Here is a 72,089-nt window from a genome sequence, read left to right as displayed (position 1 = left end):
CACCGTCTGGTATTGGCCAGGAGTCACCACAATGTATAATATATATGAACAATGAACATATATTGTAATATAAGTAATCATGATTCATGACATGGTATGTATAATATGTATTTTAATTGAAAACAAAATACCATAAATAATAATAGCGAGGAGATTTAATGATCTCCGTAACACATTTTTTTAATTTTGTTTCATTCATATATTTTTACATTCCAGCTAGTGTAAACCCTTTTCCACGATGATTTTGCTTTCTTTTAGCAAAGACAAATGAAAAAAAAAATAAGTCTCGGTCTGCGATACTTGAATAATTTATAGTCCACGTGTTCAACGTTGTTAATTTGACACAGTAATACAACACATATTATTAAACTAATAATTAATATCACGCGAGTCGGATTCGAATTTTCAAACGTATAAAATCACATGCGGCCAAACCTTTTCTGCTGTTACCAGATTTTTAGTCAGGGACTGTGGGAGGGGGCACGTGCCCGAGTTATTAAATGTATTGTTATAAACTTGTAACTAAAATACAAAGTTATAATTTTAATGGGAAAATCGTATTAGGTGCGAGAAAAACATTACTTAAAAATCTACCAAGTTCTTGTTTTTATGAACTGTTAATTGTACTAAGAAAAAGTCTTCAATTATTATATGATTGTACTGTACTTACCTAATCAATTTGTGAAATAAGTAATTAAAAGTTTTATAAAAATGTCAAAGAATTTTTATAGAATCTCTCCTCCATACCTCCCTCCATTATGGATGAAATAAGTATAACATTTTATTTATGTGCGAGGGTAAATTGTATGCTTGGGGATGCAAAAATTCTAAATATGACAATGGCTATGTTAAATCGAATACATTACAATTATAGATAATTCAATAATTATGCGAGTTTCCAACTTCAGCACTGTAGCAAAAATATTATTATTAACACGGTGAAATATGAACCATGAATAATCGTTCTCGCGTAAAAATGTATGCATATATTATATTAGTATTTCATAAACAGGGTAAATAAGTATATTATAAGCCCCTTTTTTAAATGAAATTGCCATTTAACAATCAGACCGATCAGTCGCTGTTACTGTTTAATAATATTAAACATTTATACATGAACTCATTCGATGGATCGTTACGATTGTGAATTGTGATAATTTAAAAATATATTTTATACGTCTACCTACGAAATGAAAACAATCGTATTATATATACGTACGTATACCTATAACTATATAAATACGCGTAACGTACCTACGTACGCGATGGTATGTACGTTTTTAATTGGCAGTATGAAAAAAAATGTGTATATAAATATATATATCATGAATAAAAAGGTCGACAAATGTTAAATTTTACCGTTATCGAGTTACCCGTAATAAATCGTTTTCCCGGCACAAGCCGTCGACAATCATCGTCGATATACGGATCGAGGGCAGGTTGACGCGACGAGAATATAGTTATAATTATTATATATTATAGTAATTGGCTTCCCATTAATAATATTACAGTTCTAAATGATGATTAAATTTACTATAAATGAGAAAATACCTATAACGCGGGGTAGTAGTTATAACTTTATACTTTATAGGTACTAGAACTAGACACTAGTATATTATACCTATACAATAAGGTGTCCGTACAATAACCCATTTAATTCTTTTAAGTGTGATTTTGAAAATTATTACTCTATCGGATGATAACCATTTTAACCTTGTTGGTATTTTTCACGTCAACTAGAACTATATTAGAACATTATTATTATTTAAAAAACTGTTAACGATTTTGAAAATTTTTTATTTTTTAACTTTAAAGGATTGAAGAGCAACATTTTTCTAAAATAAATTTTACTATATTTTATCGTTAACATTTCTAAACTTTTTAAATTAAGTACAATATGCATTTTTAATTTCATATTCAAAGCAAATTTTTTTTTTAGTATTTCCATATGAGAATTAAAGTTTTGACCAATAATTTATGAGTTATATTTATATATAACTGATATAACTAATAACTATAAACTATTTAAAGTATTTAAAGTTTCGATTGTAGGAAATAGTGGTATAGGGGTACTCCACAAAATGTTGGCCCACTTGATTCAACAGAAACTCATCCAAACTTAAAATTTAACTAATTAACTACTTATAAAAAATTAGATATTTGTAGATCTAAATATTCCGGAATCATATTTTGCTTCGGAATGTGAAATTAAAATTAAATGTTGTCAAGAGTACCTAAACCATCTTAACAGGCGCAGACTCTAATGTCTCAACGATGTTTTAAATTAGTTCATTGTATACTTTATTTACTACCTATTATAAAAATAAAAATATAAAGATGTAATTGTAGAACATCTTTGTACAATTTGTTAGGTTTTATAATTTACCTAGTAATCTAACTATAGATAATCAGTACAGTCTATTTGATACATAAACGTTAAAAATTGTAAATTGCTACTCTTAAATGTAGTAGATTTTAGTCTAGAAATCTTATTAAAAATGAAAATAAAAATTTAAAAATAATAAATTACTTAAAAAGATAACGATTAAAAATAGTAAAATTTGTTAATAATTTATTACATTTTTTACAAAACTGTTGTTTTTTAATGACTTAAAATTATGTAAAAAAAAGTATTTCCAAAGACATGTTTTATGGATCTCTTATATAAAATGGATCACTCTGTATATATTTATAATTGTATAAATGTATTAAACAAGTGTAGGAAAGAAAACACTATATTCTATAATATAGGTACGGACTTAAATTAATAATATGTGCACGTCGATGATAAACGAAACCAGATCATTTCGTGAATTTAATAATCGTAATAAATAACAATATTATTATAATAAATATATATATATATACATATACGATATACATACATATATTATGTATAATATATATATAAAACCGGTTCGATACTTCCATAGTTGTGGTCGTTTACCAACTACGATAGGACGAGGTGTTTATCTATGCATAACTATTTTAATTACTTTATCTACCGCGAGCGCGTGTGTATGCGCGTGTGCGCGTGCGCGACCAAAATTAAAAAATTAAACACCACTGGGTACATACCTATTACCTACGACCTACGTACATTGACTACAACAATTATTACAATATATTATAATATATTAATATACACATGAATAATGCCGACCAACTACCTACTACAACTACACGCACTGCCTTACTATTTTATTTTACTCCTAGGTAGGTATAATACAACTATTGACTACCATTTTACTAGTCTACGGCTATAATTACGCGAACAAGAAAACAATAAACGCTCAGCGCTAAAGAGAATTAATACTTTTCGTCCGGACGATTACACCGATTAAACGCGTTATTTACACACATCGATGCGTTTAATCGGCTCTTTGGCAGTACTTGTAGTTTGTAAATATATTATTATACTCGTCGTAAATGCGATGCGAAAATAATACCTACACATATACAATAATAAGACTATTTGTAGCAATAAAATATACATAATAAAACATTGATTATATATTAAATATAGCTATAATACTCCAAGCTCAGCCTGTTTTTGAAGAATTAAGTTCTAAACAGAATCGTGATTTATGTTAAAATAACACAATATGAAAATAATCATTTTAATATAATCTAATAATATTTCTACCTATTTTATAAATAAAAACCAAACCTAATATTACCTTATAAACCTATTACCCAAGTAATTATAATAAGGTCTATAGACACTCTTTATTTGCAAAATCTAAATTATATGCATAATTAAAAATCATTAAGTGTTTAGTATTATTTACCTAAATTAATATTAAATCTGTTACCTACATAAAGTTAATACATTATAGTGTACATTGTAATCCAAAAGTGGTGTTACTATTTTATATAATATTTATGTCTTGTAATTATAATTTACAGTAGGTATCAAATTTGTATGTATATTATGTATATTTGTATTATATTAAAAAAGCACATTTGTATAAAATAATTTATCAAAATTGGGTACATTTATTTCATGAAATATGAGAATTTTACTGTTAAGTACAAATGTATCTAGAAAAAATTTCATTAAGCTATTATACTAAACTGAAGTTGTATGTGAAGTATGCATTTGAAACAAGAAGAATATAATTTAAAATGAACATCCAAACCGTGGTAGTAGTCGTGGTATACGCTTTCGATATTAAACCATATTCGATACTATACAATATCCACTTAACCAATATTAAAACACACATCTTATGTTTAAAAATAATTAAATAATTCGTATTTTATGAATACTCACAATTGCACATTTTCGTAGCTACTATACAATTAAATAGGGGATGTTTAATAAAGTACACGCCAGAACCGAATGGCCTATGCAGTACTCTACTGGGTAAAGTCTACCCTATAAAAGTTTTTTAATTATTGATTAAAACAAATTGACGAATTTGGTAGTAAAAATGATTTGGTTACAATTCGATAAAAAAAAAAACGCATTTCAAGTAACACAATCTGTTTGATGTATATGGGCCACAAGTTTCTATCGAATATCTGACCGTCACGTGACGGCAATAATAAAAATATACAATGGCGCAATACAATTATATAAATATTACACAGTCATGATTATTATATTTTAAATTATTTCTGCACACATTTCCTCTACCGACGTCTGTTCCATCAACAAAATGATACACAATATAGTATTGTTCTTGTTTTTCGTAACTTTTAATTACAACTATACTCTAAGAATACCTTTTATAATTTTAATCATTTAAAATGTAATCAAAATAGTATTAGCGTTGCTAATACTAGTGTAAATATAAGTCAATATTTAGTAATTATTCATTATAGTATCTACATAGATTAAATCTGAACATAAATAAACTATACAATTAAAACGCTTTTCGTTCGTGCGGGTTGAAGCAAAGGCAAAGTCATGAATCATAATTAAATATAGTTGATTGTCGAGAAATTAAATTTTTACTTGTTCTAAACTTATACAGTTTTATGAAAATATTAAACTCGTAATTGGACAACGCAATGGTATGGTTTCATTTAAACCAAATTTAATAAAAGTTAATCTTTCTATTTTTACAACGAGATAATTTAATATTGAATATATTTTTTTCAGGTCTTGGCTATAAACTAATATGTTTTAAAATTTCAAATATTCGAATTATTTACTTTTAAAATCTTTGTAAATCCACTATAAATATTGGTGGGTTAACTAAACAATATGTTATCTGAACGTTTTAACTCTTTTAAGTTGATACATTATATGTTATATTCAATTGTTTTATATGTATAATTAATGTTCAACATAAATTCCCTAATAAATATATTTTAATTATTCATTCTTATCTATACAAATACTAGAGAAAATGCATGTTTTCAAGGTGGAAATTAATTGTTTACTATTTCAATACACTTGAGCAGCAATAATTATTATGTAATTACTATTTCCTTGATAATATCCCATTTTAAGGTGCACACAATTTAATTAATTATTTTATAAGATTAATTATAACGATGAAATTAAATGCAAAAGTGGCCAGCGTTAATGTTATATTCCAGTTTTTTCTCTTATAATGGTAATTTTATGTAAACGTGTTTAATTTAGATGCGTTTTTTCTATTTCATTCATTTTCCCCTTAGCCAAATTAGTTAATTGAATTATATTAACAGTTCTACATTATAGCGTAAAAAAAATTATTTTAATTTTTTTTTTTTTATAAAAGTACATCAAACGTGCAACAGAAAATATTTTACAAGTGCTTGAAAATGTATAGTGACATAGTGTACAAGCCTAAGCTATTTAAAAATCAAAAAAAAAGTTTAAAAAGACATTTTTAGGGAACAGGTACCCAATAATACTGACTCCTTTAGAAAACAAATATCTGAATATACTTATTCTGTATATAATATCATAGTACCTATTATAATAAATTGTATTATATTATTTCACCCGGCAATAGACGAACAGCATGTCGCATGTGACCATTTTATTTTGTTCGCGTGAGGATATTATTTTTTCTTTTACATCTTTCATTGGACTAGTGCGCGTCGGAAATTGACAGAATCCCAGGCATGCGGGTCCCCGCAAATGCGTCGTAGTGTGGCGACATAATATACTATTTTTGAGTCAGTCCGTTTTACATCGAAACCCCCTACAATGTAACGAACCGAGTAATTTTTCATTTCTGAACACGATAAACATTTATTTTTTTTTTATATATATAATAATATCATCGCTCAACGAATATAAAAATAATTTATCTCGTTTGTTGGCCATATGCACGTGTAGACGCTGCCATCGACGCCGCCGGAGATACCTATATCTGCGCCAAACCGGCGCGCGGGAAAAATATTTGCTCGTCGCGACTCGCGAATGAATGAATGATGATCGTATTCACAATTATTTACATAATAATAATAATAATAATATAGTTGTTGTTAGACCTTGAGAATACACCGATGAGCTGATCTCGGTAATACGGTTTCGTTTTATACTACGTAAAAAATACTAATAAAAGCACGTTATAAATCACACTAACACACACATTTATGCAGAAACGAAATTAAAATTCTTAGTGGAAGCATTTTCGGGATTTAATATTTCTACGTCTTCGTTACATAATATTTGGACTATATCGGTTTCCGTCAAAAATGACCTTACAGTTTTCCACAGCTATCCTTTATTATCAACCAAATTAAAAAAACAACATTCCTTTACCCACTACATCTTAATAATTACAGTGTAATACTACTAATACTACAGTAGGATACTAGTAACACTATAATAACACTACAATAACTATCAAATAATATAACTACATAAAATAATATTGTATACATTTTTTTTTAATGTGCACACGTTGACAAGTATTATGATAATACATACAATACAATTTTATTATAGTATTTATTTAATTATAATTAATAAATTATAATAAGTTACCTGGTTGTTTTTCTGATAAAATTATGAGGTGGATCGTCTAGTAATTTATATATATATTAAATTATTTCTTTAATACTAATAACAGTAATAACAATATAATAATCAAATAATTTAAGAAAACAAAATACGTATAACTATAAAATGTATATTTTTATCTGAGTATTTCTATCGTATATTATTATAATTTATAAACTAAAACAATATAAACCTATACATTTTATCAAACATAATGGTATTTTTATAAATCAAGTGTGAATTATTTGAATGACTGTAAGCTGTAAGAAAATTAATACTAAATAGAGTAAATTACCTACTCGTAAATCAAGAAATTATTTTAATTTATTTTGTTTAAGTACAGCAACAAATTTTGGAAATTATTTTTAGATGGTATTTTATTACACAGAAAATAACTTGATACAATATTATTAATAATTTTACAGTTAAATTAAACATTTACAGAAATAGATGATTCTCAAAACATAAAACCTTTAATTTATAAGTGGCGGAAAAATAAATGTCATTTTATCTAATTTGGCGGGAAATGTAATTGTTGGAAAACTAGAAGGTCATTTTATGAAGAAACCGACGCCCCAATATTCAAGTTAAACGTTTATTCGGACAAATGTTACTACAACAATATATATATAATATATATATTAATATTACAGGCTATCCACTAATTAACTATTCGATTTTACGTCTATATCTCGTGGCTTTCTCAAAACGTCGAATAAAGTCGATTCACGCACAATTATTGACTATTATATTTATACTGTTGTAATGATATTTTATACGAATATAATTGAACTTAGAGATAAATATAAGGGACGTACAAGGCTGAAATTACTAACAGATTATCACTGGCACTTTGGACAATCTAAATAAAACTTTATTTAGCCAATGCTTATCTCCGGATACTTTGTACCTTCTGTATACTCATTATAATTCTATATATATAAAGTTGTATTGATTGTATTTATATTTTATAATATATATATATACTATAAGGACACTTCTTTTCTGTGGTTAGCATTCATAAAAATAATTAAAAATGTTTCCACTACATAATTTTATGAAACCGTCGAAGCGCTACTATCGAAATTCTGAAAAAATTTTATCCGAAAATTACTTAGTATAGGGCTGGTAGGTGAGCTGGTTAAGACTTAAGAGAACAGATATAGAACATGGTCCCCCAAAACAGATAATTCGATAAAGCACATAACTATATACTTATATAAATATATACTATAAACTTATTCTTAACATATATTGTGTTAAGAAAAATACAAATTTAAAACTTAATACGTAATAGCGTTACTGGAAAATAAGATAAGTATAAATTATAAACTTTGGTGAGTTGTCCGGCAAGTATTTTGTAATGCATAAAAAGTATAGGTACTAGGTAGTACTGAATGCTGATCATCACTCATCAGGCCGCTGTTTTAAACTGTAAAGTTAAAACGGGAATACACGGTGACCCACTCTATATAATACCAGTATGTATATATTGTACGTATAACCTACATATCGTCCGGGAATACTGCAGTAGATTGATATCCAAACGTTTATATTTTATAGACGATAAACAAAACCGTCGAAACAGCAGAATCAAATTGCTCGACTATGCCGGTGGGATATCGGGACTTTTCCTGGTGGGCCACGCGGCTAATAGTGGGCAGCGGGCTATTATTTATTTAATTAATAAACAATAATTAGAGGCATTATGGCTTTATGGCTATAGGAAAAAATACATTGAATAATATTGTTGTTAAAGACATTATTTTATTTGTTAATAATAAAATTGATTTGTTAAATAAAATACTGTGTAAATTTTTTTTAATTTAAGGGGATTGGAAACGATGATTTTCTGTTTTCGTCTAACACACGCGCGTAACATAGGATTACAGACGTACTTATTCTATTTCCAACCTACCAATATAATGATGCGATAAGAATTCAGAAAACGGAATTGATTTTGTCGTCAAGTCTACGTGAGATCGATTTTCCTACATTTTTGATATTATCCCTAAAAGCGTTAAATTAAAAAAAAGTACATTAACTTTTGGAGAAGTTAAAATCAAAAATATCAGAGAATTTGTTTAATAGTCTGCCACTGAACATGTAATATATTATATAAATAATTATATCATAAAGATATGCCTAATTAGTAATAATTACCTACCTATTATTTTAGTGTAAATGTTCTATATTTATATATTATTGATAATAAATCAACGTGGTTTTTGTAGGAGTGTAATATATGTTTAAATTATCGCAGCGGGCTTTTATAGAGACTAAGTTCTATTATTATGAATAATAAATACCTAATAAAATATATAGTGTCTTCGTTACGCATGCGTTTCCGGGAACCGTGCTATTGCCAACTTATGCGTTCTATCTCAGACAGAGATGTCTCAAGGGCGTCTCTATGTGTGTTGCACGTGCGTGCGTGCGTGCATGTATGTGTGTGTATGTGCAAAACAATGCACATTCCTCCGAGAAGTCCGGTTTTGACTTATCAAAACGGATGGCCGGAGGAGGATGGACCGCCGGGAGAGAGACAATACGTATCGTATATAATATATATATATTATATATACATATGTGTGTATTTGTGTACTAAAATCGTTTGCTGCACGTTTACACATCATATGTATTATACTCCGGTCTATCTCTTCCGCACTCTTGCTCCCACCCACGCACCCCCGTCAGGACCATCACCCAAAGCTACTATAGCCCTACAACAACAATAATAATGATATCGCGTGCCTGCGTATATACGATTAATAATGATTGTTACGCAGATCGTAAAACTTCGAAGGGTCTCCGTTTTCATGGTGGATATTGTTACTATAGCTGATCCTGCATAGTGTTGCCCGTAACAGATTAAATAATGTCCGTGGACATACTCTGTTGACCGTCTTAAACTCTATTGAATGCGAGCTGTACCTACTTTGTTTTGATCAAATATAACAATACAGGTCTAAAATCATATCCAATCGTAATAACTGTTTTATTTTCTGTAACCGATGGCCACCCTATGCATGAATAATAATATATTTGTTTTCGCGAGCCAAAAAGTCACGTGTGAGCCACTTCATTTAATGCGAGTTTCACAAAATTCCTTCTAAGTATGTGTCTGTATATATATATTATATATAGTAATTAATAAATTTCATCAAAATGAATTCGAGTGTACTTTGATTATGAATCAGTTAGACTTCTTCTTAAATATATACTATAGGTAAAAAGATATAAATGACTATACGGCGCGAGCGTGTAAGTTTATGATCGCGATTTTTCCGTCGACGCCGGTACTCAACATACATCTCATCGAGAGAAGCGAGTCAATACCGTTACGCTACATATACACCACACACGCATCGTTGTCGTAAGAAAAAAAATAATGACCATGTGTGGTCGAGACTATGGAACAATTTTCGTTCATTGTTTAGCGAAACGTTTTTGTCGGCGGTGCGCATTCCTCGGCGACCGCCGCCGAGGCTATACATTATGCGCAGTGCCCACGTATATATATATAATAATATGTGAGATTTACGTATATTATATTGTTATTTTACGACACAAAGTTATATCCAATAATTTTCATTATTTTGGTATTGTATACCTATATCTACTGCAGGCGTATAGTAATATTAAACGATGAGAAAGCGCACGATTGTGAAAAACTGCACATGTACCTAATTTCATTAATATGCATAGTACCTACATAGTTTATTATTATTAAAAGTAATTTGCCCATTGTTCTTCAGTGATTTGAAGTGAGAAAAAAAGTAACCAAGCAACAGTCGAGAAATCCGTCAACCAAAATCTCTCAAAACGAATTTATCTGATTCGGATTTTTATTGAAATATTTATCTATGATATTTTGTTCTATTATATTATATAATCTATGACGCCTTATTCAGGCCCATGGATGTACCTTCAAAAATTAATTACTATCGTTGTTTCGCGTATATTATATATATATACCCAAAAGAGTGCGACACGGCCCTGGATGTCAGTGCGCGTGCGCGCGTGTATGTATACGCATTATTTATGAATCGTCGCAGTTAACAAGTCGATTTTGTAAGACAAGTATCCCGAAAAATGAAAACCGGTCGATAATAGCTACGACCGGTTTTACGACGATCGGATGAGTTAAAATTTGACGGGAAAGAAAATTCCCACTTAATTTTTTCGCCTATAATGGGGTAATTGAACGCATAAAACTACTATAGATACGAGGTCGCGAAACCGTCGACGGCGCATAGTGTTCAAATACGCGAGCACGTTCAACGTCCGTGACGCGAGGACTACGCTGTATATATTATACATAATACCTCCACTGTCCTAATGGTCTCTAGGACGCGCGAGCTGTGGCGCTGTGCGTGAGTGTGTGTGTGAACGACGAAAATTAATTCAATTATTTTATAATAAGCGATTTCTATTCAAAACGACGTTTAAATGCTAAGCGTTGTGTGTATACAGTATCGTACGTTTATGTGTGTGAGTACATAACCCGGTATACGTTCAATAATGATAAGTATCTGGTATAGTCATAATGTTGAACTGGGGAGATCGTATAATATGTAATATTATACTATTATAGGTATACGGGGTTTTGAAATAACTTTCGATATACGTGACGAGCTCGTCACATTATATTACTGACTATTGTGCCCTCGAAGACGACGTCCGATCCGTGGAAACGTTTGTTTTCTAACTTTATAACATTGGTAGGTACTTGCGTAAATACGCATCATTTTTTAAATTTTAATTCATAATACATTTTAATCGGTCACGCGACTGAGCACAGCGAAAAAAATTACACGTTTTTCTTCCACCGTATGCGCGCAAAACGAACGAATCGGTCATAAATCAGTGTCCCTAGTGTGTTTTCGCGCCAGAAAGAATTATTACTGTTTGTATTATTATATTATTATTTTTTTTATTAAAATTTAATGTTTTTATAAAATGTTAATAAAACACACGTATTATACCGCTGCATACACGATCCACTCAAAATATTTCATAGATATATTTTATTCAAATGCAGGCACAAATTAAATTTCCAGTGCTTAATAGGATTTTGTATAAACCTAGTTAAAACTCGGACTATTGTACGATAATTAATTGCAATTTGTGTACCTACCCTAAATATTTTATGAGATTAAAAAAAACCATATAAAATATTGTGTATACGTACACGCTTGGTGTGTGAATTGAATTTCTGCAAAGAATAAAATGCACAAACTCATATAATATAATATATTAACCATTTTACACATTTAGATCAAATAGACAAACATACAATTCATAAAAATATTAGTATGGATAAAATCGAATTAAAAAATATTTATGATTGGGTACATAATAGTCCAAGTCATTGGGGCCAACTAGTGATTTAAATTCCATGTAAAATCATGTAATAGAGTTGTCCTACGCTATATGTATAATAATATATAAGAGACAAAATATTTTGGTTGTGAATAGAAAACGATCAAACCGATCGAAGTGTGTTTGGCCTTCAGCTTTGATCAAACGACGTATCTGATAGAAAATAATTATGTATTTACTTCAGTATTAACATAAATACGGGATTTTGCAAAAGGAACAAGTTTTTTCGGTACTTTATATAGAAAGTCAAGTTTTTTCATTAGAATCAATCAAATATGGGGACAGTATAAATGAGCATTTTCCAAATATCTGCCCCATATCAATACATTGATTTGCAGACTAGAACTCTATATACGGTGCATCTAATTAACCAGCAGTCCTAATAAAGTCTTTATATGAACAGACTCGGTACAAAGTCACCATATATAGGTATATATTTTTACATTAAAATAATTGAAATTAAATTGAACCGTTTAAATCTACTGCAGAAGGAGGTGCCCGGAAGTGCTACGATTTATCGACATCGCGATATCCGACATCGTGACGCCGATCTATAAGTACATGATTCGCGATCAATTGTCGATTCGCGTCACGCTCTATACATGCCGTGCGTTAATTGTATACGATTTAAACGTTCTCGCGATTCGTATTGGCATGCACGTCCATGTCTATGTAATAATATATACAATGTACGAACCGGAGCACAGTTATTAATGTATCTATACTTCACTATTATAATACTATGTATTTCGTGGGTTTCAAATCCGGTGGTGGTTCTTGGAAACTATATAGATATTTTAGATATTAAGTTAAGTACTGGTAAAAGTATATGATTCATATATTAAAAACGTATAGTATTCTTGCACAGCTACACGTAGTATCATGTTTTATATACAAACAAATTTTAAAAGGAGTTTCAAATCTATATTATACGTAATGTGGTATAACATTGAAATTCAGGGATATAATGCTTGTGACTTAAGTCTTATTGCAGCCCTTCAACATTCGGTTACTATAATAAATATATGCATATAGAGAATATATCAATATTTTAAATGTTAAACATAAACAAGAACAACGTATACAATAATACGTCTTGTTTAGTGTGTTTAATGTGTAACAATGGGAACGAGACGTTTCCCCTTCAACCATCACCCCCAACTCGCACCACCATTCTCGCGTGGGTAGTGATGTATAGAGTTTTGAAAAACTTGAGAGAAAAAAATCTAAAGCCGGTGCGGCTTAACGCGCAGCAGACACCGAAGCGCGAACAATAAAATTAAAAAAAAAAAAAATGTCACACATCTCATCTGGCTGGCTCCAAGGCCCTGCAGAGAGTTGTTCGCCGTGTGCGTATTATTTATATAATATAATAATATATTTCTACATGGTCCTATTAATACTCGTTTTGAATGTTAAAACAATTTTTTTGATAGTCGGTGATGTATGAAAAAACAACCAACGACGATTATAATGATTTCTTTTTTGGCACTACACGCCGGATTTGTATATATACATACACGAACACACACATACACACATATATGTGTGTATATATAAATATAGTACGTGGAACAAAAGCGAAAATATTTTTTCGGGAATAAATTAGAACCGGCCGCCGTCGCCGCCGCCCGTTTCATTCATTCATTGTTATTTGCACGCAGCATTTCCACGAGCCGCGTCTCTGTGATAACCGCTGTTGAATGAATAAGTAGACGTGAATAATACGATGAAATATGATAGCCCCGAAGTCCTTTGAACACACACACATACACACGCTTACATGCACGCACACGACTCATTTCGGTCATTCAACATTCCGTTCGGTCAGATGGTTGAGAAATCGCCCGCCGCCGTTTATTATTATTCCTCGGATCGCTTACGGGTTTTCTTGTCTTTTTTCTGTATAGTTTTGTTTTATTACTTACACACGTAAGAATATATTATATGTATATAGATATTACGTGGGCGTGTATTAATTGTCGTGGTAGTATAGGTATATAGTCGCGCCGGTGGTAGCTGGTATGTCATTATAACTATATGGCATACGGCGATTGTCCATTTCGCCGGATCGTAAAACAACGGATAATACAATTTACTGCGTGTATTTAGTATTATTAGCCATCTCCTGCATAATATTCGATATGCGACAACGGTCAGCATACGCGTGACCTAAATCCCAAAGCCAAATGTGCAAAAAAAATATCTAATAACAATATTCGACAGTGGTCATCACCGATCAGTGGCCGATTTTGATATCCGTTCAAAGAGAACATTCCAGACGTGCCTTAACAGCGGCGGATATCTTGGACGTCATCATATAAAGGTATAAGTGTACGTAAATAGACTTTTGAGTTTCGACTGAGAGTTTTGGCTCGTTGGACCAAGCTCGTGTACTGTTTTCCTTACACACCTAAGACAGTAAGACCAAACAATCTACAAATCGAATTTGAGGCTATACATATATAGATAACTTAACCTATGGTGAGATGATCAAAAAAAACGAATTTGTTTATCTTTATCCTGCGCGTATTGGACCAGTGGACTAGTCCATTGAGTACACACTCTAAATTTATCTCCACGGTTCAGACTAGCCTGGTCCAAAATTTTCAGATTTAGACAACATCCATGCCTGTTCGATGGGATCACAGCCCACAGGTATAGACGTAGATAGCCCACACACCTCAATTTTGAACCGCAGTTTAGCCCAGTGGTCCAAATCCGATAGTGTACACGCACTTAATGGTAAGCTATTTGTAATAGAGTAGTAGTAAGGTCGCAAAAATAAGCGATAGATTAATTAAAAAATAATAAGCTATCAAACAAAAAAGCTATTTCTAAATTCCATATTACATTATATTAATTACAATTAATGTCCAATTTCCAAGATATAAAAAAGTGTTACATAACACATTTTGAATAATATTTAAAGTTATTTAAACCATAAAAACACGTTCAATTATATGATTATTAATTAGTATATTACTCTAATATCAGAATCTAAAAACCCGTTTTTGTAAATAAATTAAAAATATGAAAGTGTCTGAATATTGAATAAAAATGTAAGGGCTCAAAAAATAAAATACCTATACATGTATATATTATATAGGTATATTTGACGGTTGTATTGAAATAGGAAGACTCAAATTAACCTAAGATCAGTGCTTCTATTGGGAGGGATGACGACATAGGGAGATGGAGCTTCTCTACTATTACATTCGTATTATATTTTGAGAGCATTTTACTAATCATTTTTAATAAAATATATTTTTTTAACAACAATTTTCATATAAATAATATTATATTTGAATTAGTTGAATTTATTATACAACTTATTTGTTATGACATTGCATAACAGTTATAGAGTATCTGCAATTTAATCGTAAATCGTAATTTAAAAATAATATAAAAACTATTAATCAATTTTATATTGTGCATTAAATACAATTATTTTTAATGCGAATAAACAAAAGTAATATTATCCCAAGATATTAATTTAATCGCATAGAACTCATAAATATTTGTTACATACTAAAATTGCATGCTTATGTATTGTAATTTTGTTTAAATATTAATAGTTGTCGGTGTTGTTGGATTGATAGTTATTGGGAAGATTTACACCTTGAAAGTTAGGTTGAGTTAATCATTTCGATAAACACTAATTTTTTCAATTTGGAAAAATAATTCTTTATTTTTCCAACTTGAGCACTGCTGTTCATAAAGTTAAAATATACTTAATAAATACAGATTTAAAAATAATAGAAAGATAGATCTGAGATCGACAAGTCACCCTCCTATATTTTAGTCTTATATTATGTATTTTTCGGTTTATTCGCATGTACATTTTCTTTTCCCGAAGACTTCGTAACCTTATGTAAATCACCTTTTGACGATTTTGACCTTTGCAGCCCGAATAAAACTACAGTACGTAGTATACACGCATATACTCTGCTATTATAAATTCATAAACTTTCTGCCTTTTGTATTGTCACCTTCACGACTTCACTTCTATGCATTCTTAAGTCATTTACTTGTTGCACTATTAGATTTTTTTACTGTTACATTCGCGGTGTAAATCAATAGATCGAGATTATTTTATTAATTAATGATTACGTGATCATTTTTACATATGCATAAATACCTATTTATGCTTTAATATGCACCCTTTTTTCCGATAAACATTCGTGATGATATACACGAATAGACGTCGAACGATTAAAAATTAACGACGAAATAATTGGTAAGCAACCGGCAACATTGTGTACACTGTACTTTGTAACTGCAAGGTTCTAATAATTATTATTCAACTCTGTGTATGTGTATTATCGTCATCACTGCGAGTTGTGAGCATTGATTTACCGAGAATTAATGCAATCAAAAAATTATTGTCTGAATTTATTCCAATCAAGTGCGTTGGATAAATTACCATCAAAAGTTAACGTAGTGCCTAATTAAAATATTCTTTAAACGATTAAATACAATTAAACTAAGAAAAAAATTCAATATGAAATAAATAAATGATAGCTTACGATTGAAATATGTATTTGATTTAAAAATAACTGGTTTATACATTGTAATAGGTAATAGTAATCTTGTATACTATTAACATATTGTCGTTTTCATTGGCAATGTTATTTATAAAAGTTTGATGGTCAAATTATATCTACATTGTATCTACATTAAACAGTAAACTGCGTTGTAACGAAACTTATAGAAACTAACACAGTTTAATAATTATTACGTCTCTTAAATTATAAATTATTTTAATAATATTGAACTTTACCTCAGAAATATATGAATTTAAAAAAAATATTATGTATAAGTATAAATTTAGATCAAAAAACAGTTATTAATTTAGATTCTGCGCATAGCTATGAATTTATTATAACATTGAGCATTTACGATGATACGTGTTTTTTTTAGTTTAGACAATTTAATCTTTAAGTTTGAGGGTGGTTTATACTTGCTGATAACAAAATGGATCTAGTTTATGCTTAGAAAGATACAAAATTATTGAAAAAAAATCCCAAAACAATTTAAGGGAAAATGGTAATTTTTATGAAAAAACAGTTTTTGACAAAATAGATATTTTTTTAATTGAAATACAAATAACTTAAGACTTGAATTTTTTTTATAATATATTCTTAAGCATGAAATAATTTTGTATTATATGTAGGTATTTTAAATATTTTAATAACATTTTTATTTAATAGCAAAATGTAAATTACACTATGTATACCTAAAGCTTGAATTGTAAAACAAGATTTTTCATAAGTCAATGAAAAAAATAGTATAATATCATATAATTTTATAATTGTTTATATGAACGGTTAAAATTCAAATTTTGACAAAATTGAATCTTTAAATGAATATAATAACGATTTTTGTAAAAGAAAATAATTAAACTATATACCTAGTTATCGATCATTAGAAATAAAATTTATCTTTTAATGAATAATCTCTACTCTTTATAAGTAATTATAATTTATAGGCATTTATTTATACATGTTGGTTGTATGAGTCATATCTCACATTTCAGATTTAATTTTTTTTTTAATCTAATAAAATATATACAATAGAACCTTATGTTTTTTATTGGAAAGTTTTAAATGTTTTGAATATTGAAAATAATTTTGAATACAATTTGTTAATTAGTCTGTTAAACAAATACAATTATTATTATAATTTAAAAGTTATCGAATAGACAAGCACAGGTCAAGAGTTATTACATATAGACATATAGTATATACAAAGGCCAAACGAGAAGTGAGTTTAATAGTTTATTCTATATTTTTTTGTTAACTAGCAACAACTTTGTGTCTACCACCTTAGCTACGCAATTACCTACCTAAACTCGTATATTGTAGTTTAGTATATTTTATATAATTGTTTAGTTTCCAAGACGATGTTGTTTGTTCACGTTGCAGCCGCAGCGTAGTAGCGTTCTGTTTCCGTCAGGCCGTTTAAAACCGCAAGTGTTTTGATATTGAACTTGAAATGGTAGCCAAGAAACAAAAAATGTACGGTAAAAATATAAAAATACACGAAGAATGATTGGTGAAATGCCACGATTTTCTGAGATGACTAGTCACGTGTAAGATAATAATTCGTTTGGTCCTAAAATACCGTGCACTTATTACCTTCGTGTAATCATATTATTCGACGGCTTTGGTGGTAGTAGGGTTAGCGAATTGTAGCTTAGGGTTTGTTTGAATAACAGTAATATCATTACTACGAGATCACGTACATATATATGTATAGCTAGGTAGTATATAAACTATATATAGGAGAGAGATGTACCTACTGCACAAGTTAACTACTACTCACTATAGTATAGTAATAGTGTTTTATACAATAATATTATATGCATGTATAATGTATATAAAGGATAGACGATAGCAGAATATATAGAAGGCGTTTGCACCCCGAGATTTAGATTGATGTGTACGTATATTATTATACTCCCCTCAAGATCGCGAGACCAAGGATCGCATAATATTATCACGCTGTACATTATATAGTGTAGTGACTACATGATGTACGTTATTTATATATCTATATATATATATATATGTGTGTGTGTGTGTATATACATTATATCATTATTATTATCATTATTAATATTCATGCGACCTATGCGTACTACACGCGTCTAGCCGCAACAGACGCGTCGGCATCTGTTTACGGACAATCCGAGTAAATAACCCTTTACTATACAACTGGGCCGACTGGCAGCCATGCATTGAAATATAATATAATCTACTAGTATACTGTATGTCTCAATGTCTAGATACTATTACTACTAATATTATAGTATTATGTTGCTGTTACAAAAATATTATAATTTATACAATATCTACATCGACACTCGTTTAGTGGTGATACTTTCCTCATATTATCTAGGAATAATTAAATAACATAATACGAGTACATTATACTATATTATTTTATATTGCATTGCCCGTACGTAAATTAAATAATGCCGTTGATTTAACCCGTCTTAAACTCCATTAAATGTAAGTTACACAGCTTTTTAATGCAGTTATTTGGATGGTTTGACCAAATATAAAATACAGGCCGAAAATTATACTAAGCGTAATAACTATTAATTTAACTAATGGCAACCTTAAAAAACAAAAAGATGTCTGTTTTCTATAACACGTAAATCTCACTACGTAAACTTCTTTAAAATGTGAATTCGGAAACTGCTTTTTAGCGAAGATGTATCTAACTTTCATAGTTTTGGGCGTACATTGATCATAGATCAGTTAGTCAGGACTTTTTTTATGTATTAATATTATACAGATAAACGACAAATTTAATTGTTTATTACGAGTAGGTAGATAATTCCGACTGTTGGTGATAGCAAAAACACCGAGCACCAAACGTTACAGAATAACAACGGTCGATTCCCGACTAAAATAATATTAAAAATAGATATACCGAGTTGTATAATAATTCACCTTAAACAAGATAATTTACTTTGTCCAACGACTACTGGGCCTATTTGTGGCCTACTCATATCCCAGTTTTTAAATATAAGTATTACTTTATATTACGTTTGAACAACGACGAGGGGCAAACATTATACGCAGACCATTATAATAATAATATATAATGCTACATAGCATTTGTTAATCTTTCAAATTTAGAGGCGACACACAACTAAGTATACATCCAAGATTCAACCAACAACATTCATGATGACCGATTGATTTATACTTATAGTGCATCTATGTCTAGTGAATTATGTGACGCGCGGGACACCTATTAGAGAAAAGATGATGCAAAGGGTGATATGGAAATTTTATTTTCTTCATTAAGAATATTGGGACGAGTAAATTCTTGAAATCTTGATGTAGAAATACAATAGAAAAAGATAGATTAGAATATTAAATGGACTGTATAATATAAACTCAGTTTTCATGAAGAGAAAGTTCAACACGACTTCGTGTTTAATGTAATTTACAATTCTTATTTTAAAATATTATTATTATATTATGTATGAAAAATTCATTTTTTTTATCTCGATAACTAAATTTTATATTTATTTTATTTTAAATAAAGCAATAATTGTGTCATTTAAATTTTATTTTGCTTATCAATTAATTAATCATCCCTCTAGGTTTTGAAAGATGCGTGACCTTGAATGATGTAGTTAAGATTTGCTTTCGACTACTAAAATTTCACGAAGAAAAAAAATTATATTTTTTTTATTACTCGTTGTTGATCCGTATAATTTCCTGATTATATTATCAAATAATAAAATATAATATAGTAGTATAAGTACAAGTATGTGCATAGTGGTATTTGTTACCACACGCGTGTTTTGCCCGTTTACATTGCACACTACATTGTATTAATATATAAATGGTTTATTGTATTAATATTATTTTTATCATTGTTATAGAGTTTGCTTTATACAGAAACAGTTTCCTTGCGGTGAGTAGAAAAATGTCATTAAGATTCCTGACCCGTTGAATCTTTGGTTGACACTGTTGAATAAGACGATATTATATATTACTATTTATTAACACGAAACGTAAATTAGGTGAGACCTTAGGGTGGTTGGCTGGCTAGGAAGGGGAATAAGATATTATTTATGTAATATACAACGTGTGTACAAAAAATAATATTTGATACTTAAATCTTATATAATATATAGGTAGTTATTCTAAAAACGTTGGACAGTGCGTTATTAAAATATTATATATACCAACATTATACTTTTGGATTTTACGTATCTATATAATGTATATTCCATAACATATATAATATCAATATGTAAATATTTAATAACAAGTTGTAGCCGGAAACTATTTTTTTTTATGATATTTAAAACGATATTAATTCTTACAAGAAATATGAAAATACTCTTTAAATGACTTATGTGCATCAGTACATCTTACATTGTCCCCCAGTAGGAAATCCTTATCCAACTAGCAACAAAAAATCAATGGTAACGGTGATGAGGCTCACAAATAGCAGTGTCCATTAATACCCTCGTGCCCTAGAATCTCATCACATGACTGTGTCACAACATTACACTATAACAATGTACACACGTGAATAGAAATGCAAAAACGATTTAATTAAATATCAAAGGACGACTGTTTTCTCAAGACTAATCGATCCTCGAACAAAACATTTTTATTGACAATCATGGAAAAAAAAATTTAAATGTTTATAAATAATTTTAAAACAGTTAACATAATTATGACAATTATACTCTGTATAAAAAAATGCTAATATTTTATATTATATTTTTACGAGCTGACCCCTTTTTTACATAGGTAGTTAATAAATAAGCTAATATAAACATTTGGTGTAAATTAATTGTATTATTGATTAATATTGATTATTCGTTTTTAAACTACAACAAAATAAGAAAATCAATTTTATCAAAAACTGGTTTCAGTTTTTCCCTAATTTGTTTCGGTTTTTCCCAATCATTAAGAATAAAAGTACTAAAAAAATACATTGTAAATCCAATGCATTCATTGCTCCGTTAAGGATCTGCTAATATTAACAACTGTTATGAATCTAATTTACCTAATAAGACGTACATGACATAGAAACAATTTCGTACGATTCTGATGTCCACCATTTGTGAATAATCAATTATTACTGTACAGGACTGTCGTCTGTAAGCTAATTTAAATTCACATAGAACTTATATTAGTAAGAGTTCTATGTTATAAATTATAGTCAATGTTTATATCAAAAGTTTTGTATCAACCAAGAATATTATCGATCCATATTTTTATATTCCTAGAATTTCTCTGTGTGGTAGTTTAATTTCCGAGAAAACTCAATGTAGGTTCAGCAACCGTTGCGAAGTGTTTTATTTTGTGCTCACGGCGTTCAGACAATAAATACGTACATACGAATACGACAAGATATTATTTTAAGCCTTAAGAGGACGTCGTACTCCTATGTTTTATCTCCGTTTTATACTAACGTACAATATAGCGAATTTGTATTCAGCTAAATTCATGTTATGCTGTCATTAAAGTCAATTTACCTAATATAAAACTTAAAGTAAGAATATTTTCGAATTTTCTAAGGCATCACATAGGGTTTTATTGATATTTTAATTTTAAACTAAGTTATAGATAATAATATGTAAAATATTAAAACTTTAAAATGTAAATATCAATAAACGCTTTCACGATTACCTAGATAATATTCATACCTTTAAGTTTAAGTAAATGTACTCTAATATTAAAGCAAACAGCATAAAATGGATTCTGCTGAACGGAAATTTTCAATGATGTATACGATGTAAGACAGAAACAGTACATGGTACATTCGGCTATGCTATGTGCGTACGGGTCACGGGTGTACGGGTGCGACGCGATGTCTTCCTAACTTTATGGAGAAAATAATATTATTGATTGTCACTTAAAAAAATCATGGTCTTCTGTTCCATCAATAATATTTAAGAACAATAGCATACTCAAAATATTTTAAAACCTACATCACCAAATTATTAAATAGTACTTAAATGTGAAAATTTTGTACTACTCGTACAAGTTCAGTGTATCTAAATTTTGTCGGGCAGTCTAGAATTCGAATTACGTACAATATATACATATACCTATTAGTATAAATATTTGTGAAGTGGTAGACAATATCAGTAGAATTGGTATTGGGAAGGCTTATACATGTATATTAAATTTAGATTTTATTGTGGGGGGGATAGAATTATTAAAATGCTTATAACAATAAAACACGATAACAAATAGCTTTTGATCGGTGGTCGTTAAAAATAAAAAAATGACTTGAAAAAATTATATTTCGAACTACTTATAATATCATTAAAATAATGAGTGCAAATGAAAATACTCGTTGATTTGACAAAATATTTATTATTCATATTATTCAGCGATCAATAAACTATAGGTACTTGAATATGTATTTTGAACCCGATTTTGTGTGTTCCACTAAAATATGGTTTTCAATTTCAATGGGTTTTGGATATTTATTAGTAAAATACTAAAAATGAATGTTATTAATATTGTGCGTAAATAAAAACAACAAATACATAATAATATAAATAATACAGCTTGTAATTTAGAGGGTGATTCGCCAAGTATGCTCACTCTAATTTTTTCATTAATAATAAATTTATTCAAATTCTGATTTTAGGAATTTTTAAACGTACTTCAGTCATATTTTAAATTTCTTAAAATGTGTTATACTAATTATCTCCTATTTTTCAAATGAAACTCTTTTCTTTTATTATTAATTAAAATGTTTATACCTACTAAAGTAAATAGTCTAAAATGGTTTTATAAAATCATATGTAATATTGGATCTAGAATTTATTATACTTGGTTCATTTTAACAAATTACAAATGATAGTCAATTAACAACATTTCTAAAATTTTCAATTATAAGTACTATAACCCTTATATCCTCCAAACCCATTGCTATGAACCTAAAATGATCTTTAGTACACACAGTTAAAAAACTATTCGTTTGAAATTTTTGAATATTCATTTTGACACATCACCATTTTTGAAAACATTATATCCATTAAATAATTTATGCTATTTATATAATAGACAAGAGGAGTTCTTATCAAAAAAATAGAGGTTTTTATCTTAATAGGACAAAATCATTGTTTTTTTACAAAAAAATCTAAAAATTTTGAAATATGGTCTTTAAGTATATTTAAAATTCAAAAAATCAAATTTTGAATAACTGAATTATAGAAATGTAAAAAGGGGTTGAGGATGCTTGGTGAATCACTCTGTACATCAAGTATAATATTATTGTTTATTATTTTAATATCGGCGTGGTTCCCTCCTTACTGGCCGTTGCCGAAGAAGAATAATAATTATAATAATAATGTTATACGGAGGCGGTGGTTCTCATATCGTCGCGTCAGCCCGTGACGATTAATTAACTCTTTTGGCCTCGTCGCCGCCGCCACCGTTTCCATTCACAATTTATAATATTTTATTATTATTATTTTACACGTGTTAGTCAGTATTCAGTAGATACATAATATATTATTATACCATGCTCACATCTCGTCGATCATACACGTAGCCGTCTTTCTCGTCATGTCTATATGTATAATATATTATTAATATTATATTTTATTTTATTTCTTTCCTCCTTCTCTTTACCGTCCTTATTCTTCACATAACGGCCGGTTTGATAGGACCTGGTGACTTTCTTTTAACATTCTACACAATATTATAATGAACTATTATACACGCATCATTGTGGCTCTACGCGCTTCCGAGATAAAACTTTAAAATTTAAATCAAGGTATCATTAAATAAAAAATATTTAGAACCTTATAATATTCTCACCAGTTATTGTAGTATTATCATGAAATATTCGTGAAACACAATTAATGTTATGTATACAAAATATATGACATGATGCATATTAATATAATCAAAATTGGTAAACTCGTTTTACAATAAATTGTATGTAAAAATTAAAAAGTATTTGATTTTGTATTTAAATAAATATCTATTTGTAATTTTTTAAATACTTTTTCCAGTTAATTTTATTGAAATACATCTTATCTTCAACACTTTATATTATAGTATTTGTATCTCTGTATAATTACAAAGTATCATTATACAAGATTGGTACACCGACAATATTCTTTTATCTTAAAATTGTATAATACATTTGTTACATTAGCAAGACAAATTATTGTGTAAGACGAATAAGATATCGGTACAGCTGTATGGGTGTGTAATGTGTATGTAATATCATAATATACGTTCGTATATTTAAAGAAAGAAGACCTAAAACCTTATTAGTTTTAAATAAATAACATTTAATATACTCATTTATGATAATTATTAACTTTAAAAAATATAATTTTATCTTATTCATTTTGACGGTTCGGTTTAATCATTATTGTAATTTGTTGGAAGTACGGCAAGTCGGTTCCATTACACATCTATGCAGTGCGGTGCGCGCAAGTACGTAATAGACTGACAACTGATCTTTACTAATAATATTATATCACAGAGTAGTATGTGCCATCTCGATTTCAACTCTTCAGGCGGCGCGGATCTCTCCGATTGTATATTATAATATCAACATGCGCTGTCACCATTGTATTGCATGTTATATCGAACGTTATTGGTATGCGTACGAGACTAAATATTACGAAACACGAAACTTGTTTGGCTCCGGTCTCCGTCCGTCCGTCTGGGTCGGACGAACGCGACCGTGCAGTCTACCCTGTTTCCAGACGGGACCGCTATAATGCTATAAGGCTATTATTATTATTATTATTATTAATTTATTATACGGTCATCTTGTCCGACGTTTACGACATCATAGGTATACATGGTATATATATATGTATATCACACACTCGTATTATACATATTATTATGTATACTTCTATTATCCAGTGGTCAAAGTGGCTCAAATAATAAGTGATAGTGGTGGTGGAGGAATATTAGAATCTCGTAAACGACGTAAACACATCTTACTAATGACCCATATATAAATTTATGGTTAGTATACAGATTTTTTTTTCGGTGCTATAAAGGTACTATAGTAAGAGACATATACACCGTCACTTTTGGGGCATTTTTAGTGCCATGACCTACATAATATTATTTCAGTATAAGTATCAGTATTGATTTCAAAAAGATCATTCATATCCCTATAATATGTGGATAAGCACTATCTACGCGAAGTCGTTGATGTGAAACAAAAATACAAATGCACATTTTAACTTCAATACACTTCAACACTTCTTCATAATTCTTTAATAGCTAGTATAGTCATAGTGTATACGCTGTGTATTATAGTTGGTGAAATTGGATCTACAAATCCGTTATAAGTAACTTTTTACGTGTATTATGTACACTATATAGTCTACAATATGGTTTATAAATTATATTTACGAACTAAACATATGAAAATCATTGATTAAATAAAGTTTAGAATAAATAACTAATTATTGCAATTGGTCGTGAACATTTATATTATATCGATACCAAACTATAAAGATAAGTGATAAGTAAATCCTGATTTTATTTAGTGTAGTATTATTAACTCCAGTTTTCGTGAAAACTAAATACACATTTATAATATTTAAAATTAAAAATGTTTCAAAAAGGAATGCAATTTGATAGTACGAGAAATGTTAACTAAAAAAAGATAGTGAAACGACATCTCCATCTTCTTTCGACCATTGTTTCATAGCCGTTTCAAGAGTTGAGACGATTCGATATTCCTCGAAATCGAAATAATAACATAATAATATAGAATACCGCCTTACCGCGATACCCGTCGATTATCGCGTTGAACTCTTTGAAATTATTATTCGCGTTTTTGTTGTAATGTGTATAATATTATATTATATTTGAAGTCACACAGCTTCTTCGGCCAGGTAAACAGAATAAGACTCGACTAGCAATCAAATTGTATACGCATAATGTACATGCGATATGACGTTTATTAAATTCGATGGAAATCCTTTTAATGAAATATCAAACATTTATAACTAACTTAGAATACGAATGAATTGTTTATACTTTATAATCGTTCTTCGTATTATATTATAACAATATGAGCGCATATTTTTCATTTCAACGAAAAGCGTCTTCTAACACATTTCCAGCGTCGAACTGCTTCAGCTAGGAAATTAAATGTGCAGTATAGATAATAATATTCAAATCTCATCGGCGTGCATAAAATAATATTATAATGTTATTTTTAGATCGTGCAACGTTGATTTCAAAATACATGATAAAGTTGTGCGAGTCGATCTTTGTATGATATACATCGAACGTCATCGGTTTGATCGAATGGTCGGTCTGGAGAATATTATTATAATATAATATGTTATTATTGTATACATTTGCAGCCGTTTCCTGTCCCTTAACGCCAAAGGGCATTCTTGTGTTCTTGTGTTTCGTGTACAAGAGTCATATAGGAAGGAAACCACGAGAGTACATTGTATTAAATACACAATTTTTTTTGTAGTATTTATACTTAAATCTTATATATCTTTATGTATTATTATTATTGTTATTATTATTATATTATGTGATTATCGTAACCTATATTATGTACACGACTAAAGTTGTGTACACATAAAATTCCAATTGCATTCGAATAGGAATAACTCACCACTCACGGCTCGTTTAGTGGCGATAATTTGATCCCTAAACGGTTAAATCCTTTGAAAATTACAACTCACTGACATTTTCGTACAACTAGCACAGACGACAAATTTAAATCTATAATCGAATATTAAACGCAAGGAAATATTTCCCATTGTATATGTCAACGCGGTCTTCCTCGCACACATTTCTTACACAACGCTTATACTTTAAAAAAAGTAATATAACATAGATACTATCATGTATCAATTTAAATTTTTTATTATAAATGTCCTTTAAATTAAAATGATTACAACGATATACAAATATACAATAGCCGTTTTTATGTTATACTGTTATAATACCGATTAACAAAAATACTTAATCCAAATATAACCACAACGCTACAACAATGTTAGTTCTGTAAACTGTTGAAAAATTTAATTTTAAAAATTCGTCCATATTGACCATGATAACCTAACCATTTTAACCATAGTCTGTCGTAATTTTGCACATATGTATTTAGACAATTTACCAACGAATTTGACGATGAATATACCAATACCTCAATACCTATGAGTTTGACGTATTTTTTGTGTAAGCTACATCATAATATAAGTGTGGGTGATTCTGTATAATGATCAACTCGTGTGAAAATAAATTTACGAATGTATCTATTATAGAATACAGGGATCGATATTTCACAAACTATTTTAATTTCGAACGTGAGAACTGTGACCCATCACGGTGAAGTGTAATAATATTATTTTCGTTTAGTATTTTATATATATTTTATTCGTATTATAATATTATTAGAGGCAAATTACAGCGTGCGATTGCGAATAATGTACCTATATTATAATATTATGTGCATATAGCTTGTGAGCAGGAAAGGCGTCGTATTGTGTTCTTTTTTTTTTTTTTGATCTCGTGAGATTTCTCTCCAAAACGTTGGAAAAACTTATACACGCGCAATTCAATATATACATAATATTATCACTATTATCTATGTACACGTTTCAAAAAAAAAAAAATATGTATGTCCTGGAGTCACATCACACATACACACTAAAATCGACGTTCTTTGTGTTTAACCGTTAATCAATGAACTACTATTATTAAAATACATCGTGTGTGTACACACCGCGCATGTTATATAATATATAATATAATAGTATGCATACACGACGCGTGTTGAATAATCCCGTAGCTTGATATTATTATTATAATAATACGTCTACGCGCCGCAGTTGTCGTTTTCTCCGTTGTCTATATTCACCATCTCGTCACGGCCAACACAAAATGGGTTTTGCTTTTGCAAAAAATTAAATTAGGTATGTCTCCTAAACTCAAAGTTGTCTACAAAGTATAGAGATGGTGCTTCTTTACATATAATATGATTAATATGTATTGCACTTACCTATTACCTCCTAATATTATAATATATTATCACTAATATGACACAAACCCAAACACTTTTCTAGTAGCATAAAGATTTAAAATGTAATGGTCTCATTTTTTTATTTTTGGTTTAGAAAAAAAAATGTATCAACCGATAATTTGTTAAACCAAGTATAGTATTTTGAGAGATATGGGTAACTTAGCAGTTTGATAAACCCGTTCACCAGAGTTTTATTCAGAGGAAAGATCTTCAAATTGTAACAGTTATCAATCGAAAAATAATATTCCCTTAGGTACTAAAAATTATACGGTATGTACAGTAATTGTACACGCGTGGAAGCAGTTATTATTTTTTGAATGAAACTCATTTAACCAATTGTAAAAATTGTTTTGGCAAAGATTATATACAAGTGAATCATATCATGTGTCTAATTTTAATCAAATAAATATTTAGAATTTAAAATAGGTATATTAGCCAGCAAAATCAAAGAATAATTTTTTTATTTAGATGATTTCTGCACGCTATTTATTTTTTACTCTTTTTGATCCCTTCGTAACATAATAAATTTAAGTTCAACAAAACTAATCTTGTGTTGTAAGCTTTAGTATTAGATTAGTGAATTGAGCATTTTCAAAATCAGTACTCAAATTTAAAAATGCATCTTTTTTATTGTTGTATATTCAAATTGTATGCGATATTAAATTAGTAAAATGTGTAAAACGTTACAATTTAAAAATGCTCATATCTTGATTTATAGTTGAAACATTGTAAAAAAGCCAACTTAACCTAACTTTAAATTTGATAATAAGCCTATTCGCTTTAAATGCTTTAATATTAAAGCTAACCAAACTACCAAACAGTGTTAATACTGCCAAATTGCATATTTTCCACGTGAACTTGAGTGGAAGAGAGTTAACAAATGATGCGCTGCATATGTTCAAAAATTGAATAAATTGTTCATATAATAAATTGCAGTATAAACTACATGTTTTTTTTTTAATAGTACGTTTATTATTTTTCAACATTCACTAATAATATTATTTATTATTAAACAATAAACTTATTTTGTATATTTATTATATTGATATTCGACTTGTTTGTATTTTGTTATTTCCCACAAGCCCGAATAAATTGTTTACATTTTATTTTTACATTCCTTTACTAAAAGGTTCACTCACATTGCAAGTCTACGGCAATCGATCTGTCATGCCTGCAGCCCCGCCGTTAGGCCTAATACTACGTGGGCACGTTATTTAATTATGTACCACAGAGGTAGAGGTTATTGATAGAGGTAGAGGTAGAAGTAGAGGTATAGACCCAAAACTAATAAGATCATAACGACATTGGGTAGACAGTTTCGATAGGTGTGCGTATATTTGTTTTTATACTCGTTTAAACGTGTGTGCGCGTGTATGCATTACGGTACGAGGGGGACCACAAAAAAAATGGTTTGGTGAATAATAATAATAATATCACTGGCGCAGCAAGGCTCGTCCGGTTTTCGAGCGGCTCCTTTGTAATCGTCGTAGTCGTTGTCTTCGTTTTGCGGTCGAGATCTTTGAAAATGGAATCGCATGCTAAACAACAATAATAATAGGTACTACTATCGCCACTAATAATAATGATAGAAACCAATCGTTTATGTGCGAAGTCTAATAAAATAATAATAATAAATCTTGTGATGTTTTCGTGGTTCAATATAATATAAGACGGTCGTAGTGACTGAACGAGGGAGAGGCGCGTGTGCAACGAAGAGCGAGAGCAATAAAAGGAGGCTTTTCATATTATATATATTGTATAGGTATATTGTCTACCGAGTGCGGCCGCATCTGACAGGTAATAATCGTATAATACGGCATTTTAATGGAGTTAGGGATGGCTTTTTCGGCAATTCACTTACATATAATATATAATATACTATATGCAGAATGATTCACCAAGTATGCTCACCCCATTTTTTTTCTTTTAATAATGAATTTATTCAAATTCTGATTCTTGGAATTTTTAAATATGCTTAAAGAATATATTTTTAAATTCTTGAGATTTTTTACACTACTTAAGAAATGTATTTTGGTGATATACACTTCTGTTTTTCAAATGGAAACCTTTTTTTACTGTAAATTATTTAGCAGATAATTTGTTTGAAAATTTTGAACTGCTTAATTTAAAATTCGAACCTGTATTTTTTCCGTTATCAAAATGTTTATACTAAGAATAATAGTCCTTAAAAATAGTTTTACAAAAATATAGGTACATTTTATAATATTGGGTATAGAATTTTTTTTACGTAATTTTGAATCATTTTTAAAGTTATAAATGTTTATAAATTAAAATTAAAAACTAAAATATTTAAATCATCATAGCCCATACTTCTTCCAAACCATTTATCATATAAACCTATATTATAAAGTTAAAAAAATTCATAAACTATTCAATTGAATTTTGATTTCTTAACGCCAAAATGTCCAGAAAAATTATCCACTAAATATTTTGTATTATAAAATTCTAAAAATAAATTTTTGAATAACTGAATTGTCGAAAAAAAGAATGAAGATAAGCAGGCTAGGCGAATCAATCCGTATAATATAAATTCATCTTATACATAGTAATAAGTGAAATACCTGGTGTACGCGTGCGTGTGATTTACTGTGTTTGAAGGAGAGCTGACAAGGTTCGGGGGTGCAACCGCAGTCACCGCCACCAGTAATCAAACGTATCTGTATAATAATATAATAATATTATACGTAAAATAATAATATTATATTTATGTGTGTGTGTATTTGTTACTTTTTGTGGTTTCCTTTGATTGCGTGACCAAAATGAGCGCTCGTATAATATATACCTACACGACAAATAGCACGCGCTGTATTTACGATCCGCTTTAAAAATTCGTCGTCGTAAATTATATTTTATTATAATATACACTATTCCAGGAAAACCACCCGCGAGTCTATATCTTCGCACTTAACCACAGACGTACAATAGGTCAATAGATAGATACGTAATTTTTTGCCTGAAATCCTTCTTAAACTCGACTCACCGGTCGTTATGTATAACGTCGTTATTTGTTTTAACCGCCGAATTGTATTATACTCACACGAGTCGTCGACGGCAAAACTTGTAAAATTGTACGCCCACACATCTAACCGGCGCACCGGTTTCTAGATTTCATTATTATATAAATTTTATTTATTTTAAGTATTAAATAAATATACATAATTTTATGGTTTTAGTTAACGTTTTATTTAAGCAGGGCCTGTACGACGCCGCAGACCGTTTGTGTATAGATAAAAAACGTTTTATTTTTTTCGTTCTAACCTAACCTTATTAGGTAAACGTCAATAATATTCGAAACTGCTTTTTCCACGGGCCACGATAAAAACTAGACTTTTTAATCATAAAATAGAAATATCCAGTCTTCCGAATAACTGTGACCTGCGATATACGCGGTATTTACCTATAGGAAGTGCCCGCAAGCTATTCTTGCATATTCAATTCGACTCGATATGATAAAATCGATGCATTTGCAGCATCAGCTGTGTACATGTATTCATGCATATATGATGGCAATTGAAACAAAGAAAATAACGGGAACATAAAAATTCTACTTAATAAATAAAACGCGTTGAAACATTCAAACAACAATAATAACAAATATATGTATTATAATTTATAAGATCGGGCCGACACGACGTGCACGCAAATCGTTTAACATTTTATACATGTACGTCATGCCGTATATCTAATTCAAGAAAAAAATCCAAGAAATCGGAATTATCCATTCTTTTATCAAGTTACTTATATAGGGTGTGCCTAGTAGAAGGTTTTTTTCCAACGTTAAGCTATTGTTTTTTTATTCACAAAAAAAAAAAATGAAAACATAAAAAACCACGGAAAAAAAAATAAAAACCAATTATTTTATATTTTGTTATTTTATTTTTATATGTCATGTTCTATTAGAAATTAGTCGACATTTTCTGATTACAAATTTATATCAATATAATCCAATTGACCAGGGAAAAATAATAAGTGAATAAATTAAATACAGGAACAGGACATATAATTCAAAACAATTGTATACAAATATAAAAAAAAATATATAAAATTACATTTTAATAAATTTTTTGTTGAACCCTATATAGTTTATATTAAAATGTAGGGTAGGATGGTGAAATAAAATTGTTATCAAATATATATTTCAATTTGGCATTGTCAACATATTATATAAAAACAAAAAATAGTTTTAAATATTTTTTATTATTTAAATGCAACTTTAGATAAATACAATTTTAATTATAATTTTTATAGATATGAATTTATAATTCAAATTTAAAACTAATATCTAATTAAATATATAAATTTAATTGTTTGGCCTATTGTTTATTTTATGTTTGAGTTTTATGTCCGTTTCTTTAAAAGCATTAAAATTAGTAATAACAATATAATATACTAAACAACAGCGGTAGATATACGTATACTAAATATTATACGCCTATAATTCTGCGTCGCGACCAAATAATTATTTAAATAAGTACAAATAATAATTACTTGCGCACCTATACATGTTGTCCTAAAAATGTTCCTTAGTTTTTTTAATTTTTGATGAGTATATATATATATTTATATATATACGATAATAATTATATAATACACTGTACCTCTTCAATCGCATGTTATAGGGATGCCATAGAACCCTAGGCACCACGTGTTCGCAACCCCTTCTGTTCATGATGTACACCGTTTTCTATATAATTTTTTGTTCTCACACTTAAGCATATAACTCTTATGGGAATGATAATATAACATACGCAGTGTCCAGGATAACTACCGTGAGAAATCATTTTTTTTTCCTAAAGTAACAGGTTGATTAATCATAAATTGTTTATTGGTATCAAATCAGAATTAGCTCAAGTGCTTCTCTACGTCTTTGTTTATATTTCAATTCAATTTTAATTGATTACGCGATGACCACACAAAAGAAGTGAAATTATTCGTCATATCGTTCTAAATCATATGATAGTTGTAACAACGTTGAAAATATTATATTATATAATGAGTATAGGCGAGTACCTTATTGTATTATATTATATACGATTATATCAAATAGGAGGTAGTAATATCACAGAATATTATATTATATTATTATTATATTTTTATTCTGTGGTAATATAGTATACACAATACGCTATGTACGCATTAATTGTATTTTGTTCCGTAAAACTCCAAAGATGTGATTTAGAGAAAAAACTACTACTCCTTCTATAACCGTTGTTTTTTTTTTAAATTAAAAACACGAATACGTGCCACAGCATGTTACTGTACGCTCATTCAAAGGAAACGCGTCACAGTTGAATATAGTGTAATGAATTAATTAATAATAAGTCCGACATAATATACGTGGTCTTAATATAAACGTTGAATTTACACAGCATATTATAATATTATTATTTATCTATATATTATACGGTGTTAATGTTCAATTTTTTTATACCTAACAAATTATTTTTACATTAACACATCTCTTAATAATAGTATTTATTGGATTTTATAAAACATAATAATTAATAAGTATTTGAGTGAAAAAATAAAAATAATGATATTCCGAAAATATAATATAATGTGGTTATGCATATTTTATAAGTTATTGGGTAAACGTAAAAAAAATTGATTATTAATTAAATTTAAATTATAGTTTTATGGTTACATGGGTTGTCTTTAAAATTAAATCTGACTATTTTCGTGTGATGTGCCTGAATATGATGTACTCGTAGTATATAGGAATATTTTATTGTATTGTAATATGTGGTGGACGTCATAGCACTCATAACGAATAAAACAATATCTATCGAACCAGCTAGGTCCAATGTATTTTAATATAAATTTATAGAGAGATATTATAGGTACCTATACCATTACACGAACTGTGGCGAAAGCCGTTAAAATACGTTAAATCACTATTTTAATTAACTGGTTAGTAAATTATTAAAAGTTTAACCTATTTTATCAGGTGCAAAATTATACGTTTATAATGCGATTAGAGGTAAATTGTTTTTTAAAGTTGTTCATTATTTGTTAATGGTTTAAACTCAAAAATATTATCGAATGATTCGATTCGATAAAAATACAACCATATAATTGTTATTATACGGTATAAAGCTGTTGGACTTAAATAATTATAATAATACATAATAATATATTAATATGCAGTATACTCAAACGTTACAATAGTTCCAATAGTAACTAGATTATTTATTTGTGTTGTAAAGTGTTGTAAAGACATAATATTTAATCACCTTTAATTGAACTTACGAATACGCGCGTGTCCAAGATGCAATTAATTTGAATAAGCGTGACTCTTTATAATACATAATTGTTGCAATCACGAGTAAAAAAAAATACGTCTGATGACATACACAATAATTATATTAGCTAGTGTCAATGACTATGCTGTATGCACACAATGGTAAACACGGCAGATAGTATTAATTATCCATTAGGAATATCTATTTTTTATAAATTTCATTGCAAGCTGACCCCCGAGAAGTCATAATATTATGTTAAATGCATGTTTAAAATGTTTCATTAAATCCGCTATTCGAAATAACATTCGCAAACGTTCTGCTATAAATTCAAACGTTACAACAAACGAATTCGATTTAAAAACAATTTTACAATCGTTAAAATGCTTACGTCATAATAAGTATATAATATATAATATATATATATATAAGTATATACTACTATTCGGGCTCATCATGAGTCATAATATCTAACAGTTGTTATTATTTTTAATGATGATAAAACATATTTTGTAATTGTTGACGTCCCGGAAAACGTGCAGGCTCCGGAATTCAGGTACACTGACTTTTGAATTTCGACTGTACACATAACAATATGTACCTACATAATTTAGTCTAGTCCGCCAACGTAAGGAGTTACACGATGGACTTTACATAGACGATATTTTTGCAGCAGACTGTTTCTTTGGTTCTAGTACGTCTTTGCCAAGCCTTGGCTGCTAAGGGATAGATTAATACAATATCTTGATTGGGAGGGGATGGGTATAGAGTACACCATTCTTAGCCTCGATATAAATGCACCTTTATAGGAACAAATAATAATAATAATAATATATAGATTTCACGCGATCAATATACGCCAGACAACGCGATTTCGCATGTCTCGACCGCATTAATTATCATCTTTATACTCGACACATCCACACATCATACACACTCAGTTCACCTTAATTATCGCAGCTATTTTCAACGTTTATATTATATTACATTACGTATAATATATTCCTATATCCTGTATACTCGTATTACATGGTTGTTGGAGGTCAGCTATAGGTGTTGTCTACGATCAAAACACTGCTCCGCAGATTTAATTAATCGGATATACAACAAACACGAATATACAAAATAACAAACAATTATTTCATTTTTGATCATTATTCGGCTCTTTACGCCTAGTAATTTATATAATATAGTTATAAATTATAATAAACGTGTTTTTAAATTTAGATAATTCAAACATTCATATTATTATATTATATTACCGGTATACTTCACGAATTTGCGCAAATTCATCTCGTGCCACAGAAGATTGTAAATACATACGCATAATGCCTATCGACTATAATTTGGAAGCATCCAGCACAAATTAATATACTGTAACACATAAACCTGTATAATAATTATTATTATAATTGTCACATTATTCAGCCATCTATAACGGTCCACAAATTTTCTTCTTTGTATGGACTATATTATTAATATGTTATAGTATATTAAACGTACGTTCGAAACGGAAAATTTAAAATTGCTGTTATGAGGCAGTGGTATTATATCAAATTTTTATAAGTGTCATGTAGAAAATAAATACGGATGAACACGCGTCAATACGACAGCTTACTCGAAAAATCGAGTAGGACCTAAACCTATCGATATGAAATGTAGTCTCTAAAAACTTTCAAAAACACATTCCATCAGGATGTAAAAAGTAAAAAATTTAAAATCTCAGACGTATTCTTATATCAACGAATTCAAACAATTTTATTCTGTACAAATTATTAAGTAGCCGCGTGTTTTTATTCACTTGCAAATGTTTGCTATTTATATTTCTTCTTTCGACAACCAACAAAAGTGTACCAAATATTATAACAAAAATATAAAAACATATCAATTAAAAAATAATTATTTCTCACTAAAGAGTAAAATGTATTTTAAAAAATCCGTCAAGTAAATAATTGCTTTAGCGTACGCCATTATATAGGTGTAGAGTGCAACTTGTCATTCAGTAGGTCACTGAAAAATAGACGTTAAATTTCAATAAAATGATAAATCATTGTAAACAATGAAAAAATAATTTGTATTTATTTTACCATTTATTTGATGATTTAAAAATTACTAAACATTTTAATTTTTCCCTCTAAAAGTACCAATTTAAACCAATTTGTAATTTTTTTTACCAGAAATCTCCCTCGAAGTTGATAATCGGAGCATTTTTTCTACTGTAAAAAGTGTTTTCAAACACAAAAAATAAAATAAAAATAACACTTCATTATAAAATAGCTCTGCTCAAAATCTAAAACTACCTATTTAAAGAAAATTATCGAATGTATACATATTGCAGTTATATATATCTGCATTATGTAGTATTTCAGGGTGGTAATGTTTATTCTTTTCATTTCCGACTTCACGACTGAAGCTGTACCGAAATTGTGAAAAATAACATTTGTTGTAAATGTGTCATGTGTGTACAATCTGTATTTTTCAGATTGTTGTCGGTTTTTTGTGTGTGTACCACGACTGTATTGCTGTGCTACAAGGTCTTATATGACTTCCTTCCTATTAATCGCATTATTTGACCGGCTAAATAGTGACCGATGTGAAATCATCGTATGAGGTCGACAGAATAATAATAAAATGTCGACCTTTTTTTGTGTCGAACGCCGGATGGAAATTTATCGGTTTATTGTGTGAAAAAACCATGTTTGTCCTAGCGGGAGTCTGAGGGTAAAATATAAGAATAAAGAAAAAGGGAAAAAAAGAGAGACATGGTGAGATAGAGAAAGAGAAGGGTGGTGAGAGAGAGAGCGTGTGTGTGTGTGCGTGAGAGAGAAGAACAAAACGGACGATCAACCCTCGTTAGTATATTTTCTTCAAAGAACAACCGTAACGAATGCATTTGGTACGGAACCGAACATGAAATAAGAATATTACATTATACTATTTAAGAGGAACAGCTCGATCGGGTTACAGTTAAGACGTATAGGAGAAAAAAGTCACCAACAACTCGTTCAAATGGACTATTACTTTTTATTGTGTTAAGTTTACGAGAATAAAACTAAAAGGAGAACGTCAGAAAGTATATTCGGTCGGTCATAATTTTGTTTTTAAACGCGCGAGGTCCATTTCAGACGTTGTAAAATCCAGTCGGACCAGATTTGGGTACATTTTATTATATTACATATACACTCGGTCGGCGCATAATATAATACAATACGAAATATGTATATAATATGAAAATAGAAACGAAAACTATCTTAGACATATTCATATATGTTGTATATTAAATAATACATTTTCAATTTTGATGATTTTTTTCGAAAATAATTAGGCTAAACAACGCTAATATCTACAGAAAAGGGCTGTAGTGATGCATAAACTTATAACTTATTCTTATTAGTTACTATATGTACATTAATACTTTTATCAGTTAATCGCGACAAAAAAGAAAAATGTAAAGTACGTCATACATTGTAGAAATCGGTATAAGAATTAAAAAATCCAATTGATTAACCTTGTCGGAGACCTTTTTTGTCAGACACAATCTTCCGACGGCGAGGGGTCCTTACTCCATTGTCGTGGGGTCTACGGTCTATACACATGTGCAAATCCAACGTGTACGCAAGTATATTATATAAATATGACTTGGGAGGGAATTTGCATAACACTATATAATATAATGTCGACAACAAAAGTTTTCGCACGCGCACGCGAACATATAAAATATATATGTCACAACTGAACCGCGGTACTGGTATATGCAAGTTACGAGTATATATATTACCTATTTATTATATAATACATATATGCATGTATATTGTATACTTATTAATTATACTACCACCAAATTATACTATGGGCTATAGCTATATGTCTACACAGTACACAGTTGGTCTTATGTTAATCGTTGACTGCCACCGCCACCGCCGCATCAGCAGCCGTAGTCGAGGTCGAAAATACCACCAGCCGAAAAGCCAAAGGTGAAAACTCCCTCCGGCGGATATCGCGCGCGCGTATGTGTGTGTGTAATATAGTGACGTGTGTGTACTGTATTTCCATTGTTCTGCGGCGTGCAGGTCCCGGAGTCAACTATTATAATATATATATATTATTATTATTATATATATGAGCTGCTCGTCTTCCGATCCGGTTATGTTATATTATTATGACGACAAGAGAGAGAGAGACGGTGACGGAGACGGAAACGTTGCCAAATATTCGCTTTTTATCAACAGCGCACGCTTTCTAATCGGTCTTCTTTTTTTCTTTCAAACTCGAACCCAAACCCGTAGTGCCCCGTTCATATTGCGTCCCTCGACTATATAGCATATAGTATAATATATATTATATATATAAATATGTACGTCTGAAAAACCACATACACGCACACACACCCGAATATTGTTGACGCGTTAGTGTGTGAGCATATTATACATGTGTAAGTATGCGTATGTGATGACGGTCCGGAGAAAGTGGATATAATATAGTGTCGTTGTCTGCCGCGCGTTTATATGTACTCGGCCGAGTGCGCGGGTGGCGCGGTGCCAATATAATAGACGTTATATTTCTCGTCCATTTCGGAACCCGTAAAATTCGTATATATATACGGCCCACGACTCGCATCACTAGTATATACATAAATATATTTACACGCGTAGTCTCCCCTACGACGACGACCTATCTATGCAACAGTATATATATATATATCGATGCTGCTGAGCGTCCTTTTTCCGACTTATTATTATTACACGCGACGATTTTGCGAAAACTATAATATAGGAGAATTTTTAGCCCAAAATCACTCGTCTCAGAGACCGTCTGGGTCGCTATCCAACATGATATGTGTTAAGGGTATAATGTGGAATAGGGAATAAGCATGTGCGAATCACGAATACAAACAAATTATTTTTTATGCAATTTGTTGTATTCGTTATTTTTCATTACTAATAATTATATATAATATTGATGGGAAAAACAAAAAAAAAAATTACAATAACAATTTTATATTATTGTAAGTAGTTTAGAACAATGAAAATAATGATAATAATCATAAACACGATATTAATAAATGCTTGAAGCAATTATACCTGACGCAGCTTTGCAAAACTAGTAAACGCAACTACGCAAGTGTAAAAAGGAAAAACCAACTTTGCTAATCTAAGTGCCATTTTAAGAAACCCAATATAAATAAATATAAGTAAATAATAATAAAATTATAATTAATAATATACTAACTAATTTTTTTTCTGTTTCTCCACCAGTGTTAAAAATTATTAATATCAATAAATTGAATACAAAATGTTGTGCAAAAACACTTCGTAACATGTATATTATAATTATTATAACATATTATTAGGTATAAATGCGAACACTCTTTGAACACGTTACAAAATATGACTTACACCGAAATCTCCGCATGATAATAATATTATACAAAAAGGAGACAATAATTATTATAAAAAATTGTTTTTCGTTTATTGGAAAAATGGCAACGTTATATATATATATATATATATATATATATGCTACTATACTAGGAATAGTATACCTATACACACACCAAAAAGCATTTTTTGTCTTCGTACATTATATCGAGGATAAAAAGGTCATTTTTATATAATATATATATTATACATAGTAAGTATTATACATTATTATTATAACGCTTTGTTTTTCGTTTCTCGATAAAATATTATGTACTACGCATGACGTATATTTATATCATAAACCGATATAGGCAGTAGACTTAATTATGTGTAATAAAAAATAATATTTAGCCTCGTCGGTTGTAACGAAAAGAAATACTTATTTTTTAACGATGTTTTGTTATGGAGTACACGACTGTATTAAACAAACCGTCAAAAACCTCATCGACGGCGCAACTAATTGAAAACGATCGAGAATGTGTACGCATTTCATTTTTCTAGTTAGTTAAAATCATTTCTAAGAATTAATTCTAAACGAAACAACGTTATAATCTCTGTAACTAAATATTCAATCCTAATTAACATAAAATAAAAACATTTTTATTATAATATGGATCATTTATTTATAAAAACCATATACCTATCTAATTTTATAATTATATAGCGACGAGTTTATCAATTAATTTCATGTTAGATGGATCTTAGCGTTTTGCGTAGTACTTAGACACTTTTTATTTATCTATACCAGTAATTATTATCAACTATTATTTTGACTTAACTTAAATCTGATTAACATTTTCGGTTGTGCGTGATTTTTTTTGCATGAAATATTCATCTATGATTTCATTCAAATGTATAATTATTACTATATAGATCGTATACTATGAAGTTTATATAAACCTATACGTATGAGACGAAATAGGTCTCTATCCGTTTTTTATGTATAATTCCAGGTGGTTATCACGTCTATAAACATTTCAGCGTGCAGGTGCAACAAACTTGAATAGAACAAGATCCTAACCTCTCAAACCATATAGAACTTGTATTAGTACACTGGAAAAATACGGAAACGTTTTAAAAGATTTTTTATTATTGCTTGCAGGCAAATATAATAGTATTATTTAGGCGCAATTGCGTTCTAAAGATCACGACGTTCATTATCAATCCTTTCCGATATTATGTTATATATAAATATGTTTACGATTGCAGCACGACATGCAGTTTAAGAAAGGTAGGGGAGACCCGGATTCCCTACCTATTACGACGAACAACAATAATAAAAACAGTTGAGAGATCAGTTACAGACACAATGATTGAAGGTGGAACGGACATATGAGTGTAAATAATGTAAACATAAAAAGAGGGCGAGGGTTGCAAACGATAAATGTATCAAAATGAAGGCTGAAAAAGACATATCTACAGATATTGATGAAAAGATTCAATTGAGAGAAATAATTTAGAACAGTCCATACCATTTAAGGTATACTTATTGGTGTGCCGGAGAAAATTGACCAAACTTTTATATATTATATGAAGTAACATTATAAAAAAGCACCGTATAATCGAAAATATTTTTTTTACTGTTTTCGTGGTATCTTGACGGAAAAAAATAATTTTCCGCAAATGTACAAACAATCTGTGACAAGGGACAATAAAATAATTGTTATATCGTATAGAATCAAAATATAACCTATACCTACAGAAAAATTCTAAATAACTTTAATTGGAGGACATTAATTTTACGCTTAAAAAATAATATCATTAGTTTTTGGCATCTAATAATTATTATAGTAATTTGGTGTATTAATTATTATAAATAAAATATTTTTAAACAGTTAAATTGATTTATTGAAACATTATTGTATAACACGAATACAATATGCAGTATAACAGTATACGCGTACCCAATATCTACTGCTTAGGTCTTAGATCAATACATGGACCACATATAGGCGAAAATGGACTCAACATTTGTGAGGGAAACGGTGGACTAGATTAGTTTTATGAAATCGAGAAATGTCTTGCTTATAATATATTTACAGATTATATATATATTATATAATTAATTTATCCACGGGATCTACGTACATATTATGTATATTAATACAATAATATCAGCTATACCTATATTTTAATCGAATAAGCGTATCGAGAGGCGATTTACACCTTCATATATTATAATAAGTAAACCAATAGTAGGTATAAGGAAGTATTCGATACGGAGACGTACGTAGCTGTTTATGTATAATGTTTTAGGTAATTCAAATAACAATGCGATCAAATTTGATTTATAACTTTTCCACAACAACATATAAAGTCAGTCTACGTAAGCTTAAAAGTTCAGAGTTGCGTGTAATCGGCTTTGTATACTCCACAACTTTGGCCGGCCTTTATTGATTTGTAGTAGCTTTTAACCGAGTAGAGAGGTTGATGGACTCCTCTAAAAGTGACTACTGCACATATAAAATAATTGCACGCAATTAAAAAGTTGTATAGAGTTTAACTATGCTTAAGTGGATAATTTGGCGTGAACTTCGCAGGTTACAAACAGACATAGTATGTGCACATACGACGAGTGATTATCGCGCGATCGTTAAGCCAAAATATTGGTGTTAATCGTTACTAAATCTAATTATCCGTAATTCTGTGGCTTTTGACGTGCATGCAAATCGCCGCGTATGATGTTTTTTCGAATTTTCAAATGAAACACGATACAACGTTGCGGTGCAATAAAATGACATATTACATAATATATAACCGAATTTGTGAGTTAACAGCCGATTTTTGCACTCCGACGAACAAACATAACGTATATTATTATAGTAACGGGCTAGAAAGAAAATTTCGGATTAGGCTTAAGCGGTAATCACTGCAGCAGTATGGTTTAGTGATATTTCCGTCGAAATGTCTTGTCAACCCTTTCCCAATATTTTTGTATACATAAATGGTAATATGATATACACTATGACTGTACAGTCAAGGTTTAAACAGGTTTACGTGTGACAATTATATATTTATATTTATCTTATAAACATATACAATAAGTAAACACATTTTACTTATGGAATTTTTACGTACCCTAGCTAATACATACTGCATAATACGCACACAAAATGTGTTTCCCAAGGCCCAAGAGACACCATGGTAGAAATTATATAATATTATAAGACATTGGACTGCATGTGCTATTCCACGCGAGATCGATAAACACAATATTATTATTATTCCTCGAGAAAACCGTCAGTGTACAAAGGATCGGTAAACGTGTTATGGTGGCTGTATAACATGTACACATACATCAAAGGTCTGTTTTCCGTCAACACGAGTATTGCAAGTATACCTATGGGTTATATTATATTATACATACAGTATATATACTAATATATACCTACTCGATTTTAACTTTGTTATCGACCTTTTGATGAAATACAAAAATTGCTCGATATATTTTTCCTTAGAATTTGTACGGGAGCAACACTACCCCCTGATACGATAACATATCGGTGGTATACATTATATATTAATTTTTCATTGACTTCAGAACGACTGCAGTTAAAATTAGATAAATTGAGCCCGAAGACATTGATTAATATAGGTATAATACTACTATAATAAGACTTCGTTTTTTGACTTTTTGTTGATTATCATTACTTTTTGTACACTCAATTGAACAATATATTTTAAAAAAGTTTTTTTTTTTTTTGTTACAGTAATAAAATATGGGTTCTTTTTGACATTAACTGTAAATAGCACTAGCAAGTTTTTAATGGTTTGTTAGAAATTCAAAAAAAAATACAGTGTTTAATAAAAATTATTTAATTAAGTACTTTTCTTGTTCTGACAATTTCCGTGAAATAATAAATTCAATTTATTTAATATATAAAAAAAATATTTTCCTATGGCTGCTCAGTGCAATTTGGATAGGTATATAGTATATGCATAATACTTTCTAATGAAAATAAAATTAAGTGTTTTTAAGTAAATTAATGTTTTCACAATTAAAATGTTTTCTCGGAGAACCCTTAAGACATAATGTCTCATGAAATAATAGAAAAACGTACGTTTATTTTAAATATCGAACAATGAACAAATATATAATACAATATATTATACTCATACCGACCGTAACCGATACGTAATATACGGACCTAATAACCTGACGATTTTAGTTTAAAAGTTTTGTATTTCGAATTGCAAATATATTATATAGGTAACGAAAAATAAAGGTATGCGTCGATCGCATACACGCGATGTATACAACAGCATTCAAAAACCAAAACGAAATAACAAAAAGGAGATATCTAAAACAAAAATGTGCTTTGTATTACATAAAATACGTCTCACACGGCATGTTAATGGGACATCGGTGCGTATATTGTGGTATGTGTATACAACTCAAACATACGTGTATACTGTGGGTATACACATCACGTCTCGGAAACGAAATTATATTACATATTATTATTATTATATTTTATTGGTATGGACCGGAAATGACGATCGATACGCGCGTCCCTCGATCGCGGTCCTGCATGCAGCCGTATATATTATTATATATATAGATAATGTGTGCCCTCTTCGAAGACCATAAAACATCGTCGCAAGGGGATGACACTCAGCAAGGGGCGTCGGAGGCGATAAAATCGTTTATCGGCTAAGGAGAAACGGCAAAAGACGGACGACACGCGTATATTATATGTATACATACATATTATATAAGTACAATACGCATATTATGTTTATAGGTACTTACACTCATATATATATATATGGGGATGAACATGGAATAAGAACGAGATAGGGACCCGCCGATACACATAGATGGTCCCGATACAATTATCGAGCACGGATACGCGTATTGTATATTGCCGCCGTGGTCACAAAGCGCGAAAAACCAGCGGGTAACCGCTTTCATTAGCCACCGAGAAGCGATCGGTCGGCGGGCGAGGGACCCCCGTAGGAACGCGCGTCGAGTATATTATATATTATAGTAGGTAGAAGATATATAATATACATCCTTGAAGATGATGTGTACCACATAACATTTAATATATTATATTATGTATATATAATATATATGGTGTATGGTGGAACGGACAACGGCTATAATAATCAGTGTCCAGTGGTGTATTATTGCGCGAGAAGGGGGGGCGAGAGGATGCATCGTATCCTCATTTCTCTAGTTTCTGTTTTAGCGTAAATACTCTCAAAATGAACAATTTTACAACGGTATCTATAACTATTAGAACTTTCAGTGACAAAAATAAAATATTAAATAACTATTTTTAATTTTTAACTTTTCTCAGATGGTACCTATACTTAGTAGATGTAATATATCAGATGATAAGTTTTAACATTGTCATTTTACATACATTAAAAAAGCGTATATACCCACAATGCCCCAAATATTTTTAGCAATACATAATTGATAATAATTTATAATTATAAGGACAAATACACATTTCTTCAACTTCGTTAAGTTTTTAAAACGAGACCTATTTTAGTTCTATCCGCAGTTTAACCGATTATAATTAGTGCACGCAGGTGTTAGATATCTAGTTATAAGTTAAAACTTATAAATTTTTAATTTATGTACTAATGTTTGGCGCTGGACCCATTTTCCAACATTTTAGGCATATTATATAAATACCTATGTCCAAAGGTTCTCTAGATCGCTTTTAAAACCAATAAAAATTTTAAATTTTCGTCTTTAAGGGTATACGTAGTTTTTGGTAACTAATTGAATCTAAATAGTATTTCCTATATTTTATTAATGTACCTATTTGAAGTTTAAACTATGACAAAATTAATTGAAATCACAAAAATTCGCAACATTTTGGAGTATAGAAAATTTGGTACAAGATATTATATGTTGTTTTTAATGGAATTAAAAAAAAAGTTTAACGTAAAGCTACATTCATTTTTATGAGCGTTTAAAGTTCAAATTTTTTCCTAAATGAATATTCAAACTTATCTTTATATGATATTTGATATTCTATTGTAATATAAAATAATAATAATCGTAAAAAACTAAAAATATTCACTATTATTTCAAATTTAGTTTAATTGTAAGCTATTTATAATGCGAACGTTTATTAACACTATTTTATATAATACGAAATTACGACGACAAAATTATGGAATTTTACTAAGTTTATATTTACAATATTATATTAAAATAATTAATAATGTAATATATGCAATGTTTTAGTCAAAAATAGATTTAACCCACCTACCATATCAATAATAGAAAATTAATTAATAATAGTAATATTAATTGATTATAATATATCCTTCCCCTTGGAAATAAAAGCTGACAACATGTCTTTGCTCAAAATCGTTTTTCGTATGCAATGAACTATATAACATTGAACTCAAATTAAGCACTTGAATACAGTGACTTACTGAGCTATCAATAAGTACACTCGAATCAAACTATATAGTAGATTTAGTAGAGCTTCTTTTTCGGGTTCTCCTTATTAAAGTAAATTGTAATTGGTATATAGAATACTGTGTATAATATGTACCAATATACAGAGAGATTTACCAAGCAATCTTACACGTTTGGAAGATATAACTATCTGAAAATTCTATTAATTGGTATTAATCCATCAATTTTTATAATTTATAAAAATAGTCTAAATATAATAAATATTAGATCTACTGTTAAATTTGTTTTATTTTTTTATAAAATCATTTTTAAAAACTATTATTACTACACACATTTTGAAAAGAAACTACTCAATCAAATTTTGAATTAAGTAAGTAAAGTAAGTAAATCAACATTTAAAAAAAATATAACTACTAAAAGGGGGATTCTAATTTGAAAAACAGAAATTTGTATAGCCACAGAACATTCATTAAGTGGCTTAAGTAGTACTTATACATTATCTCAAGAATATAAAAATGATGGTCTTTAAATTATGTTTAAAAATCTTAAAATCAGATTTTGAATTTTTGAATAACTATATTATTGAAGAAAAAAGCATGTTTGAAGAATTACTTTATAATATATAGTAAAAGTAGATACCTTAATGTTAGTGAAACATATAATACATATATTTATCATGGATGAATAATATTCAATCTTTCAACTGGCATTGTAGAGAGTTCAACTATATAATTATAGTTAGTTACCCGGTTATTATTTTGCTCTATTCGAGTAAATATTAAAATGACGCCACTGATCGAATCGCACTTTGGTTAATAGCATCTAAGTATCTACTACACTACATTCGGGACTACTGTAAGCGCAGGTGATATTCGATTAAACGATATTCAGTCGATAATACTCCGAACATATTATAAAAATAATTACGCGAATAATATTTGCATAAAATAAACTCCTAATGTTATTATACGAAAACGTTTAAAAAGTTTAATTAATTATTCGACACTAAACTGATATAAACAATTATGTTTTTTTATGCCTCGCCGATATTCTAATTGTCATAATTATATTAAATAAACAACAATTAATATGAAACTAAGTCTAAAAATACATAAAATACAATTTTCAAATTTCTATTAGACACAGGTGATTTTTTTTACAATAACTTTTTTATTGATAATAATTATAAATGTTTCTACGCATAACGGGATACTTTTTAATTAAATGAAACCGTAATGTTTATTTTTTATCCCAAGACAATTTTTAATCACGAAGTGGATATATAATTGTGATATTGAGGCCCATTATCTTCTTGAAGAATAAATAAAAATAAAAATAAAATAATAAAAATAATAATACAGTTCATGACGATATAGACTACACGTAATACGACAACAGCATCAGAATAGAGGTGTGAGTATGGATGTATGCATTTTGACATGTTTAAAAAACCAAAAAAACAAAAGTCATTTATAAAGGTAAATTTTTAATGCTTCCCCATCCCACACACACACACACACATCACTCTAAACTATATCATATACGTGCAATAGACATAATATTATATCGTAACACAAGATATAATATTATACATGCCGCAGCAGGTATGAACACGCGTACGTCGGTGTGAGTATATACACACTATACATATACATAATACATCATATTATAATATGGGTAGATATATAATAAACCTACATACACAATGTCAATTATATCCCAAGAGTACAATGGTTGCTTTTGACCGTGAAAAGTATTTTTTGGGACACAATGTACACGGCACCTATGTATAATAATACGCACGGCGCGGTGGCGCCTCCTCGAGCATTTCGGGTTTTTATTTTTAGTGAAAGTATCTCGCATGTAAGACGCGTGTGAGTGTGTAATATTAACACATATATTTTATATTTTTATAATATACATTAAGATATTATAATGAAAAGCCGATTATTTTTATAAGAAAACCGTGAAGGCATTCTACGGAAATTCCATTGAAAAACTATTCGGTGAGTGAGCGCAAATATTGTCCATAATACCTATCTACGTATTATTATATATTATACCACACTTCATTACGTATTATTGTTGTACATATGCAATATAATATAATATTATGAGTTCGTGAAGTTCATTCGTTGTCATTGATTTCTTCATATTTCGTACTCAATAAAATACGAAATCGTACATTCGTTCGTATTATCATCTTATCATGTTTTCAAAAAGCATACGTTTTTCTCGTCTCCAAATGTTCTCCTATACATAACTTGCATACTAACATATATATTATGTAGTATGTCCGTATCTATTATATACATTTTCCTGTAGTAAAATAATTCTTATTCACGAAAATACGGTTCTTCGAATTATATTATGGGTCCATCACAATAATATCCTTCGCAGAGTACCTACTCAACAGTTGACTCTACATCCGATTGCTTTGTATTTCGTATAGTATATTACTATTATTATTGTTTACACGCGTATTGTATCGTCAGCTTACGATTTGAATTGGTCGGGTCGCTTAACGGTGCAGTACATGAGAGCGGTGCTGGGTCTTTAAGCCCCTGTACGTGACGCTCAATAAATAAAATCTAAAACACAGAACCTGCAGACGGCGACGAGTCAAAACGGCAAGAAAATTATATCACACATATGTACCGACGATATTGTTGTGCCGGCGACAGCGGTGACAACAGGGTCGACGACAAAATAATAATATATATACCGAAATCGTTTAGAAAGTGGCGTATACTTATATTGAGTTATAAACATCTATAATATACGCACACTACACGTTGTAAAAATAACGGACCATTTTATTTTATTATCATCTCATCTCATTATTGTTTGTGATATATTTTTTTTTTTATTTTAGACCCAAATTTTTGGATTTGGTCACTATAGTTTACAATATATCGATATAGTGTTAAAAATTAGGTGTATATATACCAATACACTGAATTGTCATAGCGCAGAGCTACAAACCATGAAATGTGTTGAGATCACCGGCACGTACGTGATGCTTTATATTAGTATTTTGTATCCACGACTCCACGTAGGTCCACACTAGACTAGTGACTACTAGAGAATAGAGACTATAAGTTTGTTATGGAGTAGGGGAGACTTCAAACACACTTCTCTCCGACCAAATTAGTGTTTTCTAATTGCGGATAAAGTAATGTAAACCAACAAACCAAATAGTGGATATTCAATATTGGTTTGTAATCTAAAATCATTACAGGAATAAGACTATAATACGTATACAGACATACAGTATACTAGTATACACCAATATTACTTAATATCATAGTACCTATAATTTAACGACGTTGTACACAAGTACACAACTTTAATGCCTTCAAAATGTTAGATCCAATTTCAGTGGTGGACACTTATTTTCTGTAAGAGTCGTCTAAATTGTTTACGATGTACCCACCTATTAATTAAAAATACCTTTTAGTGTGTGCCAATGTCAAGTTGTGACTATTTGAAAAAAAATGAGGTTATATCCGAGTTAATGTTTAGGACTTTTGTAACTAAGGATAGCTATTAAAGCTTTTTAATTTCAATATTTTTACATAGCCTAGACTCGTACGTTTATCTGCTATCCTTGTAACGTAAAAAATCAAAATAGTAAACACTTTTCGGTCTTAAAAGTAACTTTTACCAACCACTTAATTTAACCCCTTACTTCACCCATCAAAGTACACATATTTTATATTATTATTATATTTTTGTATTATGCATCTTATTTTTTCCGCGCTAAAAAATACATTTTTATTTTATTTAGAACGTTGTTTTAATACGATTGAGATTTCAGATTTAGTCAACTAGAAGCAGCACCCCAGCAGGTTCCAATATTTTACCGAGTCTGGCGGGTCTTCTATAGCATTTAATCATAGGTATATAATATTATATATGTTAACTTCTTTAATGAATTTTACATGTCCGAAATCTTTTTTACAATACAGTATTTATTAGTGTTTATATAGTATTGCGTCCATGATCCATGTTAACTCAACACCTGTCAATACTGCCCACATGTGTTAGTTGCAATACCTATTTTAATTTTTTTTTTAATTGAGACGCAATCTCAACGGAATATTTAGTTTCATTAAATAATAATATTCGCACACGCTGTACATACATTATTATTAAACACTTTTAGCGCAATACATGTTGAAATTATGGATTGGTCGTAAATTACGGTACACGGAAAACATGTAATTTCTTTTACACGTAAAGTTGTCGTGTTGACCGTAGCGGACGTCGAAAAGACTCGTTTGCTGTTTGGCATTCCCGATTCATAAATAATGTGTGCGGCAAAACGCGACTATAATAAATTTTGTCAATTCTTTGCTTGACATTTAAATTTTGAAACGTAATACCTATGTTATTATTAGTATTTAATTCTAGGGCATGAAAAAAAGTATTTTCCTTTTATACATTGTTTTGACTGCATCACTCCTGTCGGATTTTAAGTAGATTATTTAGGTATGCATAGTAATTTGATAATTTTCAAATAAATGAGTCTGCAGTTACAATAGGTAATCGTCCAAATACTTAATTTTTAATTATATTCGTTATAATTTATTATTTACTTAATTTATATTTCATTTGGGAGTTCAGCCACACAGTTTTGTTTTACAAATAGAGAATTGAAACGGTTTAATTCTGTGAAAGATATGTCATTTAAATTTATTTCCTAATTAAATAAATAATTTAAGCTATTTAATGTAAATATTAATTATGAACATAAAAATATGTAATATATGTATAAATATTATGAAAAAGAAAATAATTTTATAATAATTGTATACACCAGAATAATAAAAAAACAAAATATTTGAAGACTTTCTAATCAACCTCCAAATTATGTAATACTAATGGACTGGACTAATTCCAACTAGTTTTCCTAAATAAGTAAATCTGAACCCAACACTCATATTTTATAAAAGATATCGGGACTCAACTCATGCGGGGTTTTGAAATTTGATAACTCCAAATCGAGGTAATCCTTCATATTATTTTATTTAAAAAAAATATTATAAATTATCCTAATATAGTTAACACCCCCAAATCATAGAGGTTATAGAATATAGAGTATTATATATATTTTGTATATTTATACAATATCGTTGATTATAATTTATTTTTAAAAATATTTTAATCATCCATAAAAACGTAAAATAACAATTATTATATTATTACTCCAACGGCCTTATAATAAAATACATTAGAATTAAAATAAATAGATAATTATATGTAATTAATTAAACAAATTGTAAACCCAATGGCCCATGTAGCTGAGAGTCTTTTACTAATAAATAAAAATAAATAATAATAATATTAATAAATTATAGTATTATAATATGTAGGTACCTAGTGTAAATACATACCGGTTTATAATAATAATTATTATCATTAGTATTAGTACGGCTACGTGCTAGTCGTAGACATTTTAAACTATTATAGTTTTAAACTAATCAATCATTACTTAAATATTTGATTTCATATGGCTTATATGGTTTAAACACGCTTATTGAATATATTTTCATAAACCCATGAGAAAAATCGACAAGTCAACCGAACCTATGTTTCATACTTATTACTTGTGTCTGCCGAATACCGGTAATTACCAACCTACTGTGTAAACACATAAATATAAAATATGTATCATTTCTTTTGGACACTAAAAAATAAAAATATTTATGGATCTATATCGATAAAATGCGTTAAATAATAGATACTATTGATACTAATATACTATACTAGTCTACACAACACGTTAACAACTATAATAAACGTGCATTTTTAATACATTCTTTGGTATTCGATGGTCGATTAATGTTTTTACTTAAATTTATTTATATATATATATGTATTAGTGAATAGAGCAACGTAATAAAACTACAGTTTTGATTTCACCATTATTAAACGGATCGGTAACCGATACAAGTTACAACCATAATCACACGGTATGCACTATATTTATATATAAATTAAAATGCTCGATGGTTGATATCTATAATATATTGAAATAATTCACGACTTTACACTCACGACACTATATTTTATTCTATTATACAATTTATTTTTATAGTTGTCGACTAAACCAACAAAAATTATTGAGAACACGATGGTTATAATTTATAAGATATCATCAGTAAAGCCCCTCACGGGGCCTGCGTATAAAAAAAATGCCAAACTACCAGACGAACGGCATTAAAACCGTCTTATTATTATATCGACGGTGGCGTATCGTTAAAACTTTAAACAAAAGAAGTTAAACAATAAACGCCCTTTGACGGGGCGTTGTTTCCTGTCGTAATACACCCCAGCTCTTTAGCACAGCGGTAATGTATATAGGCATATATATATATATAGGTAGGTACATCGGAGTCGAATTACTTCAGAACAAAAATGAAATTTAAAAAGATAACTAAACAAATGGCCTGAAAAAGTTTCAAGGTAAAATATGTATACAAGCTGTACTTTGAGTGATTTAACAAACTGCGTTTGATGTTTCTCACTCGAAAATCAACTGGTCAATTTTACTATGCGTCCAACTACGTAGCTTGTCCCTACATTGAGCATTGACTGTGTGCATTTATTGACTCAAAATGATCGTCAACTGCAGCCGCCGAAAAAGAAATCGAATTATTTGAATTTACAATTTTAGTAGTCATAAGCAATACGTATTCATATTCATATAAGTCTGTCACATATTTGTGAAATATAGACTAACTAAACCAACATACCTAGCTGTTATAGATAACCTAGAGACTTATTTAATATTTTACCATTTTTTTAAATTTCTATTTGGTATACACGTCAAATGATGTGATGACAGACTGACAAATGTTATGCCTTTGGAACTTTGAAAGGACATCACATAAAATTATAGTTTGTATGATGATGACATTGGATGTAGAATACAGTTAGTTGAAAGTATGTTATCAAAAGATAGTTGATCAAAAACAATTCATCAACATTTTTTATCAAAGCACTTTTTTGTAAAAATATTTTATGAACTTAATTTAAATTAAGTCATAAGATTTTATTTATTGAACTAAAATTAAATTAAATTATATTAAAGTATTATGTATAAGAATATATTATATTATATTAATATTAATATTATTACAATATATATTTTCAAAAATAATTATTTTAGTAATTAAAATTACTTTTAATAAATATTATGGACGACAATAATTCTGATATTAAAATATACATTTTAAATTGACATGATAATAATATAATTGTTTTTGTAACTTATAGGCTATTAGTTAGTATAATTACCAAGTTGTTCAAAAGACCAAAAAAAAGTTTAATTGTTTTCTGTAATCATACACTTACGAATATTAAGTAATCTATTAAAAAAAATACAAATTGCTATCAATTTATATCATTTATTTATGAGGCAACAAAATATATTTATAATGAACTCCATAACAATAAAAAATTGTAGCAGTCTTTTTAGATTAATCGAAAGCTTTTGACTCAATTTACCATAATAATTTGCTTGGCATTTTACCAGATATGGAGATCAAAAATGAAAGTCTAGATTGGTTATAAGTTACTTAAAAAATAGAAAATAGATGGTTTCCATAAACGGCATAAAGTATAATATATTCTTAGTATTAAAAAAATATTAACATACTGAGTACCCCGAGATAGTGTAGTACCTACTGTAGTTCTAGGACCAGTGTTGTTCATAATCTATATTAATGAAATTTCAAATTTGTATATAATTTGTATATAGACAGTAAAATCGTTACGCACGTAATTGGTAAATGCCTACTTTTCTCAAATGAAACCGGGATAAGTGTTCAAAGTAAATAAACTGTTGTGGTAAATAAAGTTTTCAATGAATTAAAAAAATTGAAATCAACTCTAAATGTATGTAATAAATCTAATGCGCCGTTTAATGATATTTTTATTTAATAATTATACAGTCTTGTTATGACAACGGATATCATTTCAAATTATTGTAATTGCCAAAAATAAAAATAGTTGCTATAGAGTAAAATACTTAGGTATTATTGATTACAATATCATATTAGTGATATGGTTATGCGTTTAAAATTTTAAAGTTAATTATTTTTAAAATGTACCAGTTAATAAAATCTTACAGAAATTATGTATACAGTATACATTATATTGTATAAATCAATTTTCAAATATGGATTCATAGCATACGGAGAATGTGCAGAATAACGTTTTTTCCCCACGCGCGTATGCGTTCACCGCTGAAAAGACATCCCGGTAAAATTATGCACCGTATGATATTACAATTTACAATTACAATATTGTTGTACATGCATCTACCTTGGCGGCTGAAATCGAGTTGTGCAGGACTGGGGTGAAAAATAAAGTCATGTCGCCTGCGGATACAATTACGGATAATATTGTTTACCGTAGGTATTACCTGTACACGTTGCGTACGTATATGTTAAATGTTATTTTATTATTACGAAAAAAAAATCGAAAACCAACACTTTATACTCGGATGTCTGTCTATACATCAATCTCGCAGACGACGCACCATCAAAATTTATTTGAACATCGTTTGTCCGCCCATAATATAATATTATGACGTTGTATATTATATTATATAACGTTAAACACTTAATCGTTTGTAAAATGGACTTTTGTGTACTCACGAATCTTATTCCCTGCATGCGTTTTGTATAGGGTATACATTATGTTATTATTGCTATTATACGGAAAATTCAACACAATATTATATATAGGTATTAAACACCTATGACGAGTATTTCTACGGTCGCTCCGTTATTATATTATTTTGTCGGTGCGTGGAAAAACACACAATATCTACATTGCAGCGGTGTGTGCAGTTTACTTGCACAGCACACATTATCATTGTCGCCGTTATTATTATTATTTGTATTGTATATGCACACGTTCAGGTTCCGCTGCCGCAGAGAAATGGAAAATATCGTCGACAATTTGACATTCGTTTGACCCACTGCAGCAGCAACATATAATATATCAATCTCACCAAATATCGTCATAAAAGTGTATTTTATAAAAAAAATATTATTATCATTCCTAAATTCCTTACAGAGAGGATTGACTGGCAGTTCACCGGTTGTACTCACTACTCAGTCAGCTTCGGACAGGTATGAACCCCGTCATACACACCACTATATTATAATGGACACGTCGACATTTTACCTGATAAACGGCAACAGACAATAAAATAATACTCATTGTATAGACGGTTTACAGTACTGCAGCAGTAGTATAGTCTGTATATTATGGAACCTTCGAGTAAGCAAAAACATAATAAACCATAAAATTTCACTCCGCAGCAAAATTCAAAATAATATAGTCATGACAAGTCGCATACATTTTATAGATAAAGCCGTTTTTAACATATTGTTAGCAACATTATTATTAATACATGTATAACCTGTGAGTATTCACTAATTTACAGAAAATTGTACGATTCTGCCCTTTATTACTCAATTACCTATCGCAAAAATAAAATAATAGTGTGTTGATAAAAAAACTGAAATAGCTTGTGCTCAAAAAATGTATTAAATGCCTTTACATGCAGTAATATTTTTTATTTTTTATTTTTCTCTAATTTGTATGATTCTTATATTTAATATTTTAATAATTTTATTTTAAATGTAAGTACATTTCATACATTGTCATTAAACGCGTATTATGATTCTTGGTTTAAAATTTTAAATGCAAAAATCAGAATTCAAAATTATTTATTATATTACTAGAGAAAACGCTATATATTCCAAACATATTATAGAATATTCTATGTATAGCTTACGATGAAATTAATATGTATAGTTTGTGTATAAGAATAAATCTAATAATCAAAATGAAACATGCAAATGCAACAAAGTTCGAGACCTATTTATAGACATTATTATAATTGAGTCTGTAGTTTATGAATAATTTTGTAAAACATAGGAATTAGTAAAGTTTAGATTAAGACAACCTAACCTACTTACTTGCTATTCGAAAAATGTTGGCTCTAAGAAATTTTCCAACTCTGGGAAATTGCCCCCCTTACAACCCCAACTTATTGATAACCGCGATGTATAAATTATTAAATTATATTTAATATTTTTGTCGCGACTCGCTACGCGTGTTACGGCCCGAATTGCATTCGTAAAAATTATTCTTGCATTAAGCACGTAATTATTATTAATATATAATAATATCGTATATTCAATTTGGAGATAATATTAATTGTTTATTATTCAAAATATTGATAGTGGCTGTGAACCACATATAACATTTACTATGAAATATTGTCATTGCGTGCGTGTAAAAAATCTGATTTTATGGTCTGAATTCACACCATATCGGTCATTTAAAATAATTGAAATTGTTGATAATAAACGCGAATACGATAAGTATACATATACTATACAAGTATAACGCGTATATTATATAGCTCGCTATACGTTAACAATGGGTCCGAATGATATATATATTTGCCAAAAATACTTCGATTCTGGTTCAATTCCTTGAATTCGACAGAAAATGTATTATGCTTCTATATATAGTGGTTATTTTGGTCAAATTTGGAGCCATCGAGATTTGCCAATTGAGTATAGAGACGACCTACTATTATTCACACAGCACGTCCGAGTCTGTCTCGTCGAAGGGACCGTCTTAAATAATAATACATTAATACATATATATACATAATACAAGTTTACTGGTAATTTCAAGAAAAAATACAAAGAAGATCCCATACTTGTCGGTATAATAATATAGGTTATTCCTTAGATACTACCCAGTGCTGTTACTACTATTGAAGGCTACATCCGGCTTCGTACAAACGTCAAAATGTAAATGAAATAATAAAAATAGTTTCGAGTTTTAAACGCAGCAGTTGACTTTTTTTTCGGTTAGACTTCGATTTGATGTGTTTGAAATTGTTTTCCTTTTTTTTTTTTTAGTTAACGTAAATAATTTTTCTCAAGATATATCGTAGGAATTTAATTTATTGTCAGTGAAGATAAATAGACGCCTGCAGATGGTATTTGGATTTTTATTTTACCCAAAATGCTAACAGAACGCCCAGACATTTATTCAGCACATTGTGATAGCAGTTGCCTGCCATGGGAGGTTCAGTAAATATGAGACATAATAAAAAGATCGTAGTTGAAAGGAACATGTACAATAGTGCTAATCCGACACATCGATCCGTCTTCGGGACCTTTTTTTAAACTTATGAACATTCTAGTGAAATAATATTGTTTTCGTCCGTATAATTCTAACCTCCGGGATTAGGTTCCGAATTTCTGATGACCAGTATGATTTTGTTAAATCTGCAGTTGTATAGGTTTGTAGGCCGTCTGAGAAAAACATCTTATTCGAAATATATATAACATACGTCATTGCAAACATAATAATATAAATGTTCGGACAACAACAACGATTAAATATTCCGCCAAATGAATATTTGGCGGTGGGCTAGTTGTGAGTTAAGATTATTAACTGGCTTGAGGTACCGACAACCGAGGAAAGGGAAACACTCGAAGAAGAGACTTAGTACTATCTAATCAAGCAGATTATTATATTATTCACTCAACCACTGTCGTTGTTGGAATTTGCGAACGCCGAGCATGAACAAAAATTTATTGGATCTGTCTTCCCCGGACGAATTAAAATGGTTTAATAATATTATATTTATAGAGAACGAATAACGGTTTGTACACTGTTGCCGCGGAGTGCAAAAGTATTATATTACGCAATAGCCCAAAAATTCCGAAAGTACAAATAGACACTTATCTCAATTATAGCAATTACAACGACGGTGATATATTGTGAACTCGCGATTAATGATATCCGTCATATTAAACCTGTCGGTACAAAGTAATATCATAATATCCTTTTATATAGGTATAAGCGGAATAAAACAGCTATTATTATTATTATTAATGTATAATATTGTGATGGTGGGAAAAGTGGAAAATGTTTCCAAAAATAATGACAAGCTTTCAAACATACGAACTCGTAAAATATTATTATCAACTACAACGACGAAGACAAATACGATAAAACGTATGATAATACGTATAATCCGTGTCCTATAGTCTTATACACAATAATATGACTTGTGTATATCGTGTTTATTTTTTTACGATCAAAATGCGCGACGCGGTAACGACGACGACCGCGACGACGATACGGCGCGCACGTCGTAATACGTTTTTATGAATTGTTTTTTCTCCTCAACCGCGACCGCAAAAAGAACGGTTTTTTTAACCCATGACTTGCATTGCGACCCTAATGAAAAAATAAAAAATAAAGCCCCGAATTTTCACCCTTCGTTTTTATTCCGTTCGCGTAATGAATTAGCGTTTTTTTCAATTACTCTCTGTCTGTTTTTCTGTGTATGTACTCGCGCTCTCTTTCGCTCTGTCCTTCTCGTTTCCACCCCGAGAACCCAGTAAATAATAGAAATTTCTCTAACAATAATTTTACCCCGAGTAATGTATAATGTACTCTAGGGTAGGTATATGCTGCGGGGGATAAAATATACGAAAAAAAATAGTCACAAAACTCGAGGGCCGTTGAAATTTCGAGGGACCAATGCCGGACGACGATATTGTATAATATAGGTTATGAAGAGGAGAAAGATGAGGTGATGAAATTTCGAGAAAAACAATCGTTTGGCTTTTTCTCGCAAGAGCCCCACATTATCACATTAGTCCTAACCCCAAGGCCAACGCCGAACAAGTGCCAACATATATAACACGGTATACGTATAATATTAGTGTTGCGCTTTGTACGATATGTTGTTACTATGGTATACCCGTATACGAAGTATAACACAATATTATGTAATTATATGAACGAAAGCCAACGCCAACGCCGCCGCGACCGGTCATGGACCGTTATCCGGCAGGGTCCTTTTACGCAATGAAAAAACATAATATAATATTATATTAAATTATGTATACCGTATTATTACATGTACACGCTTGCACACTGCAGTCTGCAGGGACCACCCATATTCTCGGAGAGATATTCGTCAAAAGTGGACTGGGAATCGGGTTCGGCGTGTCGCATGTGTAACGCACTCGGTCGGCGGTGTAACAATAAATTGTCGCAGCAGTGGCGTGAGACTGCACGGATATTATATGGAACATCATGATGTATATTATAGTATTATACAATGTATAATATTGTACAATGTATTATTATTATTATTCGTAACACTATATTATGCAGGTAAATATTATTGAATAAATATATTAATATTATATATTATTATTGTCAATCCATCGTAACAGCTAGAAATCGACCTATTGGCATTATATCGCGGATAATCAGTGCTCGTTCAAACCCCCTTCTCTCCCCCCGCCATAGCCATGACACCACATCTTTAATTTTTCAGTTCATTTTTTTATTCATAATTATGATAATATATAAGACTCAGATTTCAGGATTTTAATACAAAATGCATTATTTTTTGGGTGCTTTATAGGACAATGCCAAATATTTTAACAAATATTTTAAAGGTGAAACTTTTATTTTGTAACTTTCACATTTTTCAAGTTATTTTATTAATTTGTTATACATACATTAATACGTATGAGTTTTTAGTGTCAATTAGGAAATTTAAAATGTTATATCAAATATATTGTTTTCATAATATTTGCTCTAATAGTTATTACTTTATAGTTTATTAGGTATTTTTCATTAGTACCTAATGTCAATCGTTCTATTTATGAATGCGATAAAGTCTTTATCTATCTCCAGTGGTTATCGGATGTGGTGTCCGTGTCTTACCGGGACTCAATAATTAACAACTAATTGGCCAGTTGGTGATAAATAGTATACTGTTTATTTATTGAGCGTACTCAAGTAAAGTATTTTGTTTTTGTATTATTGTTAGTTTCGTTAAGATAAAGAAATATTAAAAATTCTGAAAGTTAAATATTGTTGTATCCCCATCGCTTGAGTATGATATATTATACATATATAAACAAAATTGTTGACATTTATTTTTTAAGGCATTATTTTGTTGAAAGCCATTTTTTGAATATTTCTGATAGTTTTTAGGGTAATTAAATACGGCACCTAATAATACACTGTGTAGTTTTATATAACTTGGGCGACCATTAGAGTGTCGAGTGTCGACATAAAGTGCCCAATATGGCTCTACGTCTTTTGGTATAGAACACAGGTTACCAATATTATCAAACGAGTAGCTTATAATATGATTAAGACTGGTATCAGCCGATAAACTCAGTAGTCACGACGACGACGGCGATACAATTGTTGCTAATAATAATACTCTGTTTTGTAATCGCAATTACATGGCCCGTGGTCGAGATCGTTATAATACGTTATACGTGTACTGTATAGGTACAACATTGCTGAAAGCATATCACACGAACTATATTATATTGTTTACATGACTGCATCACAAAAATTTTTAAAATTTTTCGAATATTTTCGCCAGAGTGCTTTAACGGTGATTCACATTGTCGTCCACTATCGATCGAAATTTCGTTTCTCTGTATCACATAATATCTCGCCGTCTACTGACATACGTGATCATATATTTACGGTGATTTACAAACGGCGTATATCGCGTGGCATATTTCGGCTTCTAAACACGCGAAACGATTTGTATAGGTACACAAATGCACTGTTTACAAAGCAATTTATAACAATAATATTGACATTCGTCAAAGGCGTCTAATAATAAATAATAATATTACGTTTATAAATGTATAATATAATTTATTATTGTATTGAGCGCGTTTCACCAAGAATATATGCAAGTGTGCCGGCTGTGGTACACAGAAAAAATCAGCGCATGCAGGATTTATTATTATTAGATCGGAATCTGCGGTGGCAGATATCCCGCGGGATAGTGCCCCTCTCCAGTGCAATCCTTGTTGTGTGTGGGGACGTGAAAAACCGCAAAAGGACATATTCGTTTCGCTCCTACCCTATATGCAGGAACAACTGTCCCAGTGGATCATACTTTCTAGAATTATTCGGGACTCATCGCGCACATTTCGTATACGCTGCAGACCGTGATGGGCATTGCATTATATAAGTATAGGTAATATTATTATTTATTATCTTAGTCGGCCTGGTCTGAATTTCACCGCATCGTATGATGACTTTAGGATGTGAACGCGCAGTCGAAAAATATACACCCCCATCCCACCGCACCGTTAATCGGTTATTAATTATTATACTTTATTATCTACCTGCAGATATCAATTTATCGCTGCAGTTGTATTAGAAAAGCCAAAAGGTACTATCAAATATGACAAATTTTAAATTGTAGTGACGCCTGCAAACCATTACTGGTTTTAAACGACAGACGATGATAGTATTGCCTGTTTATCTCGACGGCCTTGGAAATGAATTAATTTATTGAATTATATATTTATATATTTATATTATAATAATATACGTCAGAAAAATAATTTAGATATTGATACAGTTCGAACATTAAAAATAAGCCGATGATTTTTATTAATAAATTTAAACTTTATAAATAAGGTAGGTACCAATACAATTATCAACAGTAAATCTTATATTGAGTTATATTATTTAAGTTATGCATCCATTAAAGATATTGTTAGTTAATAGTGCTTCCATAGACCATAGTATATTTAATGTCAACTTCATAATATTATATATGAGATTATAACTTTATTTATATCTATGTAATCATTATAATATTAAATTGTTATATCTATTTTATTTATTAAACGTCAAATTTAATACTTTTTACTATTTTTTCTTTACATATGCATAGCATATTTATTTTTTATTAGTACTTCATTATTATAGACAAAAGGTTATCCTCTGTGATGAGATGGGTCATTAAACACTATATTAATATTCAATATATTTATTATAGCTAGGTCCTAGGTACTATATTATTATTGTAATTATATTGTTGACTAGTACATTTTATTATTATTATATGTCCGGACTTGTATATTATGTCAATTTTACAAAATAAAAAAAAACAATATTTGATAAAAATAAATTTCAAATCGTATACAAAAAAAGTATCGAAATATTTTTTTTTATTAGACTGTATTTTGTATTTTATTATTACTATTATTTTATAAAATTGATTTTATTAGTGTACTATGTGAAATTCCTGTACCTTTATGAAGTACATCTATTATATGTATCTAACATTATCTATCTTAAGTTCATAAGGCATTTTATGTAAGCATCCAACTATTGAAAATAAATGGAAATTAATTAAGAAAATTAAAATGGAAATTTCTGCGGACGAAGCATAGTTGGATTTAAATGTTGTAGACCTATAGCCTTTAAGTCAGGGGTTTCAAATGTACGGCTAGCCAAGGTTTTCGAATCGGCCAGCCAAGATAATTAATATTTTGAAAACAATAAATTATTTTCATTGTTTTTAATTTATTAATTTATTACTAAAGAATTTTAAAAAAAATTGGCCTACGATAGTAAAGTGTATCTCAGATTTGACCTGCCGTAAAAAAGGTTGGAAACCCCTGTTGTAAGAGAAACTTGAAAATTTAAAACAAACTCGATCCAAAAAAAGAACAATATTTTTATGTTTGAAAAATTAATAAAAATATAAGTGATAAAAATCGATTTTAGATCATTTTTCAACACCTGATAGACATAATATTTAAGAGGACGCCATTCCGCATGTGTGGTTTCTGTCTTACTAACGTACATCATAACAAATTTTCGTTCAGTAGAATACATTTTGTGATGTTAGTTTTAATATTAGAGTAAATTTACCTATTATCAAATTTAAAGTTAAGAATATTATCTAGAAAATTACATATTATGCTTTTATTGATATTCTCATTATAAAGTGAATTATAGCTATGTAAAATATTACAACTTTATAAATTACTTTAAAATGATAATAATATCAATAAAAGCATATGTCATTTTTTAGTTAATATTTTTACCTTTAAATTTGATAATAGGTAAATTTACTCTAATATTCAACATCACAAAATTTGTTCTGCTGAACGCAAATTTGTTATGATGCACGTTAGTAAGTGAGACAACACAGCGGGTATGGCGGCCTTTTAAGAAAAAATGTATAAATCTTAATTTTGATAAGCTGTTGACTGTATATTATAAGATATCGTATTATATCATATATGTACTATAGTTTATACTACTGTATAAAGTATATTATTACATTTTATTTACAATATGCGTTATAAATATATGAATGATTTTTATTTTATAAGCTATTTACTGTATTCTATTATTAATTTAGTGGTGGACTAGCCAAGGAGGCGAGGGGGCAATCGTCTCTCGGGTCCTCGATCATGCCATATTATAATAAAAATTATATATCGTAGTAAAATACCATTAATTTAATTGTAAATTTATAAGAATACTAATTGAGTGTACAAGAATTGTGCAATAATGTTGCCATGGATTTTTAAACTCGAAAATTTTTATAAATTGAATATTATGAGCACTGCACAGAATGAACTATTAACGTTAAGCGACGCGCTTGTAATGTACGTTTTATAAATTAATATAATTTCATATTTTTATGAGACGCGTTTGTGTCATTCAATACGTAATACTGAACTTATGACGTACATACAATTTAATAGGTATTTACACTTCACAGAAACTTATGTTCTCAAATTATTCACTAAATGTCTAAACTATAGTTGCACTAATGTATCTAAGAGATGTTTTATGATGAATATCATATTTGTGTGTTTTCACATATAGGTATCTATATAAAGGTACGTTTTCCCTGTAGCGTTCTGACGCAACGTGCAGCGCCTAAACGCAGAAAAAACGAGACTACTAGACGTACGCCCGTTTTCTTTGCATGCGTATCGACGTCATCATTTTTGATTTTTTGATCAAATTGCGTCTACTTAAGTTCTATCATAGTGCTTGCAACCGTAATCTAGTATATACGTAGGTTTCTTTATTTGTTTTTCAAATATCTTTATCATAATGTAACGACAATTAATTTTGAACAATAACAATATAATTTGCAAGATACTCAGAGAAGAAAAAGAAGAATTTGAAGATGAACTACTTTTAAGTATGATTCCCAAACAGAGAAATGCTAAAATATATCGTGCATATAAACTTGAAATATTTTTAAATTAATAAAATAACGATTGATTGGGTCTTGTATTAAATTTACAAATTTTTTTGACATTTTATGTGATGTTGAAGTTTGAAACAACGAGCAACAATAGAGCATGACCGAAATAGACGTAAACGAGACCTTACGTGTTTTATCACTTAATATCTTTATAATTATTTTGTTTAAGGCACAGATACCATATATGTATTGAATAAAATGCTATATATCTGTGGTTTAAGGTGACAATAAGTTTTAGGATAAACCGTCATTTATACGAAATAATATGTGGTATAAACAAAAAGCCATGGACACATACTGCTAATACTTATTAGGTATACTCGTATCACAGCAAATTTATAATATATCCTGTATATTTCTAAATATTTAAGTATCAAATCTAATCTATCAATACAATTTGCTTATAATTAAATTATCATTTAGAGATGATATAGTATATTATGTATTAATATATTATATCAAAATGAAAAATAAAAGCGCCACCATAATTTTAAATTTCTCTTGATTTTATATCATGTATAATGGAATATAAGATTAAAGGTATATCTTTTATTTATTAAAAATGTCTATAATTCAAGTGCAATAAAATCATAAATATTGATTTTATTATTTTTACAAATAGATTTAAAATTGATTTAGTTATCTATATTTTTAATTGAATTATTAGATTAAATTAATTTTTTTTTTAATATGGGATTATGTATGTGTGTGGTGTGATCTTTGGGGGAAGGCTTGGTCCTTTGGATCCGGTTCTGCATACGATTTGCTTTCAGACAATTCGTGCCGCAATCGCTGTGTAGACTGTAACCTAGTTTCTTTTTTATTCTGCCGACTTTTGTCGTCTATACTACTACGGAACTATTAGTGTGGCCATCGGTATATTTGTATAATAATAAAATATAATAAGGAAATTTGTATTATAATGCCCCGATAGACAGACGGAAACACGATTCCACCGGTATTTCGATAAATTATGTTTACGCAACGTAAACCTGATCGGTGTTTCGTAAATTTCATTCGCACAAGTTATTTCATAGTCGATTCTTTCCGTTTTTACAATAAACGCGCCGCCGCCGACAGACGCTTTCCATTCATACAGGTATACTCATAAGTCAATAAGTTATAATGTATACTACGACGACAACGCTACACGCAAATCACATATTATCTTATTGTTATTATTATTATTGTTATAACGACATATACACACATACACAATGCTAAATATGTAAAATATGTAAATATTAATAAAAACAAACAGTGACGAAATCGAATAATTTCAAGGCTACAATTTAGCACCTTTATTATAGACATAGGTAGTATAGTATCGTCCAGTGTCGCGCGTGGGAATACATTCGTTTTTCCCAGAAAACCGCTGACAGTGGTACGACTCAAATTTCAATTTTCAACTCGATGTAATCAAAAACACTATGACAATTCCGAGATATTTTGTGGCATAAAATTTTTAAATTTTTGTCATAGACGTATTCTTCTATCAAAACCTAGTCTTTCTCATATAGTTAACAACATACACAACACTCCAATATCCTGTCGTAACGCGATCAATTTGTCTATATAATATTCCAAGTGTACAATTTCACGAATACAATACTTTCGGCGCATCGCGCATCGTCAACAAAAAATTATTCGGACATCACTTCAATTTAGTTATCAATTTTAACTATCTGATACTATAGTTGTTCGGCCACACAGCGTGGTATCAATTAATAAATAATGATACAAAAATAATAACATTTAGGTTTTTTAAAGTTTTCTTGCGAAATATTATGTAAAACTTGTCTCGTTGTGTCAAGTGATTATGTTGTTTTGGTGGTGAGGGAAGGGGATGAGAGGATTACATCTTGGATTCCCATTAAACACGCAGCTGCAACGGTTTAGTATACGCGGTAGGTACTCAACAATATTACCTATCTACCTATATTATAAATATTATGTATTTTATACGAGTATACGACCCATCGCGCCATCGATGCATTGTGTGTAATGGAGGGAGTTGGGTGAGAAGTTCCTAAACAATATAAAATTTCTATTTTTTCAGTCCAAGAAAAAATCGGTCGAAAAGATGACTTAAACATATAGTAGCCAGCACTAGCCGACCGGCGAGAGACATGTTCTGATAAGCATCATCTGATCTCCGGACAAAACTTTGTCGGCTCTTTGCTCGTCGGCAAAGATCGGCGGCGATAGATAAGAACACACACACGGCATACTGTCCGACTGGTCTGCCCCCGAACTATGTATATTGTATTATTGTATATACCTATATATACCTATGTATATTATATACACTAACGAGTCTACCCGAATTCTTCGAAATATACGTATATGATGATATGCTTAAATATAATAAATTATACGGGTGAGAGGTACCATACTCGCCAGTCGCCACCGAACACCAAAATCTTATCATTATTATTATTATTATCATCATATATATCCACTCTATGATATTATAATTGTTATATACTACCTACCTCTATACATATAATACATTATAATGTGGTTTTATTAAGTGATGTGCTGGACGAAAGACACAAACGTCGAGTGACCGTCACACATCGCTTAGGGTTTAGGCGTCAAGCCATTATCGCGAACAATGCAACTATATTATATTATTAATTATTATGCACTCTCGTCCGGTTATCGTCTCGTCACACGTCGCGGGGTTTTATTGATTCTGCCGTTTTAATATAAATTCCGCTGGAAATTTGTATAATATTATGTTGATTTCACCACACATTGTATATTTTGATTCCGTTGGTTTATTATAATTTATAATACAAATATAATATATATATATATATATATATATATATATATAAATAATCAATGGCGAATTTAGAATACATGCGCCCCGGGATGAAATAATTTTGTTACCAACCCCTCCCCTCCTACTTATTTAAAAAGATTATGCACTCAATAAAACTATCGCTGTGGGCATTCGCTTTTTCTCCCCCCTAAAAGCGCCACTGAATATAATACATAAATAAAATAATAAAACTCAAATACCTAATATATTTTTGTATTGAAGTGATCGACAAACATTGCGTTCACAATGAAAAAACTCAAATAAGTCAAATATATCTGGTATGGTTAAAAAAAACAATATAATATACAATATAAGATTTGATATAAAATTAAATTATATTTCTATCATTTAAAATTTAAAATAATAATTTGATGCTATTTTAATATACGTAAGTGAATTGATCAATATTTTTATTTTAAATAATCATCGACAACTTTTGTTATATATTTTATTTTTTATTTATATACTTTTTTTTGATTGTAGTAACTTAATGTGTGTTTATTTATTATTATTATTATTGTTATTATATATGAATAATATACACATACAAAATACAATAATATAGTTTGTACTCGTATTTTTAAATTTAATATTTGTGAAAACAAAAATATATTAGAATGTATTTTAATAAATTGTATGATAATATGAGAACATTGGAAAATGTAAGTATATCTATAAAAGTTGTACCTTTATTTCCAATAGTACCAATATATACCTACGTTTAATTAATAATTTTTGATAAAACATATACGTATTTATATAATATATTATATACAGATTGCAATTTGAATCCAACACGATATCTCTGCTGGAATAAATTTATAAATATATAACATATGTGTTAGTTACAGTATTCAACATTATTTTGTTATGACTTTACTACAAATATTAGTCTAAGTACCTATTTAATAATATAATAATAATAATGATCCAGTGGAGTCAATATTATTCATTCATCAACATTTGGCGGAGTTGATAGTCGGCACAATCGATAAATTTCTTGTAGGTAAAAATATAATTTTGGTTGAATCAATACACACCACTTGTTTAACGAGTCTCGTTACGAATAAACGTTTTCCCAAAAATTCGTACCACCAGACTCAGTTCTGTGACCCATCTATGTATATACTGTACCTACCTTATATATTATATTTATAAAAATGAAGTCTGCGCGTGTGTAGAATTTTATTATAATTTTTTCCCCCGGCTCGGAGCCCCCGCGGACTACGCAAATCGATTCCGTTCGCGGAAATTTCGTACGTGCTTTGAAATCCCCTCCGTTCGTTGCTTAATATAACAAAATAATGCGCCTTTCTCTCACTGTCACCCCCGTGGCCTCCGTCGGATTCCTCACTTTTATCTTTATTATAGACTTTTATTTTATTAGTCTTTATACTCATAAAACGTATCCTCAATAGTATTATGTAAATACTCAATATTGCTGTAGTAGACAAGGGTATGAGACTCAAATTAAATATTCGTCGTCAACGCGCACATCCCCGACAAAAACGATTCACGGTGCATACTTATATTACACGGAATTAAATATGTATATTAACATTATGACGTGACACCGACAAAAATTATGTGCAATAATTTGTATCGTTACGTAATGAAATATAATGTATACCTACTATAACTACCTATAGAATTAAAAATGTTGTACTGCTGTATTTTGAAAAATATGGATAAAAAAGTTATGGCTTTGGAAAATAAGTCTTAAAAACAACCCCCCTCCCTTTCCAAATGGAAAAAAAATATGTACGATGAACAATACAAAATTCAGATTGTAGCTATACTTGTTTATTATATAATAAAGAATATTAGTAGGCCATGTAATATCGGCAAAGAATACTATTAAATTATTTTTAGTACTTAATTGTCTTATTTTATTATTTTATTTAACTAAAATAAAATGTTTTTACATTAATCTATATTATAATGATAATATTAGACTTTTATGAGTTTTATGCTGCAATATTGTAACAATACTTATATTATACAATATCATAAAGTATACTTAGCTTCTTTTATTAAGAACACTAAAGTAATTTTTCGGTGATTTTTTCCTAGATTCATACACTTACAGGCTCCCAGGGTGCGTCATGTTCAAATGTAAAATAGTCAGATCTTTCCTACACACACTGGAATATATATATTATATACCTACACGGCTATACTGCTTATCAAATGTACTATATGATATATATTTATATATAAACTGTATTCCTTTATAGAGGTTAAGACTAGGGGCGGCACATCGAAAGCACGCTTACTCTATGTGCTTACCCATATACTACCCTAATAGCATGAATTGTGGAAAAAAAATCCCCAATAAAATTCAATTCTATCATGTAGCAATGTTTAAATAATAAAAAAAATTTTTAGATGTTTAATAATTCAATGGTATTTTAAAAATACATATAATGAAATCATAAACAATAAATAGGTAAATTAACCAACAACACAATATACATTGTTGATGAGCGCGACTGGCAATAATAATATGATAAACGCGTAAAATTGAATTACTTAAATTATAATAATAATAACATAACACATTTTAAAACAGTTAAAACTATGTGTACCATAGGTATAACTGTGCATTTCAACTCAATATTTTATTTTTTTATTACAATAATAAATTGATAATTATTGCTTACTGCTTAGTTTTGATATTTTTTGTTATACTTATTTTTATTTTACTAATAAAATAAAATATATAGATATAATAATGCTATTAATAAACAGTTTTGAAAAATGATTAATTTTTGTCTCAGGTGAAAGAAATTTTTTCTTGGAACTGTTTTATGGATAATTTTGTTCCAAATACGGCCACGTTAGACCTTATGGCTTGTATACGCTGTTGTAATTGATTGTTATTATTGTTATGATTGAATGTGTCGATGTTTGTACATTATTTAAGAGTTAGTAACGACGAATCGTGGTGGAAATAACAATAATAATGAAAAACTAAAAATTCGCATTTGTACGGATTAATTGAAATCGACGTCAAGAATTCAATTAAAATTGAAAATAATATAAAATAGTTTATTTTTTGATCACAGTAACAATTGGTTTTCATTATTATTTTTAAACGATTTATGATGTTTCAACTAAAGTTGATGTTTTCATGAACGGTTATGTTACCTATATTAATTTATTATATTGTAATAACACTGTTAATAGTGGTATTGGACTAACTAGTCTAACTAGTACCTATAATCTATATACACCGGTATGTAAAAACCAAACACAAATAATAAGTTTTAACACTTTTAACCAAATTAAAATATAAATATTCTTGTTTTTAGTTCAATAAAATAAAATCAATAGGTATCATATTTACTGCAGTATTGCAATTCTGCAGCGATAACGTTACCAATATGTAGATGCTTGGTATAAAATAGCTAACAAACAAACGGACTTAGCGGAGATCGAAGTTTCTATAATGCAGGGTAGGCAGGTATTAATTTAGATATAAGATCAACTATTAATTAATAGATTATTACTGGATCCACTCAAAGGTCTACAAATATATTGCTATAGTATAAAATTTATTTCTGAGTTTTAGCGTAATGATTATATATAGTTATAATTACGAGATTACCTAAGTTTAAAATAAGCCGTTGGGCAAAGCCTCTCCATTATCATGGACGTCACTAAAGTTCAGTAGTTACAAGGGTCCTATAAAATCAAAGTTGAAAATAAAACCACGAAGTAAAGTCGTCTGTAATATATACGTTACAGAATAAATTAAGAATAATATATATATATTATATATACTACTTGTTTATATGCAAATATAAATAAAAAGTCATCAATAATCTTTATTATATAATTCTCTTTTATATTCATAAGAGCCCAATCTGTTTTGGGTCATAGCCGACCTGATATAATACATATTTTGATCCCCATACATTTACTCGTATATCGTACATCCATAGTATTAGTATATTATATACATATCACATATGTAATTATTAATTATTTTTCAGCTATGCATCTCTAGTTACGTTATATATATATACATAGTTACAAAATATAATACATATCCGTAACTCACACGGTGATGAATTGATAAACAATCAAAATAAAAAATAATATTATTACCTTCCTACTCGTATATGAAACAACATTTCGAATAGCGTATTCTGT

Source organism: Rhopalosiphum padi, chromosome 2 (assembly GCF_020882245.1).
Source record: "Rhopalosiphum padi isolate XX-2018 chromosome 2, ASM2088224v1, whole genome shotgun sequence".
Lineage (NCBI taxonomy): Eukaryota > Metazoa > Arthropoda > Insecta > Hemiptera > Aphididae > Rhopalosiphum > Rhopalosiphum padi.
The sequence above is the reverse complement of the archived record's forward strand: the minus strand, read 5'-3'. Positions refer to the sequence as shown.